General features: G+C 38.6%; 2 protein-coding genes and 1 pseudogene across 2 annotated transcripts; all 3 read left to right on the plus strand.

Annotated features, from left to right (window-relative positions):
* The first annotated feature begins 6827 nt into the window (after positions 1-6827).
* On the plus strand, positions 6828-9834 carry LOC135769017 (uncharacterized). The gene has a single exon (XM_065278378.1). It carries the CDS (start codon positions 6830-6832, stop codon positions 8180-8182), a length of 1353 nt encoding a protein of 450 aa, XP_065134450.1. The 5' UTR covers positions 6828-6829; the 3' UTR covers positions 8183-9834.
* A 1528-nt stretch (positions 9835-11362) lies between these two features.
* LOC135769023 (uncharacterized) lies at positions 11363-13986 on the plus strand. The gene has a single exon (XM_065278388.2). The coding sequence runs from the start codon at positions 11375-11377 to the stop codon at positions 12470-12472; it is 1098 nt and encodes a 365-aa protein (XP_065134460.1). The 5' UTR covers positions 11363-11374; the 3' UTR covers positions 12473-13986.
* Positions 13987-16216: 2230 nt separating this feature from the next.
* LOC135768426 (uncharacterized) lies at positions 16217-20835 on the plus strand (annotated as a pseudogene).
* Positions 20836-56444: the final 35609 nt, after the last annotated feature.

Below are 56444 nucleotides of genomic sequence, written 5' to 3' on the forward strand. Positions count from 1 at the left end.
CAAGTAGAAGTACAGGTTCGACTTAGCAAAACAGAACTGAAAATAATAATTAAAGATGGTGTTCATAAACTTTGGCAAGATAAATGGGATAAAGGGGAAAAAGGTAGGCATTTATATAGTATTCAACCAAATATAACAGTTAAAATGAACGGTTCACTTTCACGACAGGAAGAAACCTGGCTAACAAGGCTAAGGTTAGGACATACAGGACTGAACAGTGGCTTACATATAATAGGGAAACATGAGACCGGAATGTGCCCATATTGTACAGAAATAGAAACAGTGAAGCATGTACTTCTGATATGTAGGCAGTATTCTGACGAGAGAGAAAAACTGAAGAGAGTATCAAAGAACTCTTTGACTTTGAGCAACCTGTTGAGTCTATCTGGAACACAGTTTATAAGCAAAGCAGTGATAGAATATCTGAAAGAAACACAACTAGCAAGAAGACTTTAGCCCAATTTTATTTTATATATTTTTTTTTTTTTATTATTTTTTTTTTTATATATATATATATTTTTATATATATATATATATATATATATATATATATATATATACATTTATTTTTTGACTTCCCAATGTGATCACACCTCAATCCAGTAGATGGCGGTAATGCACAAAGATTGCAAACTGCCAATAAAATTCACTGAAGAAGAAGAAGAAGAAGAATTCGAATCAAAAGACTCGTAAAGGTTTTGAAGCCTCGCGAATCAGTGTTTAAAGCGATCTTCACTAGAGTCTGATGTCTTCATCCACGTGTAAATGCTTCGCTGAGCACTGAAATAATTAAACGTCTTCGATTATTTTATTGGTTCGTCAGCAGAAGACAGGATTTCTTAATACGCTAGCCGTTAGCAGTGAGATGAAGTTGAAAATCTGACCCGGACTCACTGTTGTCTCTGGAGCAGGGATCCATTGTCCGGACAGCGTCATAAACATCTCCTGACTCATACAGTTGTGTACTTTGAGGTAATGTCCAGCACGTTTAATACCAATATTATTAAATGTTTTTACCCATGTATTATGAACCAGTGTACTGTGGAGATCGAGGGCTAAAAACAGAAGATGTGCGCTATTCAGACAACTTTAAAATTACCTGAGGACTGCATCTGTATTTATCACTTCTTATTTTAGTTCTTATTTACCTTTTATATGTAATAAAATTATTGGAGAGCGGGGAACAAGCTAAGGCTTTTTGATTGGGCTCTATCATTCAAAAATATTTGAGTTAGATTAATAATTTTTACGCACAAATCTCTGCTACAAATGAACACTTAGGGTCGGTTTCCCAGGTTCAAGTCTTGCAGTCCCCGCATATTAGTTGTCTTGACTGAAAACAGCTTGCACAGACATAAGTTAAGTTTAAATACATCATTGCCATAGTTTTGTCTCAAGATGCACATGAGTTGTTGTTTTGTAAGGTATGTTTGTAAAAACAACTTAAATGGCCTAAAATCACTAGGACATTGTCCTGCTGAGGGGTATTGCACAAAAGCAAGATATGGGATTAAGCTGGGATTTTTCCAGTTATCCTTTCTGAATTTAGACCTGAACACATGAATAGAGTCCAGCACCATACCATGTACAGAGCCAGCCCCTCTAATGAATTCGTCCAGTTTTTTTTCTGTCCACCACCTTCATACTAATTACCCGACAGACCACTGCATAAAAAATTATGCTAGACACCACAGACTCATAAAACATCCACAGCATGCAGATAAATTGGCTAGTTCCTCTATCAATCCTACTAGATATTTATGTGTTTAAGTCTCTTCATGGTCCTGCATTAAAATACTAGATATACTGTAATTTACTGTAAATGTAGATTTATTGCTGCAGTCAAGTCACCAGCATGCAAAATGTTCTTAATCTTGATTTTCTGAAAGTGATGGATGGTCCAAATTGTTATGCACATGCTATTTTTAAAATAAGGTCAGTAAGTTTACAAATTGTATTTTAATCTCAATAGTTATATGACAGTGTGCATGTTATTCTATTATAACATAAAAGTTAATATTAGCATAACATGAGGGTCAGTGTTAGAAATAAATAATCTGCCATAAATAAACTAAACAAGTAAAACATTAAAAAAGTTTGAAATAGATTGTAAATGTTTTACTGACATTAAATGTTTTAATGCTTCTTCTTTCATTTCTAGTTCACACCTATAGAGTGAAAGTGATTGAGACCTTCAGTGAAGCTCCTCCTACAACAATCCACCAATAAATGCTGGAGTCAAACACACAGAGAAATCACTCCATGTGTGACAACTGAAATCTTCATGACATAATGTTGATGCTGGTGAAAGAGGAGCTTGAGAAGATGACAGATCCACAACCATGCAGAATAAAGGAAGAAGATACTGAGGAACAAATAGGTTGGTGTCTATTTTTCAATCTTTATTATTGATGGTTGAGGAATAATCATAAAAACATTGAGAAACATGAGGGGAAAATAAACTTAAATCCATTAGATGATAACCTTCTGCATCTATAATAGATTCAGTAGAATTAGATTGAAACATCAGGTAAAGAGTTTAATCCAAAGCAACCTTCAGTGGATTGAATGACTGTGATCTCCATGCAATGCTCTACTACAGTTAAACCTCATGTTGTGTTCACGTCATTATGGTGATAATTTTCTTTTACCCAAAAAATAGTAGTTAATGTTATTGCATCGTAATGAAAATTATCTCCCCACCTTGTTGCACTTGTGGTGTTCCCAGTCAAAAATGACCGACCTACAGAAAATAGCTTATAACGATCAAAACGGTCTCTCTTTATTTTGTATGTAGGGTTGGGAACAGAGAATTTCTCATGGTTAATTTCTTAACATTTGCTTTACATTTCATGTCTAAAACCATGCGGAAAACGTTTCCTCCTCTTCAAAGCGTTTGGGGGCTCCAGAGCGTCTGTCGTTGCTAAGTAACCTGAGCATTGATTGACGTTGTGACGAGCACCCACCGTCTGAAAAGAAATCGGCGCCTATAAACAGGCACGTTTTTTAAGAAAAATATATCTGAACCTTGTTTACATTTTTATATTTCAAAATGTATACATTATATATAAACCTATATGCATCAATGCGAGCATGCACATACAAAAATGATATCCTGCAAAGGCTGCTGTACAAGTAATATGACAAAGCACTTGCTCCAGCAATAAATCTCAAATCATACGTTTTGAGAACTACTGCTGCTGCTAACATATCCACTTCATAAGGTAGGATCTTATGGTACTTAAACAGGAATAAATGATATAGTGACTGAAAATATTAATTCACTTTACATTTAAAATATTTTGACAGTGGTTTATACACACAAATGGAATTGTAGTATTGGAAGTATTGTGCATTATTAAACATAACTATTTTATTATATGGAACTGAAACCGGAATCGGAAAACTTATTATACGTCACCGCAATAGGCTTTATGCCCAGCTGCACTACTTCCTGAACTTCAGCCAGCTCCTTGTTTCCTGTCTGCCATTATTGGACAAACTGATTAATCCAGGTGTGTCTGATTATTGTTGTTGTGACGACTGAGGACAGGCACACCTGGATTAATCAGTTTGTCCAATAATGGAAGACAGGAAACAAGAAGCTGGCTGAAGTTCAGGAAGTAGTGCAGCTGGGCATAAAGCCTATTATGCAATCAATACTATATCATTATCATTTTATGATGGCTCCGCCCTCCAATCAGGGTATAATAAAAAAGAAAAAAGAAATAAAAAAAATCCGGTGTAAGGTTAGGTCTATATACAGCGGGGAAAATAAGTGTTTGACATATCAGCATTTTTATCAGCAAAGGGATTTCTAAGTGGGCTATTGACACACAATTTCCACCAGATGTAGCCATCAAGCCAAATAATGAATTCATACAAAGAAATCAGAACATTTAAGTATACAAGTTGAGTCATAATAAATAAAGTGAAATGAAACAGGTCAATAAGTATTGAACACATGAAAAGAAAACAAGGTGCAAAATGGCATAGAAAGCCTGGAGATAACCTGAAATCTGTCAGTATTGAGAGAGAAAGCCTGCCCCATATCAGTACCAAATTATATCAGCTGCTTTAGTCCTAATTGATGGCCACTAAAGACTTCTCATTACTCCGGAGTAGGGCTGTCAAAATTGCTCAAATGACGTTCAAATATTCTCCTTAAAAAACCCACGAATATTCGAACTATTCGAATATCTGGTTGCCCATTTTTTCAACGACGTTTAACAACGCATTACGTCAATAACAGGACAAATTAATATAAAGAGACAACTACTTCTATAGGTAGTCTTTAAGTTTAAACATATTTGACATCGTATATTACATACACAAAACAAGTAAATCAAGAGACATCAAAGTGATATGGTACCTCAGTTACATTGCTTGACAAAACTCCCTGAAGCCTGCTCAATCCACGACACTGATCGGTCTCATGTCCTTACAAATGAACAAAATTAATTTCTCCGTTATGACCTCTTGTCGTGTTGCAGACAAATAGCTTGTGGCGGGCGATGCAAAGTAAGTGTTAAGACGTGACTGTTTAGCTGGAGTTCCACACATTGTGGTCTCGTACACACTGCAAACTTTCAGGAGTGACAACCGCACTTAAATGTGAAAATGTGATGATTGACACGAAGATAACCATAGCAACGGTCTGCCGTCTCACGTGCTTATCACTCACAGCTTTGATGAAAATAATTTAACAGCATTATGTTTTGCAATAAACCTCCGTCGTGTCGTTGTTTATTGTACGCATTTGTGAGGCTGCGCGCGCTCTTGTAATAATTTATTTCTTCAGAAGAGAGACCTGTCATGTCCATGATGCACGTTTAAGCACTTTATTAACTACTAGTTGTTCAGTTCAGTTATGTAGGCTACACACTATGCAAAGTTTCTGTAAACGCGGTTGTCACTGCAGTTTGCGGGAGTTAATGCGGTTGTAGAATGTGATTGTCAGTCCCGTAAATTACTGAAGTGTGTGTGTCCAGAACAGGATTAAGCATTAAAAGTTGAAGTGACAAACGAATTAATATGCAGTGTGTACAAGATGCCATGCTCATTTGGGTGCACATTTTCGAGATGTGACATCATGTTGCTAGTTGTCGAGTGGTATGCTAACCACTTTATCTCGCGGCTCAACAATTTTACCTCCTACCGACCAAAATCCAAAGTACTTTCAGACTTTTCAGACATAGCTTTTTAGATTTTGGGGGGTTAAAATCGCTTTCTCTGCTGCTGTCGACTTTCTGCCATCTTCCATGCAAGACGCGTCAACTTTTAACAGTGACAGACAGTGTGACTACTGTGACCTGTCACTGAACCAGGCGCACTAGTGCGCGCACTCACAAAGCAGACAGCCACGCCTCTACTACCGCGGGCTTTAAAAAAATTATTATTTATTCGAATATTCATTTTCATATTCGAAATTCGTTTTTTTAAAACTATTCGAATATATATTCGAATTTAGAATATTCGTTGACAGCCCTACTCCGGAGGCACACAGGTAAGACTTGATGGGTAAAAGCAAAAAACTCTCTCATGATCATCGTAATCTTATCGTTAAATGGGGGAATGGTTATAGGCGCATTTCCAGAATGTTGAATGTTCCTGTGAGCACTGTGGGGGCCATTATCCGGAAATGGAAAGAGCATCACTTCACCATAAACCGGCCACGATCAGGTGCTCCACTTAAGATGTTTGTCCAAGGAGTCCAAAGAATAATCAGGCGAGTTCTACAAGAGCCAAGAACCACTTGGGCAGAACTTCAGGAAGACCTTGAAGGCCAGGTCAACATGTGGACATTGTGCATCTTTCTAACTGTATTACTGAGATTAAGATTTGGATGTCTAATAATTTTCTGTCCTTAAATGGCTCTAAAACGGACATTATGCTCCTAGGCTCTCCTCATCAATTGCGGAGTGCTGAAATCCACCACACCGCTCATTTGGTCCAATCAGTGCAGGGCTGTGTAAAATCTGCCTGTCAATCACAGTTCCTGCACACGGCACAAATCCCCCCCCTCACGCCTGTTACAATATCACATGTATCTGCCTACAGTTCACAAGGGTGTTGGATTGAACTTTCACTAACAAATTTCCAATTCCTTGGTTAAAAATCAGAGCTAGGAAACAACCAATGAAAAGAAGGAAACAACGATAGAAAGCGACCGTGCCTGTTATAATACTATGATCAATATCGGACCGGCATTTGAAATATGTGGAGGAATCTACGAGATTTTAAAGGGTTCAAGCTGGATGCAGAGCTTGCCACATTTCTTCTCGACAGGTAATTGTGCTTTATCAACCATTGATTGTATTTCTGAGTGTTATGTAAGTAATATAAGTATTCTTGCTAAGTATGCGTTCACAATAATACTGGTGCACACGCACTGACGAGGACGAGCTCGAAGGGAAGTTGCTTGGTGGTAGTGGGGGAGGGGCATGAAAATTGTAAACATTTGAAATCAGCTCAATCCTCCAGAGTTGCAGACTGCAGGTTTAAGATCACCAAAATTATTCACAGATAATGCTGTTTTCACTAAAATATTGAGGTGCATAAGCTCAGATCAATGAGGCCTATAATTAATTAGTTAAAAACAGAAACAAGTCTTAACTGAAAGAAAACAAGCTGACAAAGGGATAGAATCCAATGTTTGGTGATATTGGAAAGTGTTAAAGGGTTTTGAACACAGCACAGTAGAAATTGACAATAGAAATGACATAATGTACTTCACATTAAAAATAACATGGATACATGACAATCTAAAATGTGTTTTGTCATTCTGGTTTATCAATATGAACTATTTACTGTCTTCATTTTAGATATGATGGAAGTGAAAGAGGAGAGTCAAGCTGAAGTGGATGAGAAACATCAGATTGTAAAAATAAACCATAATGTTTCACAGAAAGAAACTCTGAAGACAGAAGACATAAAGTGTGAAAATAGTTTCAGTGAAGATGAACGCCGTGCAGATCACAAGAGGACTCACAGTGAGGAGAAACCTTTCACATGTCAACAGTGTGGAAAGAGTTTTAGAACAAAAGATTACCTTAAAGCACACATGAGGATTCACACTGGAGAGAAACCACACGCATGCCATGAGTGTGGAAAGAGTTTTATAACTGCAGGTAACCTTAAGATACACATGAGGACTCACACCGGAGAGAAACCTTACACTTGTCAACAATGTGGAAAGAGTTTCTCTGTTGAAAGTATCCTTAAAATACACGCAAGAATTCACACAGGAGAGAAACCTTACAAATGCCATGAGTGTGAAAAGCATTTCAGAACTAAATGTAGCCTTATAACACACATGAGAATTCACAAAGGAGAGAAACCTTACAGATGTCCTCAGTGTGGAAAGAGTTTCAGTAGTAAACAAGGACTTGAGATTCACATGACAGTTCACACTGGGGAGAAACCTTTCACATGCCATGAGTGTGAAAAATGTTTCAGATGTAAGAGTAGCCTTATAAGACACATGATAATTCACGGAGAGAAACCTTACTTGTGTTTTCAGTGTGAAAAGAGTTACAGTAATAAACATGGACTTGAGATTCACATGAGAATTCACACTGGAGAGAAACCTTACATATGCTCTCAGTGTGAAAAGAGTTTCACAAGTAAATTTGCTCTTAAGACACACATGACAGTTCACAGCGAAGAGAAACCGTTCACATGCCATCAGTGTGGAAAGAGTTTTACAATGAAACGTAACCTTAATGAACACCTAAGAATTCACACTGGAGAGAAACCATACGTGTGCCATGAGTGTGAAAAGAGTTTCACCTTTCAATCTGTCCTTATCCGGCACATGAAAGTTCACAGTGGGGAAAAGCCACACGCATGCCATCATTGTGACAAGAGTTTCCCAGATACAACTCAACTTGAGATGCACATGAGGTCTGAGAAACATTACATTGGAGAGAAACCGTTCATTTGTCATCAGTGTGGAAAGAGTTTTACAGTGAAATGTAACCTTAATAGACACGTGAGAATTCACACCGAAGAGAAACCTCACATGTGTCATCAATGTGGAAAGAGTTTCAGGACAAAATATAACCTTAATGCACATTTGATCACTCACACTAAAGAGAGACCGTTCACATGCCATGAGTGTAAAAAGAGTTTCAAAACAAAAGCTTACCTTAAAAAACACGCAAGATTTCACACTCCGTAGAAACCATTCATGTGTCAACAGTGTGGATATGGCAACAACGTTTAGAAATCAGCTGAGGTCTTATTAATAAAACTGTCTGGAGGATCTTTACTAAAAGTCTACATGCACACAAAAGCCCAAAATGGTGTACAGCAAAAAGATTCAGGCCGTTTCTCAATATGTGTTCTTGTCTGTACTTGTTTTGTTGTGAAACGTCATCAGTCGCGGCCCAAGTACTGTTCCAGTTCCAATTTCACATCAAGTCAAGTTCACATAACATCTCAGGATATGTTCTTGATTTGCTCATTTTATCGAGGATGCATCAGAAGGTGACTTGTGTGGACTTATGATAGACAAGTTTCTCAGAATACATTTTGCGTCAACAACAGTGGAGCTTAAAACCGGCACAATATTTGAAATATTATTATATTTAACTTAAGTCCTTTAAGGACTCTCATCGGGATGAGGATGCGAAACTAGACGTTTCCAGCATACCTCTAAGTTTGTGCCAGGCCTAGGCATTGTCTTTTCATTTACAAAGGATTGTCTGCATCAAGCTGTTTTTTTCTCTCATCAATCCTTTCAGCCAAGATCAACTGAAGCCTTATCAAACTTTATCAGGACACTTTCTTTTAATGGGCAAGACATGCAAGTATCATACTTAGTTAAAAGTGAATAATGATGCGTGATGCATCAGTGAATAAAACTAAGGTGCATTCGCATTAAGTAACTGATGGTTCGTTTTAGGCTTTGACCTGCTGAATTACAAATACTGCCAAAACTTCATGCTTTATTCTTTTCTCTACTTCAACCTTTACCTTCTTTCGATGCTGAACTGTATGTATGTGTGCGTGTTTGTATGTTTTAGAGTAGTATGTGTTTAGTTAGTCAATAAAGTCTGATTTGTATCACACATGATGTTATTTTGTAGTTCATGCTCATAATCTGGAGTCACTAATCATTAAAGGTATCGCTACCTGCTCTTAAAGCTGTTGGATCCTTTTCAGGATATTCATCTCTTAAGCCAAGAGAGCTATATCCTTATATAGTCTAAAGTGTCTTACTAAACATTCACTGAACGAGTGTTGGCCAGACACCCAAGACCTTAATTTGACCCACATACTTATAATTGATTACAATCCATTGTAAGTACTTTACATTTGAGCTTATGTTTGTTTGCCTTAATTGGGATGGTGGAGAATGTTTTTAAAATATTCATAATAAATATAATTAATTACCATAAGCCCCTCCTTTAGAATCACTACATAGCATTCTCCTATAAATTGTTAGAAATTTGATATGATTTTTGTCAATTATTTTTTTTTCAGTAATTTAGATAATATATGCCTTTTAAACCATTCTTTAAAACATTCTAATTTTTAATGCAGGAAAACCCTGCTGCAATAATCAGACGATGTCAGCATAATTTTAAATTGACATGCAATAATAACTTTTATTTAAAACATTTAATCCCAGATTTAAATTAAATGAAAATCACATCAAAACCCTCTAATTTATTTAAAAAATTTTAAATCTCCCAGGTCCAAACATAGATTCAGATCTGTAATTAATGCGTGAGAAAACAAGTGAATCATTACACCCCTATAACATGAAAGTCAATCTTAACACGAGGGTCAAAGTTAGAAATAAACCCATTATCTGTTATAAATACAACTAAACAAGTCTAAAACAGATGGTGAATGTTTTACTGACATTAAATGTTTTAATGCCTCTTTTTTCACCTTTAGTTTACACCCATAGAGTGAAAGTGATTGAGACCTTCAGTGAAGCTCCTCCTACAACAATCCACCAATAAATGCTGGAGTCAAACACACAGAGAAATCACTCCATGTGTGACAACTGAAATCTTCATGACATAATGTTGATGCTGGTGAAAGAGGAGCTTGAGAAGATGACAGATCCACAACCATGCAGAATAAAGAATGAAGATACTGAGGAACAAATAGGTTGGTGTCTATTTTTCAATCTTAATTATTGATGGTTGAGGAATAATCATAAAAACATTGAGAAACATGAGGGGAAAATAAACTTAAATCCATGAGATGATAACTTTCTGCATCTATAATAGATTCAGTAGAATTAGATTGAAACATCAGGTAAAGAGTTTTATCCAAAGCAACCTTCAGTGGATTGAATGACTGTGATCTCCATGCAATGCTCTACTAAACCTCATGTTGTGTTCATGTCATTATAGAGAGAATTTTCTTTTACCCAAAAATCCTTGGCTCAAGACGATTCGATTGGACCTCATGACGTCATTTTCCGTCATGAAATTTTTCCACCATTTTGAATTATTCGTAAAACGTACTTTTGCGAACTTGTCCTAGAGCTTTTCCCCGATTGCCACGAAAATTGCTGTGTACCATCTAGAGACACTCGCGTCAAAAAGTTATTAAAAAATTTTCGATAAACCAATTCATTGTCGTATAGCGTGTCAACAAATTTAACGTAGAGCGCAAAAAAACAGGTTAATGGTCAGACGAATGTTGTACATGCTTATAACTTTGGCTGCGATCAACGTATTTTCACGGGACTGTGTTGATTAGTCCAACGATACCAAACATGCCAAAATTCGCCTTATGGTTAACCCTGCGCATCAAAAAAAGTTAAGGTAAATTAAAGTAACATTAATGTGAAAGCACAATGGCCATCTGCCTTCAAGTGTTTATTACACAAGATGGTTTTAGATACAGTTTCATGAGTTTAATGAAATTAAGATTTTACACATTTGTTGCTATTTTATTCGCAACATTATTTTGTGATTTGATCATATTTGCTTGTGTTTAGCACAAAGTTCATAACTGATAATAAACCCATATATTATACACAAATTCACAGATTCATAGTACATTTATTTCATGCTTTAACAGTTGACTCCAACAGTAACATTTTCAGCATTTAGCTTAGCAGTAATGATATTCATCACCTGATAAATGGCTATTTACTGTCCTGCATTACTACAGTTAAAGTTTGATTCTAAGTTTTTTGCGCCTCCCAAAATTTTTTAGCACCAGCCGCCACTGAAAACACCAGAAGTGTTAGAGGGTTTTGAACACAGCACAAAAGCAGAAATTGACAATAGAAATTACATAATGTACTTCACATTAAAAATAACATGGATACATGACATCTCAAATGTGTTTTGTTACTCTGATTTATCAGTATGAACGATTTACTGTCTTCATTTTAGATATGATGGAAGTGAAAGAGGAGAGTCAAGCTGAAGTGGATGATAAACATCAGATTGTAAAAATAAACCATAATGTTTCACAGAAAGAAACTCTGAAGACAGAAGACATAAAGTGTGAAAATAGTTTCAGAGAAGATGAACGCCCTGCAGATCACAAGAGGACTCACAGTGAGAAGAAACCTTTCACATGTCAACAATGTGGAAAGAGTTTTAGAAGAAGAGATCACCTTAAAGCACACATGAGGATTCACACCGAAAACAAAAGACACGTGTGTCATCACTGTGGAAAGAGTTTTACAACTGCAGGTGAACTTAAGATACACATGAGGACTCACACTGGAGAGAAACCTTACACTTGTCAACGATGTGGAAAGAGTTTCACCTCTCAATCAAGCCTTAACCGGCACAGGAAAACTCACAGTGGGCAAAAGCCACACGCATGCCAACATTGTGACAAGAGTTTCCCAGATACAAGTAAACTTAAGATACACATTAGAGTTCACACTGGAGAGAAACCATTCACGTGTCATCTGTGTGGAAAGAGTTTTATAAAAAAATGTTACCTTAATGTACACCTAAGTAGTCACACTGGAGAGAAACCATACGTGTGTCAACATTGTGGAAAGAGTTTCAGGACAAAAACAAACCATAATGTACATTTGATCACTCACACTAAAGAGAAACCGTTCACATGCCAAGAGTGTAAAAAGAGTTTCAAAAATAAATGTAACCTTTTAACACACGTGAGAAGTCACACTGGAGAGAAACCTTACATATGTCTTCAGTGTGAAAAGGGTTTCACAAGTGACTTCAATCTTAAGAGACACATGACAATTCACACTGCAGAAAAACCGTTCCCATGTCAACAGTGTGGAAAGAGTTTTAGAATAAGAGCTGACCTTAATGAACACCTAAGAATTCACACCGGAGAGAAACCATACGTCTGTGATCAGTGTGGAAAAAGTTTCAGGACGAAACCAAAACTTACTGTACATTTGAGCACTCACACTGAAGAGAAACCGTTCACATGCCATGAGTGTCAAAAGAGTTTCAAAACAAAAGCTACCCTTAACACACACATGAGAATCCACACTCGATAAACCATTCATGTGTCAACAGTGTGGATATGGCAACAAAGTTTATAAATCAGCTGAGGTCTTATTAATAAAACTGTCTGGATGATCCTTACTAAAAGTCTACATGCGCACAAAAACCAACAATGGTGTACAGCAAAAAAGATTCAGGCCATTTCTCAATATGCGTTCTTGTCTGTACTTGTGTTCTTGTGAAACGTCATCAGTCGCGGCCCAAGTACTGTTCCAATTCCAAGTTCACATCAAGTCAAGTTCACATAACATCTCAGGATGTGTTCTTGATCCGCTCATTTTTGGGCGACACAGCGCCTCACAGCAAGAAGGCCCCCGGTTCAAGCCCCGGCTAGGGCAGGTGGCCTTTCTGTGTGGAGTTTCTGCATGTTCTCAGTGTCAGCGTGGGTTTACTCCGGGTACTCCGGTTTCCTCCCACAGGCCAAAAACATGCAAGTTAGGCAAATTGGAGACACCAAATTGTCCCAACCTGTGTATGGATCAACTGGTTCTCGCCATGAATATAGCCATAGATGCTGGAATGGCGTTAAGAAATAAAGGAAGAAGAAGAAGATCCGCTCATTTTATTGAGGATGCATCAGGAGGTGACTTGTGTGGACTTACGACAGCCAAGTTTCCCAGAATGCATTTTGCGTCAACGGCAACGGAGCTTAAAACCGGCACAATATTTGAAATACTACTCTTTCTGTGTCATAAAATGCAACCGTTTAGTTGATGAGTATAGATGAATAAACTTTAAATCTGTGGTCAGTTTCCTCTGTCAGTGCAATGTACACCGCCAAGGGCAGCCTAAAAGTATCTGATGGTCAAACATGAAATGTTCCCTTTGGATATATCTAACTTGCATTTTTTGGTCTCATCAATTTATTTCTCTTTATTATTCATATGAAGTCTGTTATTTGTTGTTATTGTTTTAACTGATGTTAAATTTAAGTTTCATAACTTAAAGCAACACTATGTAGTTTTTTTACCTTTAAATAATGTCTCTAAAATTATTTCAGTGATAGAACAACTTTTAAATGGACAAATTGTACTGTTGCTGCAACCTGAGCAGCCTCCTAGCTGCTACAAGCACACTCTGAAAGTGGCGGTGGAGGGTAGGAAACACAGCCCCGCCCCTCCCCCTGCCTGCAGAAGAGTGTCTGATACCAGGCACAGTTGCGCTTTTCAACCACATGGGGGAGCTGTAAGTCATTTTTACACGGAAACTACATTGTGTTGCTTTAAATCACATATATTTTCAATACAATCTTAACACTGACTCACTGCCTTTGTACTTTAACTAGATTTTTATTTGTGTTTCCTTCATGTTGTACAAAAGTTTTGTACTTTTATAATAAATGGTTGTGTTTTATATCATATTTCATTTTGTGTAATAAATACATTAATCAGTGTACTTGTTGCCTGAACCACATATTTGTATTTTCTAAACGAAAACAAGTAAGGTTTTTGCATTTTATATCATTTGTTTTATCGCAAAAATACATTAAAATAACCCAAGGCTGCACGTATTGTTTTACATGGTAGTTTACATGGCTGCTGCCTTCAGAAAATGTCGAAATATTGAAATATTTTCTTCTATTATAGAGGTTAGTTTTTACTCCTAAATTCAGAGGCCAATTTTTTGTCATATATATATATTATGTTTATTATACGGGATAATTGTGTGTTTTTTATTTCCTTGCACTTCTGTGCTTCACACTCCACTACAGCAGGAGGCGGTAGTGCACCATAAGTTGGGGTTACCAACCGACATAAAACTTCAGAAGAAGAAGATTCGAATCAAAAGACTCGTAAAGGTTTTGAAGCCTCGCGAATCAGTGTTTAAAGCGATTGTCACTAGAGTCTGATGTCTTCAGCCACGTGTAAATTAATCCGTCTTCGATTATTTTATTGGTTTGTCAACAGAAGATAGGATTTCTTAATTGGCTAACCGTTAGCAGTGAGATGAAGTTGAAAATCTGACCCGGACTCACTGTTGTCTCTGGAGCAGGGATCCATTGTCCGGACAGCGTCATAAACATCTCCTGACTCATACAGTTGTGTACTTTGAGGTAATGTTCAGCACGTATGATACCAATATTAGTAAATGTTTTTACCCATGTATTATGAACCAGTGTACTGTGGAGATCGAGGACTAAAAACAGAAGATGTCCGCTATTCAGACAACTTTAAAATTACCTCAGAACTGCATCTGTATTTATTTATTTATCACTTCTTACTTTAGTTCTTATTTACCTTTATATTTAGTAACGGTAGGGGAGGGCGGAATACAAACTAAGGCTTTTTGACTTTGGCTCTATCATTCAAAAATATTTGAGTTAGATTAATCATTTTTACACACACATCTCTGTTACAAATGAACACTTAGGGGCGGTTTCCTAGACAGGGTTTAAATCTTGCAATCCCCGCATATTTGAGTTGTCTTAACTGTAAACAGCTTGCACTGACATAAGTTTAAACACATTATTGCCATTGTTTTGTCTCAGTATGCACACAAGTTGTTGTTTTTGTAAGATATGTTTGTAAAACAAATTAAATTGCCTAAAATAACTAAAACCTTGTCCTGGAAACTGCCCCTTAAAGTTTGTTTGTGTGATCTACCGTTATCGTACACCGAAAGTGACAGGAGTGCAAACGTTACCTCATAGGTGAGGTTCATTGTAACAAACAGAGGGTTTGTTGTTACACCTAATAGAAAATTTAGTTTAAAAACAAATAATTCAATCAAATTCTGTCTATATACTAAAGGTGAATATTGTTTATATATCTGCCTATAATAGATAGATATCCACACATTCATTCATCCATGATCCTTTATCCCCCTCATACACTCTCAATCCCCCTGAAATTAAAGAAAACCTCCATATATAATTGGGAGGGTGGTGATGATTACCCTCCATTTTCTAGGCCTTGACTTCTACAGAAGCCACACTTGCATTCGACATCAAGGACTACATCAAGTCATGTAAGTTTTGATGATAAACTTGGATAAATTCATGTTAAGATTCTAATTTAGAATATTTAAAAAACTTGCCAAGATTAAGTTACCATGGAAAATTTCCAGAAACTAACAAGAAACTTTGTGCCTCTTAGCAAACCTATTTGAAAGTAATTTTGTCGGTAATTGAAATATATTGACTATAAGTCACACTTTTTTCAAAGTTTGGCTGGTCCTGCGAATTATAGTCAGGTGCGACTTAAATGTCAAAATAATTGAGAAACCAAGTGAAACCATTACAGTCTACAGCCGCGAGAGTCTGCCATATGCTGTTTTTGGGCTTGCATTTTGTGAAATCATTTTCTATATAAATGCGACTTATAGTCCAGTGTGACTTGCATATGTTTTTCCTCATCATGACACATTTTTAACTGATGCGAGACTTTGTCTGGAAAATACGGTACTCTATTGTTTCTTCTGTCATGTTTTCAGTGATCTGTACTTTTGTCTTTTGAAAAATAAAGCTGAGGAACAGAGAGCTTAAACATAAGATTGAGAGAGAAAACAGCACTGTTTACTTCTGCCACAGCGTTCACAGATTAAAATACAAGTGAATCATTACACCCCATAAAATACAAGCCAATCTTAGCATAACATGAGGGTCAACATTAGAAATAAACCCACTATCTGTCATAAAATAAACTAAACAAGTAAAACATTAAAAAGTCTGAAACAGATGATGAATGTTTTACTGACATTAAATGTTTTAACATTTCTTCTTTCATTTCTAGTTCACACCCATAGAGTGAAAGTGATTGAGACCTTCAGTGAAGCTCCTCCTACAACAATCCACCAATAAATGCTGGAGTCAAACACACAGAGAAATCACTCCATGTGTGACAACTGAAATCTTCATGACATAATGTTGATGCTGGTGAAAGAGGAGCTTGAGAAGATGACAGATCCACAACCATGCAGAATAAAGGATGAAGATACTGAGGAACAAATAGGTTGGTGTCTTTTTTCAATCATTATTAACGTATTTTCCGCACTATAAATCGCATTTATTTAGAAAATTATTTCACAAAATCCAAGCCCAAGGACAGACATTAAATCTGCCAAGGCAAGTTATTCAACTAAACAATAGCACACAGAACAGCAGGCTGAATATGTGTATGTACATGTTAATGTAACATTTACAGTTATTCAGCTAACATAATAGCATACAGAACATACCTGGGAGACTAAATTAACATAAGAAACCAATGAGAATCAAGTTCACTGAGCTCCTCATTCCACATCACTGAATCCATTGAATTACATAAATACAGGAGCAGCATATAGCAGACTCTTGCTGCTGTAGACGGTAATTTTGTTGTCGATACACCTTTATTGATAATGATAGAAAAATATGACAAAAATATGTTAATGCATTGCTAAAAATGCATTGGACTACATTGCATCCTCGTTCCTAAACATTAAACAGCCTATTATATGCCCTGATAAAAGTGTGTGTTGTGAGTAACAAGCAAACAGCCAATATCAAGTGTTGCTGTGGGGTTCGGTTGCACCATCGCCATGTGACAGGAAAAGCACGAAAACATGTAAAAAAGTGCTGTGGAAGGAAATGTTAGCTCGCCCCTGTGGTAGCGTGATTTTTTTGAGTCTAACCAGTATCAGAACAATGTTGTGTGTAAGTTGTGCAAAAAACCCCATTCTGACAAAAAGCGAAAACACGAGCTGACGAGCTACTTATTTAACCACCTAGGGCCGGGTATACTTTTTTCTGCTTCTGCCTCGCACGCGTTAGGGCAGCTTTCAAAGTGTACTCACTGCGGGTAAGCATGAATGGCCGTGTTGACACAGCGCTGTTGTATGCATACTGTATGCGCACTGTTTGCACGGTCTCAAAGCAAACCCTCCTGATGAGGAAAATGACGTCATGCAGAAGGCGCATATATACGCAAATGTCCATAGTATACCGTCTCGAATAAACTGTATGCCGTCCGTCTGCATCTAACGCAACACAACAAACAACCCACAAGTAGTCCACAATGGAGAGGTACTCTAGAGGGATGCCTGTACTGTAACTATACAGTTGGCCAATAGTTTATTTCTGCATCAAATTATTTTTTCTGAACTGGATTGGATCCATTTAACATTCAACTGACCAACATAAAAAGAGAGGAACATGGATAAAATGTTGCAAATTTTATGGTATTTTTTCCAAAATACACTTACTTAAACCCAAGGGTGTAACTTTGGTTTGAGAAGTGGGGGGGGCACAAAATGGGAGGTTGACTTAAATCCCATTCCCTGCATTTAAATACATTTAGGGACTATGGTAATACAAAATACAGCACATAATTACGTTAATTATAATGATAAATTCTGCCAAGAAGAATATGCTACTACTAAACTATGTAAAAGATTTATTTGTGGTTTACTGTTTTCTAGGGCTGAACGATAAATCACATGTAATTGTCACGCGCATCTCGTCAGTAATGCCGGTTCCTTGAGTAGTAGTAAATCGCCATCAGCTGTTTTCAGATGGAGCAGCTTTAACCACACAGAGCCATACTTTCCTGACAATCAGGGCAATTTCGCATTAATTATCGCGGACGTATCGCCTGCGATATGCATGCTATATGGCCCAGCTTGTCAGGGAACTATGGGTCTCATACAATAAACATCATCTCAATATCTGCTAGCTGCCTCCCCACTGAACACCTGGAAAAAAACGCGGTCTCTGTAGACAGCCCAGGCTTCGCAAACTGCAACAAAAACAAAGTGGTCAAACCTACCACCACGAAACATACAAAAAGGCTGTTTACACTTGGCATTAACATGCGTTTTCATCGATCGGATCACAAGTGAACGATGTTAATGCCAGGTGTAAATGGTGTTCAAAACGTTTTCGTCTCGTCCACTTTCAACCACATTCAGAGGTAGTCGAAAATCCTTTCGATCGGATTGCTTTTTTTAGTGTAAACACACATGTGGTTAAATGTTTTCGAACAGCCACGCGGACCGCCTTTTCTCCGCCCATTTACCTAATCTGAGGTACTGAGATCAATGTTTTAAGTCTTTTCTGACTTCTGGCGTGAACACACGGTGTACAGCGTTATCTTTAGGCTTTCATTGATAAAACTAAAGCGGCTGAAAATTCAGAGAAAGCTCTAACATATACATGTACAAAACCCTGTGCAGCATGTTTATTTGCTAAACAAGCAGTGGACTTGTGAGTGGACTCATTACTCCCGCTCGCGTTTAAATGACAACGGAGAGACTTGTGAACCGATTGATAAAAACACATCTTAATACCAAGTGTAAACAGCCCCAAAGTGTTCCAGCCAATAAACGACAAAAAGGATTTTTGAGTGGGGGAGTTAGCTACACTCCATTTTTGACACTCCATTTTTGACAACACGTTAACAAGAAGTGACATCACACAAATTCGCTTAGAGTGCCTTTAAACTACAAGAGCTGAAATTGACAATAGAAATAACATAATTTACTTTACATTAAAAATAACATGGATACATGACAATCTCAAATGTGTTTTGTCACTCTGATTTATCAATATGAACTATTTACTGTCTTCATTTTAGATATGATGGAAGTGAAAGAGGAGAGTCAAGCTGAAGTGGATGATAAACATCAGATTGTAAAAATAAACCATAATGTTTCACAGAAAGAAACTCTGAAGACAGAAGACATAAAGTGTGAAAATAGTTTCAGTGAAGATGAACGCCCTGCAGATTACAAGAGGACTCACAGTGAGGAGAAACCTTTCACATGTCAACAGTGTGGAAAGAGTTTCTCCTTTAAATCGAGCCTTAGCCGGCACAAGAAAGTTCACATGAGGAGAAATCCACACGCGTGCCAGCATTGTGACAAGAGTTTCCTGTATAAAAGTGAACTTAAGATACACGTAAGAGTTCACACTGGAGAGAGACCTTACACTTGTCATCAGTGTGGAAAGAGTTTCACAAGTGAAGACACTCTTAAGAGACACATGACACTTCACACCGGAGAAAAAACCGTTCACTTGTCAACAATGTGGAAAGAGTTTTATTAAAAAAATTTACCTTAATGTACACCTAAGAATTCACACTGGAGAGAAACCATACGTGTGTCAACATTGTGGAAAGTGTTTTAAAATGAAACGTGACCTTAATGCACATGTGAGAATTCACACTGGAGAGAAACCATACGTGTGTCAACAATGTGGAAAGTGTTTTAAAATGAAACGTGACCTTAATGCACATGTGAGAATTCACACTGGAGAGAAACCATACGTGTGTCAACAGTGTGGAAAGAATTTCAGAACAAAACCAAACCTTAAAGCACATTTGAGAACTCACACTGAAGAGAAACCGTTCACATGCCATGAGTGTGTAAAATGTTTCAAAAATAAATCTAGCCTTATAACACACATGAGAAGACACACTGGAGAGAAACCATTTACTTGTCAACACTGTGGAAAGGGTTTTATAAAAAAATGTCCCCTTAATAGACACGTGAGAATTCACACCGGGGAGAAACCATATGTGTGTCAACAGTGTGGAAAGAGTTTCAGGACAAAACCAAGCCTTAATGCACATTTGATCACTCACACTAAAGAGAAACCGTTCACATGCCATGAGTGTAAAAAGAGCTACAAAACAAAAGCTTACCTTAAAATACACATGAGAATCCACACTCAAAAGAAACCATTCATGAGTCAAAAGTGTGGATATGGCAACAAAGTTTAGAAATCAGCTGAGGTCTTATTAATAAAACTGTCTGGAGGGTCCTTACTTAAAGTGTACATTTGCACAGAAAACAAAAATTGTGTACGGCAAAACAGATTGAGGCCGTTTCTCAATATGTGTTCTTGATCCACTCATTTTATTGAGGATGCATCAGGAGGTGACTTGTGTGGATTTACGACAGCCAAGTTTCTCAGAATGCATTTTGCAGCAGTGGAGCTTAAAACCTACAAAATATTTGAAATATTACTCTTTCTGTGTCATTAAATGTACCTGTTTGACGAGAATATAGATTAATAAACTTCAAATGTGTGGTCAGTTTCTTCTGATTTTGGATATTTGGGTTCAAGTTGATCAGTGGGCAGTCAGTGCCGTGTATACCGCCGAGGGCAGATTTATCTTTGCAATTTTTTCTGAAATTTCCTGCTGGCTCAGTGCAGCTGCTCTGCTCTTCAGTATCTAATGATCAAACATGAAATATTCCCTTTGGACACATTTAACCGGAAATTTTTTGTCTCAATTTATTTTTCTTTATTATTCATATAAAGTCTGTTATTTGTTGTTATTATTTTAACTGATGTTAAAGTTAAGTTTCATAACTTAAATCACATATATTTTCTATAGAATCTTAACACTGAATCACTGCCTTTGTACTTTAACCTTTTTTTCCGTGTGTTTACTTCATGTTGTACAAAAGATTTGTACTTTTATAATAAATTATGTTTTACATCATATTTCATATTGTAATAAATGCATTAATCAGCGTATCCTAATCAGTGTTGCCTGAATCACATATTCATATTTTTTTATACAAAAACAAGCATGTTTTTTACATTTTATATATTTTATATGCAGCAGATAGCCGCAAGTCTTCAAAAATAGCTCGCGAACAGCAGGTAAGCTAATACGGAAAATATACATTTATCCTACATGCTGCTACTGTAAAGGTTGCGACAGCATGCAAGTTATGCTTAACTAATTGGTAAAACTTGATTTCAGCTGCTTTCTGAACATGTTGTTCAATTTGTTTTCATCAAAGGTCAATGTACATCACGTGTTATCAGTTTGGAGAAATGTATTTAGTGAAATGAAATCTAATACCATGTACATCTCTAAATTGTAAGGAATGTATATCTTTAATTTCATGGAAATGCTTTACATTAAGGTTTAAAATTAATATTAATTAATTAATGTGTATAAGCGCAGTTCATTATTAGGTTCATGTTAACCTCTGTAGTTAAAACCTCTTACTGATCAAATTATATCATGGGCAGCATAGCGAGTGCAGCCTGATTCTTGTCGTTTACTTATTTAATGTAAAAGATTGTACTTAACCCAACAAACAATACATCATTATAGAAGGCTCAACCTTTATTTTATTAAAAAAAGTTATAGTGACAGTAATGTCTTAATTTGTGTCGCAAGTTATTAAAATGAGAATCAGAGTCCATATCTGTCAAATTAAATATGACCCTCAGTTGCTTTAAATGAGAAAAATGTCATGCAGGCAGGAAGTCTGTGGCTGTTTCTCAATGTACGTTCTTCAGCCATCTTGCTTCCTTGTGTTCTCGCTCTACGTCATCATGAACAGTCGAAGTTCAATTACAATTCACAGAGGACGCATGAAAATACCCGGATGTGTTTTTGATATCAAGGATGCATTTAAATGTCTGACATTAATTACGCATCGTTTAAAGGCGGAGATCTGAAACTGCTTGGCTGCGCTCACAAGTTCAAGTTCATTTCTGATTTATAGATTTGAAAGGGGTACGCGCGTTTTCTGCGTGTACGTTTGGTTTATGAATCACACGTACGCATTTTTGTTAAATGATCGCAAGATCAAATTTAGGATGGTTTTTACGCAGCATTTTATAAATGAGGCCCCTGGGGAGGTCAGGTGACCAACAAGAAGATCCCACACATCTCAATTCTCACAAGTGCTTTCTGTGTTCTCGCAACCTTCTGAGTTCGTTCTTCCAAGGTCGCTTGGCAAGGCAAGTCTTCACAAGAACGCAAGTCCGTTCGTTGCGTTCTTGGAATTGAGAAACAGCCTCAATGTCAAGGAAGGATCCTCGGAAGCCAGAATTTCGAGGATGCTACGTCTTCAACATCTGTCGAAGGACTGTTTTAATGTCGAGGATCTTTGGAATCGCAACCAATGACTGAGTCCTTCATTCGAAAAATATCACATATACAGTAAAGGATGCATATGTGTATCCTTTGTGCTCTTTGTGCTCTCAAATCACCCACATACATATACATATCTATTCATACATATATACATATCTATTCATACATATATACATATATATTCATACATATATACATATCTATTCATACATATATACTTATCTATTCATACATATATACATATCTATTCATTAGGGGTGTAACGGTACGTGTATTTGTATCGGACCGTTTCGGTTCAGGGCTTTCGGCACGGTGCACACGTGCACCGAAAGGCCGAATGCAGTCTTTTATGTGCGCCTTTGCGGAACATAATACGTGGGTTTCCACACGAACATATTAAGTGGCGGAAGTCTCCGTGTTCAGCGAAAGTCTTCTGTCAAACATATAACAGCATTCGGCCCGCAGAAAGATTTTTATTTACTTAGTTGTATATTCGTTTGATTATTGATGTAAACGTTTACGTGTCGTGTCTAAAAGCGCATGTTAAACGCGTGTCAACGCGCTGTATTGTTCTTTCAAAAGTGCGTGAGAGGATGCACGTCTTTCGTTGCTAAGCAATCATGAGACGCACTTTCTGTGACCACGAGAATAAGGAATGCGTGATCAGATTTTTCATCTGCACCTCATGTCAATCATATCATTGTCACAATGCGATCAGCTGGTCGGGACAGAGAAGAGCTGTAACCCAGGCTTACACAGCTTTTACTCAGCTGCGGAGGGGTTCGTTAGTAAAGTCACAGCTTACATTGACAACACAAGCAAAGGTTAGGAGAAACGTGCAAAAGATCAAAGATGGCATGGTATGCAACTCACTAATCTCAAAATGAGTGTATAATAAGTATATCATCATGTTGCTTGCTATGCAGTTACACAGAGCAGTAATATTATTTTTATACAGAGATGGTACATAGCCAATTCAATACTGTGAGTTAAACAATCCAAAATAAATCAAAACAGAACATTTTTGGTGGCAAAAATGTAGGCTAATAGTTCATAAATGTATTCAGGAATTGAATTTGTTAGTTTAGTGCAAGGTTTAAGTAAAAAAAGTTTAAGAGAAGGTTAAGAAAAGAGTTACCTACTGTTATAAAATAATGTAAAAAAGAACTTTGCAGTAGTATTTTATTGATTATTTTTTCATTTTATATATATTTTATATATTATATTTTAATAAAAATTGTTTAAAAAAGTGTAAACAAATTGTAAAAAAGTTTATAGGAAACAACCTGTAGTTTAATGTTTGCATTTTTCCCTTACTGTACCGAAAATTAACCGAACCGTGGCCTCAAAACCGGGGTACGCACCGAACCGTGATTTTTGCGCACTGTTACACCCCTACTATTCATACATATCTATTCATACATATACATATCTATTCATACATACATACATACATACATACACACTATGTGTGTGTGTGTGTGTGTGTGTGTGTGTGTGTGTGTGTGTGTGTGTGTGTGTGTGTGTGTGTGTGTGTGTGTGTGTGTGTGTGTGTGTGTGTGTGTGTGTGTGTGTGTGTGTGTGTGTGTGTGTGTGTGTGTGTGTGTGTGTGTGTGTGTGTGTGTGTGTGTGTGTGTGTGTGTGTGTGTGTGTGTGTGTGTGTGTGTGTGTGTGTGTGTGTGTGTGTGTGTGTGTTGGTTTTTGTGATTTACGAGGACATTTCATATGAATACACGCCACACTATGAGGACATTTTGTATTATGAGGACAGGGTCGGTGTCCTCATAATACGGGCAATGTAGAAGTGCTTCTAGGGGTAGGAGGAGCTTAAATTCTCATTTTCTCCGAAAGTCTCCATAAGTCACAATGACCAGACTTTGTGTATGACGTGTGTATCGAGACTGCGCCCCTGTAGGCCGGTCTGGTGTACTGCACCTCCTAATTAATATTCATGTGTGTGTATGAAATCGCCGCTTCCGATTGGCTGACAGCCAGATGTCCTCATAATTTCGGGATTTGTCAAAGGATTGTGTTATGTACATCAAGGACGAAAACGATAAAAATATAGTTCTAAAATCGTTTTTAATATAAAATGGTCGCAGTGTTCATACCACAACTATATCAATAACAGCACAGAGGAACAATATGATTGGAAACACTTTCAGATCGATTGAACTGATGCATGGATTAGTAAAATCTGCTGAGAAGACTACATGTGAGGATAAATCATCGATTAAATCATCAAATAAATCATCAAAGTTACAAGACTCCAGGTAAGATTTATACAATGTTAAGCAAACAGCTGCTATTAAAGTTTTAAAACTGTTTTTACCACGTTAGCATTAGCAACCTTATGAAAATTAACCTTGGTTTTACTATAGTAAAAGTGTAACTTAGTAACCATGTCTTTTTTGGCAGATTATCATTTGTGAAACCACAGTTTTACATAGCATGGTTAAATTATGGTTACACTAGCAAAACTATGGTTAATTTGTGGTTACATGGTAAAACTGTAACTGTAACTACGTTATTTGTAATATTTATTTGTCATTCCCTGAGGAAAATAAACCATGGTTTTATAGTAACAGAAGACCATGGTAAATCTGGGGTTTCTACAGTTTTACTTTTATTTAAAAAATAGGCTAACTACTTAAACTATGGTTCATTTCATAAGGTTTGATTTTCTCATCATATAGTTGTATTAAGTAATTAAACCCTCTTATAAATGTACTGATTTTATTCCCATCAAGATTTTTAGAATAGATCGATAGTGATAACATGTTTTCTTTACATTTGCTCACATACAGTTGTGGTCATAAGTTTACAATACATCTATATTTGGTAATTTAATAAAAATAAGAGGAATGATGAAAATTGAAGTTTGTTTTTCATTTAATGCTAACTTGAACAAGTTATTTTAGATGACAGTGGTTTACATATAGTCCCCAACACAATAATAACTGAATTTACAAAAATAATCCAGTTTAAGTTTTTACATGAAGCTTCTTCTTAATACTGCTTGATGTTACCTGAATGATAAATGCCTGTTTTAATGTTTTGTGATAGTTGTTCATAGTTGTCTCTTCCTTCAGGTCTTGCAAATTATTTTGTTCCTTTTCAAGAACGGTCTCTTGATATTGCGTCAGAAGCTATGAGAGCTTCTTCCAGTTTCCTTTTCTCTGAAGCTTTATTGAACAATGCCAGTGTACTGACCAATGCCGACCATAACGCTGTGTAGAAGTGCCTTCCAACACTATATAGCCTGTCTACGTGGTAAATTCATAGATTATTTATCTCCACATCGTGATGCTGAATCATCACCAGAGAGAATCGCGCGCATTACGGACAGAAAGCCCATGACCCTTGCATGCATGCCGGTAAACATTTACATGGACATAGCTCCTCGCTTCATTCCTTGCCCCCCGTGCAGCGATCCGTCTTAACACAGCGCATAGCTCTCAGCCCTGTTCTTGATTGTGACCACAACACACTGCAGAGAGAGCCACGTGTATAAGCCTCCCTTTCCCACCAACTCGCCACAGTGTGCACAATACATAGACAGACCATAGGTTTCAGTTTTGTAAGATCACAGCTTGCTTCAGCCGCTCCCCATACATGAAAAGACCCTCATTCTGGCATCTGCCTTGTAACATAATTCACTTCGTTCACTGCTCAGACATGAACAGCCCCAGTTTCTTTGGAGCCTGTCATGTTCAGCGCACGGCATCCTCTCGTTCACAGCATACCAACGTCCCCATAAGTTCAGCCAAGTTTAACCTCACAGGCCTGTAAAAAACAGCAGATTCCCCGAAACAAACATATGTAACTGCCACCCTTTGTGTGCGTAGCGAGCTGTAACAAGTGTTTCAGTGTTAAAAGCAGGGTCTGATTTGATCTAGAAATTTTTTTAGTTATGCTGGTTAAAAGTCTCCTCACATCCTGATAGCAATCACTATGTTAATGTGTTTGAATCTATTTGTATAAATATGTTATCTGTGAAAGGTGTAGGACCAAAACATTCAACAAATCATTGAACTTGGACCAAATACAATAATTGGACGTATGCAATTTTTGCTCCTCTTTTGTGAACGTGTTTTGCATGCCACTGCGTTCACGCAGACATCATACGTCATCAGCGCGTTCATGTCTCCTCTGTAAACAGAGTCAAACCATGACAAAAAATGTCTGGATCAGCAAAGAGCAAAAACCCGAATTAACATCGGTTACTTTACTGCAGGGCTATTCAATTAGTTTGTCGTGGGGGCCAGTTCATGAAAAGCATCTCAAATGAGGGTCCGAAGATATAACAGTGATGATGATTAAATTTTCATACATTTAAACATACTAATGTTATATTTTGAAACTGCATAAAAACAAAATCAGTGCATTGTACAATAGGCTTTTTCTACAAACGTGTATTTTGAAACTGCATTCAACAACATTAGTGCATTGCCAGATGTCTAAGTACGCTTTTTCTACTTCCAGACATGTTCATATGTTGTATTTAAGAAATTGCATAACAACAAGTGCATTGTAAGATGCCCAAGTAAGCTTTATTCTACATTTAAATAGGTAAATAAGATCCATATCACACTCATTGAGAATTTAACTCATTTACTCACTTCGGTGCACATAACAAAAAAGTTTATAATATGGAACATAATTGTTTTATGCTGTTTTTTGTCAAAGCTAATTATTACAGTAGCCCTATTTAAACTAAAACAGCCATCTTAATAATTGGCAAACATTAGGCTACCTTCTAATAAGACAATATGTTTTTAGATTTCGCAAGAGCAGTAAAATCAGGTGTATGTTTGTCAGCACGATACGCATAAAGTGGTGCAGGTGCTAGGCTGTGAGCGATAGGGTAGTGTTTTTAAGATGGAAATACTACAAATAAAGTTAAAACCACCATAGAGTCTTTAGCAGGGGGGTTATTCCACAGCGGACAGCATATAATGGGCACCCGCATGCATGTCATAATGGGGCCGCAATGTCTCGATCATTCGGCAGTGTTTACCCCTTTATCTTACCCGGCAGTGTTTACCCCTTTAACTTATGCTGAGTTCAGAGTTCAGACTGCACGATTTTAGCCCTGATTTTGACTCGCCGACAGGTTTTGAGAAATTGCAGCTAAATGCCTGAAATCACAGGCAAATCGATGCTCGTGCACGCGAGTGACAATGACACAGTGTAAATTATCAAAGACGTGATCTGAGCGATTCAAAATCATGCCGTGTGAAATGTGTTTTGACTAAAAAAACATCGCCAATGACCTACAGCCAATGAGAGAGCAAAATACAGGACAGCTGGAAGTTCCCCAGATAGTCATGCTACCCCAGATAGTCGCGCAAAGTGAAAACATCTGTGACTGCACTAGTTTGAAAATCATGCAGTCTGAACTCTGCATTACTGCTTCGGGTATTCTTATATCCTAGTACTCAGAGCGGCCTACTGCTTCTATTCGACGCAGACCACCCCATCTGCCACGGTCCTTTCACATTATCGTTGCAGTGCACAATACTGAGTCAAGACATTGCGACTGTGCAATGAACAATGCCTGATGAGAAAGCACTGTACAGCGCACTTATGCCGGTGCTTTATGCTGGGATCTATTTAGCCCAGCACACGTTCACAGGTTGCAGCGCTATCCCATCTAAGCCTGTGTGTGGACATAGAAGGACAGTCTGCACGCCAGCTTCAGAGAAAATGGAAGTGGGAGGAGCTCTCATAGCATCAGCTTCTGACACAATAGGGCTTTTCACACTGGAAAAGTTAACCCTGGGTTATTCTAAACCCTGGGTTAACAGAATCCTGGGTTATCTGTTTCACGTTTCACATTGTTCATACTTAACCAGATGTTAAGAGATAACCCTGGGTATTCATAAGCTGACGTTTCACACTGTCATCCCTAAACCCTGCGTTTTCATTTGTGGTGTGAACCGTCATGACTGGATAAAAGCGATTTCAAACTTGACTGAATTAAAATAACCGCTTGTCTCGCACTTTCACATCAGTGATAGAACAGGTAGCAAAGTTAATCTCTCTTGGTTGTTTTAAGTGTCCTGGGATTTCATTTTTACTTCAATTTAAAGATCAAGAATGTAGCACCATACTTTCAAAGTCAGGTGTATGTGGAATATTGGACAGGGTGAACAGTGTAAAGAGTTATTTTTTTTTAGAGTTTTTATTCATTTGGTTGTTTAGTTATAGCTTAGTTGTGGTCTTTAGAAACTGTTTTTTCAGACAACAAAAAAAATTGACACCAATAATAATTATCATTTCAACCTTCACCTATGGTTTTGCCTTTTTGATCATCAGTGCATTTTTAAATCTTTTTTAATGTGTGTGAGCCTCAGTTTTTAGTATGAAAAGATGATTTTAAACATTTTACTGTCACTGTTGGCAAGAGGTCAAATATATAGAAGTTGCTGGAAAGGCAAATTCACCATACATCAGTTTAAGAACCACTGATCTAGATAACATCACACAGTACTAAGAATCACGTGTATTTAAATTTTGGTCTTGGACTAAGCCTAAATGTAAACATCTGCTCTGTGAAATAACTTATTGCACAAGTACTATCAATTACACAAGAGCAAAGAATACGTTGTTCATCATTAAAGCTTGATTCACTTTTCACAGGTAACTTCTAAGATGAAAAACAGACAGAAGGTTTGCTCAACTGTCCAGCAGATGATAGAACAAAGAAGGTATTTGCCAGTGAAGTGTTTGTTTGTATCCTGGAAAGATGATGACCAAGGTAAAGGGAACTCTGCTTTTGGAGAACCACTGTCCTGCAGAGTTTAGGTCCTACCCAGATAAAAACTGTTGCTACAGTTCGTTTTCAAGAGTTTGGCTATTCATTAGCAATACCACGTAAAACAAAATATCATAAACTGACTAATTTCACTGCACTGTGATTGCCATCAAACTCTGTCACCATACTGATAGTTAAACACTGTCACCGCACTGTGCTGCTACATAAACACTCTCACTGCACTGTCACTACAAGGAAAACACTGTGACTAACTCTGACTTCTAGTAAAACACTGTCACCATACTGTGACTTCTAGTTAAAGACTGTCACTATACGGTGTCTGCTAGGTAAACACTGTCCCGCACAGTGACTACTAGGAAATAGGGGTGGAATGGTACATGTATTCGTTTCGAACCGAATCGGTACGGGGGTCACGGTTCGGTGCATGAATTTAAACGGAGAATGCACGGTATGAAAATAAAAAAACTTACGTGCAAAATAATTAATGTATGTGGAACTACTGTTAGATACGCGGGCTTTTTATGGACAGCTAATCTGTAGCCCCGCTTTAGCTCTGAAGCTCTGATTGGCGCCGATGCAGCCGAGCTCCGCCTATGTATGCGCTTTATCAGAGCCTGTCTACATTCTCTGTCACTCTGCAGTTTTTTGTCAGGTCGACGCCGGTCCAGTCAGTGAGTGAGCGAGCAGCGACAGCGAGTATGGCAAGTGGTGATGTTCCACAGGAGTTAGGAGATCCGCCGGCCTTTTTAAGATCGCAAGTTTGGCAAAACTACGGTTTTCCAGTCAGTTATAGTAGTACAGGCGAGAGAGTGTTGGTAAAGACGAGGACTGTGTGTGGGCGTTGCTCAGCAGTTGTTGGGTATGTGAGTGGAAATACATCTAATGAGGGCTTTCAAGTCTCACGCATTCACCTTGAGACACACGCATTTCAGTTAGTTTACACGCTCACACGCCACACTTTGTGTTTCTCACGCTGAGAAGTAGGAGATAAATTGTCCTGTATATACAATTTATGGACAAAGCGCAGGCAAATACAGGGCAGTTCTGTCGAGTCCAGCTGCTTTTTTTAAGTGTGCTCAACTTTACGCAGCGCCATCAGCGTCAGAGTACCGCGAGAAATCTTGCAGAGGATGCTGATTTCAAATCGCTCTTGCGTTACTCTGACGTCATCCACTTGACGTTTCTTACAGCGCCCCGTGAAGTCGTACACACCTTATTAATTCATCCTACAAGCCTATTTTTTTTGTTCTTTAGTACATTAATATGAAATAAGGCCAAAATGTAATTTTAAAATGTATTTAGGTAACACTTGTAATACATTTTAACTAGGGCTGTCCTCGACTAAGGATTTACATATTCGAATCAGAATTGTCGAATCTTTTCATAGTCGACCGATAGTCGAATCATTTCTATGTTTGTGTGCATGGGTTGGGAGGGGGTCAGACCACGTACAAATTGATAACTTTTATTTTCTTTCACAAGCAGCACACATAAACAACTTTCTGATTAAGTGACCAAAACTGTCTTTCAAGTAATAAACGAAGACAAAACTGACGATGCATTTATATATATATTTTTAAGGTAAAATGTAAGGCAACATTTGTTTAATTATTCCTCATAACATTTTAAAGCCACGATCTACAGAACATCACACAAAAATACATTTTGATAAGTAAAACTTAAAAATATAACAAAGGTGATCCTGCCTTGGAAACCTCGGCTAATTCAGTGTTTTTATTTAATTTGGAGATTAAAGGAGTAGTCCACTTTATAGATGGGGCCCATTGACTTACCATAGTATATTTTTGTCCTACTATGAAAAGTCAATGGACCCCATCTTTAAAGTGGACTACTCCTTTAAGCGCGTCAAAGCAGTCATGACCAAAAAAAAAACGTCAAATGAGAAATGACAAATTATTTGTGATTGTTACTGCAAATGATAAAAACGAATCTTTATATACAATTCATTAAACGTTAATTTATAACAAGAAAAACACTAAACTTAATGATTTTATAGACACTACGTGTTATTATTTAGCACAGAAATACCTGCTTGCTTGCTTTGACTTTGATCATCTCTGTATTAACTTTAGATACAGAAAGACCGGATGATATTATTTATTTCAGGAATCTCTTTTCTATCATTTGAAAGTGAACACCGACCATATTAAATCACAAGAAAGACAGTCGTGTCAGGCATAAATAGGTTCGGTGCAGATATTTTCCGTTTCATCACCGAAATTTAAAGAAAAGGCTTACCTGTTTTGTAGTTTGACAAGATAACCACTATGTTTTAAATACATTTTAAAAACTTATACCCATCGAAAAACATCCTTTTTTTTAATGTTTAGTTTGATGAACTTCTAAATATGAGATGAAGAGCACCTAGCCCGTTCGGCTAAATTGCATGCGCAAGTATGGCCAGCCAGCCAGCCAGCACGCAATAGTGCGAAATCTATACAACGAAAAGCTATCCAAAATGTACAGACTTAAATTAGATCAGAATTTACGTTTGTAATAAATACATTTTTTTAATAAAATAAGGTCAGAAGTAACAAAGTGCAGAACAAATGTGCAAAATGCCTCAAGTGCAAGAAAACACACAAGCCAAATAGAAACATCAGATAACCCAGAATGATTTATAAATAAAATAAAATAAAGAAATTATTAAAAGAATGAAATTATAGCCAGAATTGCCAGCTTTTTCTTTTAAATGTAGAAACAAAGAGGCAATGGTTTAGAAACCTCTTATGGACGTGTAGCCCGGTCACAGGGGTTGTTGGATTTATTAACGCATTTTAAAAATATTTATTGAAAGCTGCTACTTCACATATTATTTGCAGAATTATAATAATATGCTGTATATTAATATATTGGGAGAAAGCTGTTATATGTGAAATCAGATGTGTGCACAGTGCACCCATATACTAAAGGATCCTCATTTCATAACACATCTGCGACGATTCGACTGTGAGATTGGTAGTCGAATCAGGCTTCTCGTATCGATGCATCGAATCTTCGACTATTCGGGGTCACCCCTATTCATATTTGTATGTAAGATGAATACAAGATTACTTAAAGTGGTATACATTTTTCAGGGATGTGATTCTTCCTGATTAATCCGGAATTCCGGATTTTCCGACCTGAAAATGTGACCTACGTGAATCACGCAGAATATGTTTGCCGCTTTGTTTCGCGTCACGCGGGTGACAGCCAAACGTCGCAAATGAGGAGAAGAGAGGAGAGAAACGATCGGGTCTGATTGGTGAATGAATAGGGTTTGGTTTTGCACTGTGTGAGTGTAAGCAAGTTTGACAACATAACATCTGGATTGTTTTAATGTAAATACGTGAACACGTGCATCTGAATGCAGGGTATGAATCGAGATCGTGATTCCTTTTTCGATAGACACAAGCAATAATACACACCCAGATCATCCGATCTGGAGATGTTCTTTTCACGATACCACTGTACCGCCAGGGCGACTGAGGTACACTGCAGGACCCCTCGCAGGGAGCTTTATTGATCTGACCAATACAATCATACTTCGCCATCCGCCATTTGCGAACGGTCGGAAACACGTCCTTGTTGATACTTGGAAAGGAAGGAAAATGCATCTCTTTGTCATCTAACGTGCCGCCCGGTGTGGCCCTGTTGCGCGGGGACGGCGATTGTGGTTCCGTCCCGGGTTACCATGGTGACGGCTGTGAGATACCCCCCTCCCCCCTATTTTTTTACGTATCTGCATGATTCACGTAGGTCACATTTTCAGGTCGGATAATCCGGAATTCCGGATTAATCCGGAAGAATCACATCCCTGATTTTTGTAATACGAGATAGTATGTTAAATGCATTTCAGTTCATATTCATGACATCTCAAAATAACACAGATAAGGACACCTATGTTTTTAAGATTATCTTAAGTACTAAAAAAATTGCCTTCTGCATTTTTGTTTTGCTTTTCCCTCCATTGTACCGAAATTTAATCGAACCGTGACGCCTGAACCGAGGTACGAACCGAACCGTGACTTCTGTGTACCGTTCCACCCCTACTAGGAAAGCACTGTAACTAACTGTGACTTCTAGTTAAACACTCTCACCGCACTGTGACTGCTATTTAAACACTTTCACCACACTTGACTGCTAGTAAAACACTGTCACTGACTCTGACTGCTAGTAAAACTCACTAACTGTGACTTCTTGTTAAACACTGTCACCGCACTGTGCAGCTAATTAAACAATCTCTTCGCACTGTGCTGCTAATTAAACAATCTCACCGCATTGTGACTGATAGTAAAACACTGTGACTAACTCTGACTTCTAGTTAAACACTGTCACCTTACTGTGTCTGATAGTTGAACACCGTCACTGTACTGTGTCTAATAGTAAAACACTGTCACCATACTGTGTCTGCTATTTGAACACTGTTACCACACTGTGTCTGCTAGTTGAACAGTGTCACTGCACTGTGACTGCTAATTAAATACTGTCACTAACTGTGACTGCTAGTAAAACACTTTGACTGCAATATGTCTGCTAGTTTATCACTGTCACCGCACTGTGACTGCTAATAAAACACTGTCATTAACTGTGACTACTAGTTAAACACTGTCACCATACTGTGCCTGCTAGTTAAACACTGTCACCATACTGTGTCTGCTAATAAAACACTGTCACTAACTGTGACTTCTAGTTAAACACTGTCACCATACTGTGACTGCTAATTAAACACTGTCACTAACTGTGACTGCTAGTAAAACACTTTGACTGCAATATGTCTGCTAGTAAAACACTGTCACCACACTGTGACTGCTAATTAAATACTGTCACTAACTGTGACTGTTAGTAAAACACTTTGACTGCAATATGTCTGCTAGTTTAACACTGTCACCGCACTGTGACTGCTAATAAAACACTGTCATTAACTATGACTTCTAGTTAAACACTGTCACCATACTTTGACTTCTATTTAAACACTGTCACTATACTGTGTCTGCTAGGTAAACACTGTCCCGCACTGTGACTACTAGGAAAGCACTGTAACTAACTGTGACTACTACTTAAACACTGACACCATACTGTGTCTTCTAGTTAAACACTGTCACCGTACTGTGTCTGCTAGTTTAACACTGTCACTGTACTGTGTCTGATAGTTAAACACTGTCACCGCACTGTGACTGCTAATTAAACACTTTCACCGCACTGTGTCTGCTAGTTAAACACTGTCACCGCACTGTGTCTTGCTAGTTAAACACTGTCACTGCACTGTGTCTGCTAGTTGAACACTGTCACCGCACTGTGTCTGCTAGTTGAACACTGTCACCGCACTGTGTCTGCTAGTTGAACACTGTCACCGCACTGTGTCTGCTAGTTGAACACTGTCACCGCACTGTGTCTGCTAGTTGAACACTGTCACCGCACTGTGTCTGCTAGTTGAACACTGTCACCGCACTGTGTCTGCTAGTTGAACACTGTCACCGCACTGTGTCTGCTAGTTGAACACTGTCACCGCACTGTGTCTGCTAGTTGAACACTGTCACCACACTGTGTCTGCTAGTTGAACACTGTCACCACACTGTGTCTGCTAATTAAACACTGTCACTAACTGTGACTGCGAGTAAAACACTTTGACTGCAATATGTCTGCTAGTTAAACACTGTCACCACACTGTGACTGATTTTAAACACTGTCACTTACTGTGACTGCTAGTAAAACACTTTAACTGCAATATGTCTGCTAGTTAAACAATCTCACCGCATTGTGACTGATAGTAAAACACTGTGACTAACTATGACTTCTAGTTAAACACTGTCACCTTACTGTGTCTAATAGTTGAACACCATCACCGTACTGTGTCTGATAGTTAAACACTGTCACCATACTGTGTCTGCTATTTGAACACTGTTACCACACTGGGTCTTCTGGTTGAACACTGTCACTGCACTGTGACTGCTAGTAAAACACTTTGACTGCAATATGTCTGCTAGTTATACACTGTCACCACACTGTGACTGCTAATTAAATACTGTCACTAACTGTGACTGCTAGTAAAACACTTTGACTGCAATATGTCTTCTAGTTTATCACTTTCACCGCACTGTGACTGCTAATAAAACACTGTTATTAACTGTGACTACTAGTTAAACACTGTCACCATACTGTGCCTGCTAGGTAAACACTTTCACCATACTGTGTCTGCTATTTAAACACTGTCACCACACTGTGACTGCTAATAAAACACTGTCACTAACCGTGACTTCTAGTTAAACACTGTCACCACACTGTGACTGCTAATTAAATACTGTCACTAACTGTGACTGCTAGTAAAACACTTTGACTGCAATATGTCTTCTAGTTTATCACTGTCACCGCACTGTGACTGCTAATAAAACACTGTTATTAACTGTGACTACTAGTTAAACACTGTCACCATACTGTGCCTGCTAGGTAAACACTTTCACCATACTGTGTCTGCTATTTAAACACTGTCACCACACTGTGACTGCTAATAAAACACTGTCACTAACTGTGACTTCTAGTTAAACACTGTCACCATACTGTGACTGCTAATTAAACACTGTCACTAACTGTGACTGCTAGTAAAACACTTTGGGCTCTATTTTAACGATCTGAAACGCAAGTGCGAAGCGCAACGCGCAAGTGAGTTTGTGGGCGGATCTTGGGCGCTGTTGCTATTTTCCCGGCGTGAGAAATAACTCTTGCGCCGGGCGCAAATCAATAAGAGGTTGGTCTGAAGTAGGTTCATTATTCATAGGTGTGGTTTGGGCGTAACGTCAAATAAACCAATCAGAACGCTAGCCAACATTCCCTTTAAATGCAAGGGCGCAAGTTCCATGGCGGTTTGCTATTATTATGACGGATTTACCAGGCGCACGCCAGGAGCGGTTTACAGCCGAGGAGACCCACGTTCTTGTACGGGGGAATCCCACGCTTGCCAGCATAAAATGGGCACGCCGTGTAACGGGAGGTGGATCTGCCTCAGGACTTGACGCCAGCAGAGGACATCGCTGCGTCCACCCTCACCGCTGAAAGGGTTTGGGGGCTTTGAAATCGGACCCAAGAAACGCAAGCAAGGTCCAACCCCAAAGTACTCTTACAAATCAAGTTCATATACATTAAGGTTTCTTATGAAAACATTTTAACTATTATTTACATAAAATAAACGTAATACAGCCACACAACAAAGTTATGAAAATATTTTAATCGTTATTTGCATGAGAATAAATAAAAACTATCACCACAATGCTCACCACTATGATTCCCCTTATCTCGTGTATTAATATTTTTAAGTGTAACAATTTATGATTTGCAAAAATAACTGTTGCATCTGTGTAGATTAGATAAGCAAAGTGTATGCGCGTTGTGCACGCTATACATTATGGTCAAGCATGCGCCCTTAAAATAGCATAATGAACCACGCGCAACGCGCCACTGACTTTAGACTATTTTTTTTTGGTTAGTAGCGCAATTGTTTTTTGAAACTGCAAAATAGCATAAGAGATGGTTTGCGCCGCAACACGCCTCCTTTTTGCGCTGAACCGCCCAGGGAGCGCAAGTTCATTCCCTAGTTTGCTGACGTGCATCTGTGGAGGGAAAAACCCCGCTGTGCGCCGGCGCAAAATACGAATGATACATGCGTCACTGACAAAGTCAATTGCGCTGGGTGCAAGATAGGGCCCTTAGACTGCAATATGTCTGCTAGTTATACACTGTCACCACACTGTGACTGCTAATTAAATACTGTCACTAACTGTGACTGTTAGTAAAACACTTTGACTGCAATATGTCTGCTAGTTTAACACTGTCACCGCACTGTGACTGCTAATAAAACACTGTCATTAACTATGACTTCTAGTTAAACACTGTCACTATACTGTGTCTGCTAGTTTAACACTGTCACTGTACTGTGTCTGATAGTTAAACACTGTCACCGCACTGTGACTGCTAATTAAACACTTTCACCGCACTGTGTCTGCTAGTTAAACACTGTCACCGCACTGTGTCTTGCTAGTTAAACACTGTCACTGCACTGTGTCTTGCTAGTTAAACACTGTCACTGCACTGTGTCTTGCTAGTTGAACACTGTCACCGCACTGTGTCTGCTAGTTGAACACTGTCACCGCACTGTGTCTGCTAGTTGAACACTGTCACCGCACTGTGTCTGCTAGTTGAACACTGTCACCGCACTGTGTCTGCTAGTTGAACACTGTCACCGCACTGTGTCTGCTAGTTGAACACTGTCATCGCACTGTGTCTGCTAGTTGAACACTGTCACCGCACTGTGTCTGCTAGTTGAACACTGTCACCGCACTGTGTCTGCTAGTTGAACACTGTCACCACACTGTGTCTGCTAGTTGAACACTGTCACCACACTGTGTCTGCTAATTAAACACTGTCACTAACTGTGACTGCGAGTAAAACACTTTGACTGCAATATGTCTGCTAGTTAAACACTGTCACCACACTGTGACTGATTTTAAACACTGTCACTTACTGTGACTGCTAGTAAAACACTTTAACTGCAATATGTCTGCTAGTTAAACAATCTCACCGCATTGTGACTGATAGTAAAACACTGTGACTAACTATGACTTCTAGTTAAACACTGTCACCTTACTGTGTCTGATAGTTGAACACCATCACCGTACTGTGTCTGATAGTTAAACACTGTCACCATACTGTGTCTGCTATTTGAACACTGTTACCACACTGGGTCTTCTGGTTGAACACTGTCACTGCACTGTGACTGCTAATTAAACACTGTCACTAACTGTGACTGCTAGTAAAACACTTTGACTGCAATATGTCTGCTAGTTATACACTGTCACCACACTGTGACTGCTAATTAAATACTGTCACTAACTGTGACTGCTAGTAAAACACTTTGACTGCAATATGTCTTCTAGTTTATCACTGTCACCGCACTGTGACTGCTAATAAAACACTGTTATTAACTGTGACTACTAGTTAAACACTGTCACCATACTGTGCCTGCTAGGTAAACACTTTCACCATACTGTGTCTGCTATTTAAACACTGTCACTAACTGTGACTTCTAGTTAAACACTGTCACCATACTGTGACTGCTAATTAAACACTGTCACTAACTGTGACTGCTAGTAAAACACTTTGACTGCAATATGTCTGCTAGTAAAACACTGTCACCACACTGTGACTGCTAATTAAATACTGTCACTAACTGTGACTGTTAGTAAAACACTTTGACTGCAATATGTCTGCTAGTTTAACACTGTCACCGCACTGTGACTGCTAATAAAACACTGTCATTAACTATGACTTCTAGTTAAACACTGTCACTATACTTTGACTTGTAGTTAAACACTGTCACCATACTGTGTCTGCTAGTTTAACACTGTCACCACGCTAGTCTGTGACTGCTAATAAAACACTTTGACTGCAATATGTCTGCTAGTTAAACACTGTCACCGCACTGTGACTGCTTATAAAACACTGTCATTAACTATGACTTCTAGTTAAACACTGTCACCAGACTTTGACTTCTAGTTAAACACTGTCACTCTACTGTGTCTGCTAGGTAAACACTGTCCCGCACTGTGACTACTAGGAAAGCACTGTAACTAACTGTGACTACTACTTAAACACTGACACCATACTGTGTCTTTTAGTTAAACACTGTCACCATACTGTGTCTGCTAGTTGAACACTGTCACCGCACTGTGTCTGCTAGTTGAACACTGTCACCGCACTGTGTCTGCTAGTTGAACACTGTCACCGCACTGTGTCTGCTAGTTGAACATAGGCTTGGGCGGTAATACGGTAATATGGTATACCGCGGGATCTAAAAATAGCAAAGGTATCAATTTCTATACCGCCATACCGGCCTTTAAAAAAAAACAATGAACTTATATAGCAGACAAGGATTAAATATTAAATTAGGGATGGCGAAAACTAAACATTTTCTTCAACGACCACCGAGCCATTAACTGATTAGTTTAAAACAAGTTACGCTGTTTGAAATAACAGCCATTTCGAGCCGCGCCTGCAATTTCGCAACTCTGTCGCATCTCTCTGCTGCTCTGCCTCCGGCTCATGCGAAACATGATTCCCGCAAACGTGTCGCCGAGGAGCTTGTATGCTGCTTGTATGTAATCAGAGGACAAATGACTCCTTAGTTTCAATGGTTTTGGTAAGGTGATCGCGTGGAAAATAAAGGCGTTTGTCTTATTAGAAGCTCATTTGAAACACTGCCACGGCTTATTTAAGAAAATGACAGCTCCGGAGAGACGGCGCTTAAGTTTGAGGTAGTGCTAAAAATAATAAAGAAAGATGATGATCATCATCACCTTATCAGTTAGCACTAAAATGTAGATGTAATGTAATTCCAAATCTAAACCCATCTTATGCGGAATGTTGCCTAATAGACTGCAAAACGATAAAACAGGCACCTTCAGAATGCATTAAAGACGCACCGCCAAGGCAGGTCTAACTGCCTTCTAATAACGACTAGAACAACTCTTTTGTATAATTATTATTACTTTTTTATTTTTCAAAAAGACAAGTGTTAACTTCTGTTAAGTGCAACATGGACGATGCAATGCTTTGCTGATGCAAGCCGCGAGAAAGCCCTTGTCTGTTTTAGAAAAATGCAGCAAAGATATTAAATGCTGATGTATGAGTTTCATTTATTTATGATGAGGTCCGTGCGTTCTAGTTAACAATGCAATGCAAGCGAACGCGCCGTGTCGGCGCCTCCATGTCATGGTTATTATATTGTCTACTATATTTGCTTTTAATTTATTAAATACGTGCAATTGGTTGATAAAACATTTATTAAAATTAAGACACAATTTATACAAAACGAAATTCACTTTAAAGAAAGGCTTTCTACAAAGCAAAACCTAATTAAGTGGTAAAAATGTCTAATGATTTACAAAAAAAAAACTTAATCTGCACTTTACTGTTAAAAGACGTGAATGTTAATAATTCTGAATACAACCAGGAAAGACTTTCGTTTTAAATATTTTATTGCTGGATTTTACAAAAAATATTTTTATTTTATTTGCTGGAATATGCAGAAATTAAAGTTAACAGAAAGAGGACTTTATTTCATTAAAATATGGTGGAATGTGCAGAAAATAGGTTTAAATGTTCAGCAATTTTCTTCAAGTCTGAGACTGTTGCTTTGATTAAATTTTAGCTTGATGCAACGCGAGTGCACGAAACGCCGTGACCTTGCGCCAGAACCCAAATGCCGTGACCTTGCGCCAAATGTTTTTATTGGTTTATAAGTACAAACAGGCAAGTTGTGAAAAATTGAGTGTGAGGGATTTGTTCACTTCACACAAAAATATCCTGGAAATTGGAATGAGATGGCTAACTGTAGTCGCGTTTAGTCCACTGTCTATAATAGCCTAATTTAGAGATCACTTTTTTAACCGACAACTGGTTAATTCTGTTTGAGCTTAGTATTTAACTTTTTTCATAAACTGCTAGTTGTTGCTAATAAAAGTTGTTAATATTGTTGTGCAGGTTATTTTGTTATTGTTTCAGTATTAGTGTTTGGTATTCAGTTTCTAAAGGGTTTAGGCACAAGCCAACATTATAGTGAAGCCGTCTGATTACGTCATAATTTTTTAATTATTATATACGGTAATACCGTATACCGGGGTAAAATAGGGAGGCGGTTTGATGGTATCAAAATTTGGATACCGCCCAAGCCTAGTTGAACACTGTCACCGCACTGTGTCTGCTAGTTGAACAGTGTCACCACACTGTGTCTGCTAGTTGAACACTCACTATATTGTGACTGCAGTGCTGACTAAACACTGGCAGGCTAAAGTTCAGTGTTGAGTTCAGTGTTTCTCTAACTACATTCAGAATGGACCAGGGTTTTGTGCTCATACGTCCTCATAATTACTGATTGTGTCTTACTTTTCACCGTGGGGGATTGGCAGCAGTTCAGAGTTTCTCTAACTACATTCAGAATGTACCATGGTTTTGTGTTTGTACGTCCTCGTAATTACTGATGGTGTCTTACTGTACACTCTGGGGGATGGGTAGCAGTACACTTAGAATAGATCATGGTTTTGTGTTTGTATGTCCATGTAATTACTAATGATGTCTTACTGTACACTCTGGGGGATGGGCAGCAGTTCAGTGTTTCTCTAACTACACTCAGAATAGACCATGGTTTTGTGTTTGTACGTCCTCGTAATTACTCATGGTGTCTTACTGTACACTCTGGGGGATGTTCAGCAGTTCAGTGTTTCTCTAACTACACTCAGAATGGACCAGGGTTTTGTGTTTGTACGTCCTCGTAATTACTAATGGTGTCTTACTGTACACTCCGGGGGATGTTCAGCAGTTCAGTGTTTCTCTAACTACATTCAGAATGTACCATGGTTTTGTGTTTGAACGTCCTCATAATTACTGATGGTGTCTTACTGTACACTCTGGGGGATGGGTTGCAGTACACTTAGAATAGATCATGGTTTTGTGTTTGTATGTCAATGTAATTACTGATGGTGTCTTACTGTACACTCTGGGGGATGGGCAGCAGTTCAGTGTTTCTATAACTACACTCAGAATCGACCATGGTTTTGTGTTTGTACGTCCTCGTACTTACTGATGGTGTCTGACTGTACACTCTGGGGGATGGGTAACAGTACACTTAGAATAAATCATGATTTTGTGTTTGTATGTCCTCGTAATTACTGATGGTGTATTACTGTACAATCTGGGGGATAGGCAGCATTTCAGTGTTTCTCTAACTACACTCAGAATAGACCATGGTTTTGTGTTTGTACGTCCTCGTAATTACTCATGGTGTCTTACTGTACACTCTGGGGGATGTTCAGCAGTTCAGTGTTTCTCTAACTACATTCAGAATGGACCAGGTTTTTGTGCTCATACGTCCTCATAATTACTGATTGTGTCTTACTTTTCACCGTGGGGGATTGGCAGCAGATCAGAGTTTCTCTAACTACATTCAGAATGTACCATGGTTTTGTGTTTGTACGTCCTCGTAATTACTGATGGTGTCTTACTGTACACTCTGGGGGATGGGTAGCAGTACACTCAGAATAGACCATGGTTTTGTGTTTGTACGTCCTTGTAATTACTGATGGTGTATTACTGTACACTCCGGGGGATGTTCAGCAGTTCAGTGTTTCTCTAACTACATTCAGAATGGACCAGGGTTTTGTGCTCATACGTCCTCATAATTACTGATTGTGTTTTACTTTTCACCGTGGGGGATTGGCAGCAGTTCAGAGTTTCTCTAACTACATTCAGAATGTACCATGGTTTTGTGTTTGTACGTCCTCGTAATTACTGATGGTGTCTTACTGTACACTCTGGGGGATAGGTAGCAGTACACTTAGAATAGATCATGGTTTTTTGTTTGTATGTCCATGTAATTACTCATGGTGTCTTACTGTACACTCTGGGGGATGTTCAGCAGTTCAGTGTTTCTCCAACTACACTCAGAATGGACCATGGTTTTGTGTTTGTACGTCCTTGTAATTACTCATGGTGTCTTACTGTACACTCTGGGGGATGTTCAGCAGTTCAGTGTTTCTCCAACTACACTCAGAATGGACCATGGTTTTGTGTTTGTACGTCCTCGTAATTACTCATGGTGTCTTACTGTACACTCTGGGGGATGTTCAGCAGTTCAGTGTTTCTCTAACTACATTCAGAATGGACCAGGTTTTTGTGCTCATACGTCCTCATAATTACTGATTGTGTCTTACTTTTCACCGTGGGGGATTGGCAGCAGATCAGAGTTTCTCTAACTACATTCAGAATGTACCATGGTTTTGTGTTTGTACGTCCTCGTAATTACTGATGGTGCCTTACTGTACACTCTGGGGGATGGGTAGCAGTACACTCAGAATAGAACATGGTTTTGTGTTTGTACGTCCTTATAATTAGTGATGGTGTATTACTGTACATTCCGGGGGATGTTCAGCAGTTCAGTGTTTCTCTAACTACATTCAGAATGGACCAGGGTTTTGTGCTCATACGTCCTCATAATTACTGATTGTGTTTTACTTTTCACCGTGGGGGATTGGCAGCAGTTCAGAGTTTCTCTAACTACATTCAGAATGTACCATGGTTTTGTGTTTGTACGTCCTCGTAATTACTGATGGTGTCTTACTGTACACTCTGGGGGATAGGTAGCAGTACACTTAGAATAGATCATGGTTTTGTGTTTGTATGTCCATGTAATTACTGATGGTGTCTTACTGTACACTCTGGGAGATGGGCAGCAGTTCAGTGTTTCTCTAACTACACTCAGAATAGACCATGGTTTTGTGTTTGTACGTCCTTGTAATTACTCATGGTGTCTTACTGTACACTCTGGGGGATGTTTAGCAGTTCAGTGTTTCTCTAACTACACTCAGAATGGACCATGGTTTTGTGTTTGTACGTCCTCGTAATTACTGATGGTGTCTTACTGTACACTCTGGGGGATGGGTAGCAGTACACTTAGAATAGATCATGGTTTTGTGTTTGTAGGTCAATGTAATTACTGATGGTGTCTTACTGTACACTCTGGGGGATGTTCAGCAGTTCAGTGTTTCTCTAACTACATTCAGAATGGACCAGGTTTTTGTGCTCATACGTCCTCATAATTACTGATTGTGTCTTACTTTTCACCGTGGGGGATTGGCAGCAGTTCAGAGTTTCTCTAACTACATTCAGAATGTACCATGGTTTTGTGTTTGTACGTCCTCGTAATTACTGATGGTGTCTTACTGTACACTCTGGGGGATGGGTAGCAGTACACTTAGAATAGATCATGGTTTTGTGTTTGTATGTCCATGTAATTACTAATGATGTCTTACTGTACACTCTGGGGGATGGGCAGCAGTTCAGTGTTTCTCTAACTACACTCAGAATAGACCATGGTTTTGTGTTTGTACGTCCTCGTAATTACTCATGGTGTCTTACTGTACACTCTGGGGGATGTTCAGCAGTTCAGTGTTTCTCTAACTACACTCAGAATGGACCAGGGTTTTGTGTTTGTACGTCCTCGTAATTACTAATGGTGTCTTACTGTACACTCCGGGGGATGTTCAGCAGTTCAGTGTTTCTCTAACTACATTCAGAATGTACCATGGTTTTGTGTTTGAACGTCCTCATAATTACTGATGGTGTCTTACTGTACACTCTGGGGGATGGGTTGCAGTACACTTAGAATAGATCATGGTTTTGTGTTTGTATGTCAATGTAATTACTGATGGTGTCTTACTGTACACTCTGGGGGATGGGCAGCAGTTCAGTGTTTCTATAACTACACTCAGAATCGACCATGGTTTTGTGTTTGTACGTCCTCGTACTTACTGATGGTGTCTGACTGTACACTCTGGGGGATGGGTAACAGTACACTTAGAATAAATCATGATTTTGTGTTTGTATGTCCTCGTAATTACTGATGGTGTATTACTGTACAATCTGGGGGATAGGCAGCATTTCAGTGTTTCTCTAACTACACTCAGAATAGACCATGGTTTTGTGTTTGTACGTCCTCGTAATTACTCATGGTGTCTTACTGTACACTCTGGGGGATGTTCAGCAGTTCAGTGTTTCTCTAACTACATTCAGAATGGACCAGGTTTTTGTGCTCATACGTCCTCATAATTACTGATTGTGTCTTACTTTTCACCGTGGGGGATTGGCAGCAGATCAGAGTTTCTCTAACTACATTCAGAATGTACCATGGTTTTGTGTTTGTACGTCCTCGTAATTACTGATGGTGTCTTACTGTACACTCTGGGGGATGGGTAGCAGTACACTCAGAATAGACCATGGTTTTGTGTTTGTACGTCCTTGTAATTACTGATGGTGTATTACTGTACACTCCGGGGGATGTTCAGCAGTTCAGTGTTTCTCTAACTACATTCAGAATGGACCAGGGTTTTGTGCTCATACGTCCTCATAATTACTGATTGTGTTTTACTTTTCACCGTGGGGGATTGGCAGCAGTTCAGAGTTTCTCTAACTACATTCAGAATGTACCATGGTTTTGTGTTTGTACGTCCTCGTAATTACTGATGGTGTCTTACTGTACACTCTGGGGGATAGGTAGCAGTACACTTAGAATAGATCATGGTTTTGTGTTTGTATGTCCATGTAATTACTCATGGTGTCTTACTGTACACTCTGGGGGATGTTCAGCAGTTCAGTGTTTCTCCAACTACACTCAGAATGGACCATGGTTTTGTGTTTGTACGTCCTTGTAATTACTCATGGTGTCTTACTGTACACTCTGGGGGATGTTCAGCAGTTCAGTGTTTCTCCAACTACACTCAGAATGGACCATGGTTTTGTGTTTGTACGTCCTCGTAATTACTCATGGTGTCTTACTGTACACTCTGGGGGATGTTCAGCAGTTCAGTGTTTCTCTAACTACATTCAGAATGGACCAGGTTTTTGTGCTCATACGTCCTCATAATTACTGATTGTGTCTTACTTTTCACCGTGGGGGATTGGCAGCAGATCAGAGTTTCTCTAACTACATTCAGAATGTACCATGGTTTTGTGTTTGTACGTCCTTGTAATTACTGATGGTGCCTTACTGTACACTCTGGGGGATGGGTAGCAGTACACTCAGAATAGAACATGGTTTTGTGTTTGTACGTCCTTATAATTAGTGATGGTGTATTACTGTACATTCCGGGGGATGTTCAGCAGTTCAGTGTTTCTCTAACTACATTCAGAATGGACCAGGGTTTTGTGCTCATACGTCCTCATAATTACTGATTGTGTTTTACTTTTCACCGTGGGGGATTGGCAGCAGTTCAGAGTTTCTCTAACTACATTCAGAATGTACCATGGTTTTGTGTTTGTACGTCCTCGTAATTACTGATGGTGTCTTACTGTACACTCTGGGGGATAGGTAGCAGTACACTTAGAATAGATCATGGTTTTGTGTTTGTATGTCCATGTAATTACTGATGGTGTCTTACTGTACACTCTGGGAGATGGGCAGCAGTTCAGTGTTTCTCTAACTACACTCAGAATAGACCATGGTTTTGTGTTTGTACGTCCTTGTAATTACTCATGGTGTCTTACTGTACACTCTGGGGGATGTTTAGCAGTTCAGTGTTTCTCTAACTACACTCAGAATGGACCATGGTTTTGTGTTTGTACGTCCTCGTAATTACTGATGGTGTCTTACTGTACACTCTGGGGGATGGGTAGCAGTACACTTAGAATAGATCATGGTTTTGTGTTTGTAGGTCAATGTAATTACTGATGGTGTCTTACTGTACACTCTGGGGGATGTTCAGCAGTTCAGTGTTTCTCTAACTACATTCAGAATGGACCAGGTTTTTGTGCTCATACGTCCTCATAATTACTGATTGTGTCTTACTTTTCACCGTGGGGGATTGGCAGCAGTTCAGAGTTTCTCTAACTACATTCAGAATGTACCATGGTTTTGTGTTTGTACGTCCTCGTAATTACTGATGGTGTCTTACTGTACACTCTGGGGGATGGGTAGCAGTACACTCAGAATAGACCATGGTTTTGTGTTTGTACGTCCTTGTAATTACTGATGGTGTATTACTGTACACTCTGGGGGATGTTCAGCAGTTCAGTGTTTCTCTAACTACATTCAGAATGGACCAGGTTTTTGTGCTCATACGTCCTCATAATTACTGATTGTGTCTTACTTTTCACCGTGGGGGATTGGCAGCAGTTCAGAGTTTCTCTAACTACATTCAGAATGTACCATGGTTTTGTGTTTGTACGTCCTCGTAATTACTGATGGTGTCTTACTGTACACTCTGGGGGATGGGTAGCAGTACACTCAGAATAGACCATGGTTTTGTGTTTGTACGTCCTTGTAATTACTGATGGTGTATTACTGTACACTCCGGGGGATGTTCAGCAGTTCAGTGTTTCTCTAACTACACTCAGAATGGACCATGGTTTTGTGTTTGTACGTCCTCGTAATTACTAATGGTGTCTTACTGTACACTCTGGGGGATGGGTAGCAGTACACTCAGAATGAACCATGGTTTTGTGTTTGTAATTCTTTGTATGCAACAACTTTGTAATGTTTTATTGTTTAAATGCTATTTGATACGTACAGAGTGAATTACATCTATATGTTTATTATATAGACCCCTTAATCGCCCACGTCACTGTAACGTCACCGCTCTAGCTGGAGGCAAAAAATAAGTAGGAACTCATAGCCGGCGCGCTAAAAGTTTGAGTTTTTGACTTTAAAATGTCATCTTGTTGTGTTTTTGGCTGCCAGATTAAAAGGAACAGCACTTTTGGTTCAAAAATAAAGTTTTACCGGATCCCAGCAGACATTGCTTCACAGAAATCAAGAAGACAATTGTGGTTGAATGCAATACGGCGTACAGACTAGACGGAGACTATCATAAATAATGCTTGTGTTTGCAGTGCACACTTCATATCAGGTAAAATAATCTATGCATATTTACTGTTGTGTTGGTTTTATCTAGTACAAATCAGCAAGTTTCTGTTTTATAGGTGAAAAGTCGCCAACCGCGCTATTGTTTAGCTTAAATGTTAAACAAACATACAGCGATAGATGTGTATGCCATCGTTTGAATAGTCTCTTAAAATAATCAATAGTTAGCCCAGCGATAGGTTACATAAGACAGTAAGCCTAGACAAAATTACCCAAACCACCTGAAATTAATTCATACGTTGTCTAGGAAATATCTAAAACCTTAAAATCGCAAGAGTTAATTTACAAAAATACGTGTCACGGTCCCGCGGTCGTGACAGTGTTTGCATCCATGTTTAATAAATCCCTCCTAAAACGTGCTATCTTAAGCTTGTCAACATTGCCTCTGCGGCTCTTTTTGCCTCCAGCTAAGCCCCGCCCACACAAATACGTCACAATGTTTACCAACTGTAAAAGGGTCTATACCCTGGCTGCGTCTGAAACCGCATACTGTACAGCACGTACTGAATGAGAGTACCTACTTACAGTATGAATCCTGGTAATATAAATACCATTCAGACATACTACATCCGCCATGTTGATACGTCACATATGTCGTCATTACGTCATGTCATACCAGTGCGAATACAGCCTCATTGTCGTTTCTGACATTTCCTAATATGACGACGCCTCTTCTTCAGTGGATAACTCCACTCCCGGGGCATCATGGGATAGAGAAGTGTCAGTCATATGCACACTGCAAAATCTAACCGGAAGTAGTAGGTCATCCAGGTACATTTCGCATACTGTTTTTTTAATACTATGTATTCGGACATACTACTCACCTCGCCTACTGTTTTTTGCCCAAAATATGGTATGGAAGAAGGCGGTTTCGGACGCAGCACCTGTATAGTGTGTCATGGCCCTACCTTCCTGTAATAGTCTTTGTCCTTTGTGGCAGGATTATAACAGGAAAAAAACAGAAAAAGATCTGCATACTGTAAAAAGTCCCTTTTATTTCAAAAGTTAAAAAAGCTAAGTTTCGGTCGAAGACCTTCGTCTGGCAAACCAGTGTTTCCCAGACGAAGGTCTTCGACTGCAACTTTGCTTTCTTAACTTTTGAAATAAAAGGGACTTTTTACAGTGTGCAGATCTTTTTCTGTTTTTTTTATTCATCTTTTGATCTTGCACCTGGTCAAGACTTTTTTGGATGTGCGTATCCTGTTTTCTCTTCAGGATTATAACAGGCCCAAATCTTTTTTGAGGTAGCACAAGGCCTTTGTTTATACTGTAGCTGTTTCTCAATGTCAAGGATACTTCCTTGGCAGGACTGGTCCTTACAAGTCACCAGTGTTTCCTCTAGGATTTTTTCCAGCTGTGGCGGCAGGGGGCGCCCATGATGATTATAAATGTACATTATTTTTTTAATGTAGAAAATAGGCTACAGTAAACTAACATGTGTTTTTTATCATTTTCATGCTGTCATTTACTTTTCCTTATATTTATAGCATATTGCTTTTCTATGTTTGATCTAAACTGTATTTTCTTAAAAAATACGTAAGTTTTATAGCTTCATACGGATCTTTCATTGTAGTTTTAATGTAGTGTGCAAGTTCGTGCTCGGGTTTAGCGTTACAGAGCTGTTGCAAAGTCACGCACAGTCCTGTTTGATAATCCGCACCGCTGTGATTGACAGAACACCCGACATCAGCAGCAATTTATTCCACACCCGGGCTGTTTGACATAAAGAGCCCGACCCGGTCACACCGCAAATCGGGCAGTTATAGAAACCTTTATGCTCTTCGCAGACAGATCTTAAACACAAATAAGCACGGGGACATTTAAAAACTGTTACCTGTCGGAATCGAGTCGAATTCTGTTCTTGGATGTTAGACCCGCAGTTCACGCTCGCATATTGAGTCCCGACCTGGATCTACAACGCATATAACACGTTAATATTATTACACCCGTTACATCAAATATTAGGAGTTTCACCCGCGGGTACCCCGACCCTGTTGTTTCGTCTGAAAACAGATGAAACAGTCTCACCGTCGGCCTCCAGTTTTTATTACCAACGTCCTTCTCTTCCACGGGAATAAGTTTCCTTCCAAACAGATTCGACTAATGTCTTGCAGTCCTATATGAGTTGTATTCAGTATTTAGCCTTTTGTTTTTGGACAAACATCTTATCATTTAATGTGAAACTTTGTGAGTGTCGATCTAAAGCACAGAAGATTGACTGACAGCTGAGTGGTCAGCAGTGCGCTGCGTTTATAGCCTATATTCTGAATAACTAATGGCCAGATAAGTTGATAATATGAGTACAGTGATTACAAATGAATGTCCAAAAAACTCGTAATATGTTAAATCGAAAGTTTAATCATGTCATTTCTCGCAGCCCCGCGCTGCGTCCGTGTATATGCGCCTGTGAACAGCATACGCGTGATGACCTTGCAACTTAAATTACCCTTAATTTATTGCCAGACAGATAAAAGTAAAATAAAATTCGAATCTGTAAATTGTGTATTTTTATTTATGTAAACTCACAATAAGGAGAAAACCCTGTGCTTATTTAAAATCATTAAAAACATGACGTGTTTTCTGCTGCTTTGGTTTAACAGCGCATCACAAAAAAAGAACAGAAACTCAAATACTTTTTTATTCGTTTTGTCAATCTGATAATTATAACATATTTCGTGTAGACTTATTTATTTTATTATTATTTCTCAAAACAGAGACGTAGCCTAATCATCATCCGTTGATTTAAATCTATTTGTGCATGAAACTAAACCCATGGGGGAAATTATGATATTTTAGGAGATTTATTTATAAATGAGTGAACAACGCGAATCCAGAAGGATTTTTTTTTTCTTTCTTGCTGGGCGGACATTTCGGTATAGTTTTATTTATTTTGCGAGCTTCCGCCGCGGGTTTTGTCTAGAAGGGATACAGAAAATGCCAAAAAGTTTAGGATTAGATTTGGAGGTAGGATTTTTAGGATGAAAACAGCGGCTCTGGCTACATGAGATACACATACATCATACAATCCTGTGAAATGTTGTGTTTAGAGTTGGGTTTGGGTGAAGGATTAGGATTAAACAGTGCTCATCCGGCGAGATTTCGTTTGCTGTATCCCTTCTATCCACAACCGCAGGCGTGGCGGGGATGTTTTAGGCGTGGCGGGCCGCCACGGTTGAATGTATATAGCGGAAACACTGAGTCACTTCCTTCAGAGGCCATGCGATGCTCCTCTTTAGCATTCAGTGTTTCCCACAGAATTTTGAGAGACTGTGGCGGTGATGACGTGACACGCCTATTAGCATATATGTGACGTCATATATTAAATTTAGAAAAATTAGAGAATACACTGTTGCTATGTTACGACTATAGAACACGTGCACAAGCATACTGTATCATAGGGGAGGGAGAGAGCTTGCACACAGACTCAGACCAAGAAAACGGGTATGTGTGGGAAACACTACTGCTAACCTTTCGTTAAGTCATGATGAACTCGATCAGGTGTCTTCTCTGTCAGTAACAGCCGTGACTGTTGACGTTTGCGCAAAAAAGAAAGTACACGGAGGAACGCGGAGTTAAACATTAAGAATCACCTCCTGTGTGCTTCCTTGTCTTATTTCCTTACCCTGACCCCCGTCTCCTCGTTAATTATCTTATTATTGTTTCATGATTGCCCTCTTGATTTGCTCCTTATTTAATGCCCTTTTGTTTGCTTGTGCCGGTTAGTTTTGTACTCTGTGCCAAGTAAGTCCTAGTGTTTAAGTCTAATCTAAGTCTAGTTAAGTCATTGTCAAGTTTATTGTTTGTTTTACCTAGTCTGTTTATTGTTGTTTACTGGTTCCGTGTTGTTTTTACTTCTTGCGGGTCTTTTTTCTTTTACATTTTTAAATTCTATTTAAATTCTATTTAAATAGTGTTGTGTTTCATCAGTCTGCTCCTGTATTCTGTGTTCCCTGAGAATCATGACATAGTGTGCTTCTACTTGTGCCACACACACACGCTATGATTAAATTGTGAAGTCTAGTGCTGTCGCACTAGTGCCCGTGCACGTGTTCTGAAGTCTGTGTAACAACAACAACAGTGTATTCTCTTATATTTCTGAATTTGCACCGAATTGTCTGCGCTATATCACTCGCATTTAAAATCAAAAAATGGCTCAAAACACAACAACAATTATGATTATTAATTATAATTAAGAGCAACAGCAGTAAAGCTACAATGTAAATGTATGGTGATTTTGTCAGACAATGTTGCATATCTAAATCAGGATTTTAGCAGCAGTTAAAGGAACAGCTGGTTGGATTAAACACGAGGTGTAATGGGTCGTGTTTAGTCACTATTTTATAGGCTACTCGTTTTATGTCTGACAACAGAACATATAATATGTAAAATAGCATTGAGTTGTGTTAAAATGCAATATAATGTGATAGATCAAAGAGTAGAAGTGAAACTGTTCATTTTTCTGTTAAGCCACTACTTTGCACTGGAATTTTACATTGTAATTGGGACAGGATTTGAAAAACTTTTTAAAAAGCGGCTGTTATCTGGGGGTAAGATGGGAGAGTAGAGCATGGAGAAAAGGTGGCAATTGCATCAAGGGGAGTTACATTAAGTAAATAAGTACAACACACACACACAGATTGGCAAGTTGGATAGTGATGCCAAGAGTAGCAGCTAAAGTGGCACCAGAATTCCCTGAATCACAGTATGATCCGATAGATGACAGTGCAGGTTAACTTCCTTATAAGTTTGAGCCGTTAGACCATCATGTGCATACAGGAGAACGTGAATATGAACCTAATGAAGCGTATATAGAAGTAATAACTATAAAAAATAACTATTCAAAGTTTATCTTGCATATAAATGCTGACGTATTGAAAACACTTATAATACTAAACAGTGTATTAATACAAACTAACCTGTATGGTGTCTTTAAAAGATGAAGATATGTGGAACTGGATTGCACTCAATACCAATTCACAAAACTGTCTGGTAAAGAAATGTTCCTTACAACCATATTTTCTGTGTATGTTTGTAGGCCACCACAAACCAGCAGCATGCACCCAAACTTCACGTTGTGACATGGCTTTAACTTAACTTTTCAAACAGGATAAACAATATGGCCTCAATTAATGCAAAAATAACTAGTTTCCACTTTGTAATATCATTTGTGACAGCTATTATTGTTTTAAGTGATTTGCAACACATATACAACTTTTAGCGCATCATAACATCATTAATGACCTTCATCACCCTTTAAGAAGTTTCTTGCAATACAGTCCATTTTAAATCCCCCCACAGGACCTCAATAGGTTTTAGGATCTGGGATTTTCACTTTGCCAGTTTGCAGCCAGTCCTTGGTGGATTTGTTATGTTTTGGGTCATTGTCATGTTCCAAGGTCCAGTTCCACTTCAGGTAAAACATTTTTGACAGGTGGTCTCACTTGTTCTTCAAGCAACTTCTGATACAATGTAGAATTTACTTTAGATTTTATCGTGTTAAAGGGCAGCTCATCTAAGGACGTTCAGTGTCATCGCTTATTTTGTGTCGCTTACTGGAGTGAAACTCGATGAATTTTTCTAACAGTATGATTCCAGACACACCAGACAGGATACTTTTTTTCCCAGTACAAATGTCACATGTTTCGGATCCAGCATATTCAGCTTGTGGTTTAGTCCTCAGTTTCTCCACCACTTCACTCAGCACCGCGTTTTTACCTAAAACAGGTCTTGTGGTGAAGGTCTGTCTGCATTGAGGGAACCTGTAGACTTTAATGTCATCATTCTGATCCCAGCAGCCTGTAATACAGCTCGTACAATAAGTTCTTTATGAGCTTTGAACCTAATAGTTGTGTTACATATCTTCATTTGTGTTCTGAAGATGAATGAAGGTGTTATGGGTGTGGAATGGTATGAGGGAGAGTAATTAATGACAACATTTACATTTTGTAGTGAACTAACTCTTTAAAAGATGTAGTCTGTCAATCAGACTGATCCTGTCAAACACCTGAAGTGGGTGGTTACACTGAAGTCTTAAGGTGAAAACAGAAATACCCTTTCCAGTGGCGGCTTTTCCATCATATATGTGGCTTGTCATGTCAAAATACGTGTTCTGTGCGTCATGTGAACCTATGTGCATCGCATCACATAAGGGTTTATGATAAAAGAGACACTTGCATTTACTAAATACTCACTTAATATAATTTGTAATCAGAGTTAAGTGTGTTACAGTCCCGTTTTGTCAGCCTGCCTGTTTTCCTTTGTTTTCCCAGTTATCTCTCTAAGAACTCAATTTCCCATCATCCTCCACTCTCCCTCACTTGATCATCATCTTCAATCCTCTTCACCTGACCAGTCATCACACTCATCACTCCATTGTGTATATATACCCTGTTGTTTTTTAGTCATTGTCCTTTCTCGTTTAAGTTGCGTTATTGTGATGTAGATTTATTGTTTATTTCATAGGGAATGTATATTGAAGTTCTTGTTTATATTTATCCTCATCTTCTTCGTCATCATCCACCACTAAACCGTAACAGAACAGACCTTATAAAATTGATTCTCCAGAGGACTACTTGCTTCTTCACCTTCAGCAAAATGGATTGCCTCTGGAGGAATATGTAGCTGAGATCATGGAGTTGGCTCATCTGGAAAGCTGGGGTGATGCCATCCCTAATGCGTGTTTTAAGGTGGGGCTGGATGATCATATATTCATGATGATTTCTCCCCATCTATGCAATTTATCTCTTAAGCGCTCATTCTCCTGGCTTCCCTGAACTCAGCCCAGCACTCACTGTCTACCCCAAACTTAGCCCAGCACCCTCAGAACTGGATCCTGAAGTCGTTGTGGCAGCTGTGATGACGCTGGCCACGGTATATATCTTCTTCACCTGACAGTCATCACCCTCATCACTCCATTGTATATATATTGTATATGAGGAAAATAAGTATTTATGGAGTAAATCATGGGGGGGTCTGAAATTGTCCAAAAGCATGATAATACCACCCCCATGCTTCACAGTAGGGATGGTGTTCTTGGGATGGTACTCATCATTCTTCTTCCTTCGAACACGTTTAGTGGAATTATGACCAAAAAGTTATATTTTGGTCTCATCTGACCACATGACTTTCTCCCATGTCTCCTCTGGATCATCCAAATGGTCATTGGCAAACTTAAGACGGGCCTGGACATATGCTGGTTTAAGCAGGGGAACCTTCCGTGCCATGCATGATTTCAAACCATGATGTCTTAGTGTATTACCAACAGTAAACTTGGAAATGGTGGTCTCAGCTCTTTTCAGGTCATTGACCAGCTCCTCCCATGTAGTTCTGGGCTGATTTCTCACCTTAGGATCATTGAGACCCCACAAGGTGAGATCTTGCATGGAGCCCCAGTCCGAGGGAGATTAACAGTCATGTTTAGCTTCTTCCATTTTCTAATGATTGCTCCAACAGTGGACCTTTTTTTACCAAGCAGCTTGGCAATTTCCCCGTTGCCCTTTCCAGTACAATTTTGTCTCTGTCTTTGGAAAGCTCTTTGGTCTTGGCCATGTTAGTAGTTGGATTCTTACTGATTGTATGGGGTGGACAGGTGTCTTTATGCAGCTAACAGGTGCATCTAATGTAGGATAATAAATGGAGTGGAGGTGGACATTTTAAAGCCAGACTAACAGGTCTTTGAGGGTCAGAATTCTTGTTTAAATAAGCCCAAAAGACATAAAACAAAATAGCTAACGGAATAAAATAGAATAAATGAAAACATGTAAAACCTATTAAAACTCAAATATACATAAAATCACAATATACTGTATAAGATGAGCGGTACAACATGTTTCTTGTGTGACATTGTCACACTTGAACACATATTTTGCCATTTCTATCACTAGAAACAGGGTGCAAAAGGTCATAAATTACTTAATTTTGCACGTTTTCTATGCAAAAACTGTAGTAACATAAAAACTTGGTGAACATAAAAAATTAAAAGCCCATATGTCATGAACCTTTTATTGTGGTTTTAACAGTGTTTACTGCTGTTTTTTACTGTATGTTTATGAAAGGTTATAATGTTAATGTTACTGTGTGCTGAGTCTAATGTCCTTATAGATCAGTTGTGTCCCTTTAATACACACTGCTATCACTTTTGTGTTTGTGTTTAATCGATTGTCCTTATAACTCAGTTGTGTCCCTTTAATACACACTGCTATCACTTTTGTGTTTGTGTTTAATCGATTGTCCTTATAACTCAGTTGTGTCCCTTTAATACACACTGCCTTCACTTTTGTGTTTGTGTTTAATCGATTGTCCTTATAAATCAGTTGTGTCCCTTTAATACACACTGCCATCACTTTTGTGTTTGTGTTTAATCGATTGTCCTTATAACTCAGTTGTGTCCCTTTAATACACACTGCCATCACTTTTGTGTTTGTGTTTAATCTATTGTCCTTATAACTCAGTTGTGTCCCTTTAATACACACTGCCATCACTTTTGTGTTTGTGTTTAATCATTTGTCCTTATAAATCAGTTGTGTCCCTTTAATGCACACTCCCATCACTTTTGTGTTTGTGTTTAATCATTTGTCCTTATAACTCAGTTGTGTCCCTTTAATACACACTCCCATCACTTTTGTGTTTGTGTTTAATCATTTGTCCTTGTAAATCAGTTGTGTCCCTTTAATGCACACTGCCATCACTTTTGTGTTTGTGTTAAGATATGTCCCATTAATTCACGTTGGACCCTGTAATACACTTTAAAGTCATGTGTGTGTGTGTTCATAATCACTGTCCTCATAATAACATTTGTCATGGGTGTGGCTTCCATCTAATTATCAAATGTCCTCATAAATGCGTATTTTGTCTGGTTGCTATATTATACATTGTGTTGTGTGTAAACAAACTTTGAAGTG

Source organism: Paramisgurnus dabryanus, chromosome 3, assembly GCF_030506205.2.
Source record: "Paramisgurnus dabryanus chromosome 3, PD_genome_1.1, whole genome shotgun sequence".
NCBI classification, from domain to species: Eukaryota; Metazoa; Chordata; class Actinopteri; order Cypriniformes; family Cobitidae; genus Paramisgurnus; species Paramisgurnus dabryanus.

Excerpts from the sequence above, each read along its gene's own strand:
- LOC135769023 (XM_065278388.2), top strand. The coding sequence starts at position 11,375 with ATGATGGAAGTGAAAGAGGAGAGTCAAGCTGAAGTGGATGATAAACAT.
- LOC135769017 (XM_065278378.1), top strand. The coding sequence starts at position 6,830 with ATGGAAGTGAAAGAGGAGAGTCAAGCTGAAGTGGATGAGAAACATCAG.